General features: G+C 35.7%; 9 protein-coding genes across 19 annotated transcripts in view; 6 read left to right on the top strand and 3 right to left on the bottom strand.

Moving 5' to 3' along the window:
* Positions 1–408: 408 nt before the first annotated feature.
* On the top strand, positions 409–5,278 carry LOC133689052 (probable galacturonosyltransferase 4). 3 transcript variants are annotated; one of them, XM_062108765.1, is made up of 9 exons: positions 409–983; positions 1,072–1,106; positions 1,239–1,280; positions 1,388–1,469; positions 1,561–1,715; positions 2,398–2,660; positions 2,765–3,206; positions 3,477–4,052; positions 4,280–5,278. In XM_062108765.1, exons 1-9 carry the CDS (start codon positions 887–889, stop codon positions 4,553–4,555), a joined length of 1,968 nt encoding a protein of 655 aa, XP_061964749.1. In that variant the 5' UTR covers positions 409–886; the 3' UTR covers positions 4,556–5,278. The 3 variants fall into 3 exon arrangements, with proteins under 3 accessions (XP_061964749.1, XP_061964750.1, XP_061964751.1); XM_062108766.1 differs by having other exon boundaries at positions 2,404–2,660; XM_062108767.1 differs by having other exon boundaries at positions 1,582–1,715.
* A 12,928-nt stretch (positions 5,279–18,206) lies between these two features.
* LOC133689903 (E3 ubiquitin-protein ligase WAV3-like) lies at positions 18,207–22,309 on the top strand. The gene is made up of 3 exons (XM_062110008.1): positions 18,207–19,134; positions 19,443–19,592; positions 20,768–22,309. Exons 1-3 carry the CDS (start codon positions 18,997–18,999, stop codon positions 22,106–22,108), a joined length of 1,629 nt encoding a protein of 542 aa, XP_061965992.1. The 5' UTR covers positions 18,207–18,996; the 3' UTR covers positions 22,109–22,309.
* An 11,176-nt stretch (positions 22,310–33,485) lies between these two features.
* LOC133688233 (myb family transcription factor PHL7-like) lies at positions 33,486–37,305 on the top strand. 3 transcript variants are annotated; one of them, XM_062107656.1, is made up of 8 exons: positions 33,486–33,815; positions 34,030–34,195; positions 34,691–34,925; positions 35,493–35,569; positions 35,696–35,738; positions 35,834–35,891; positions 36,132–36,201; positions 36,565–37,305. In XM_062107656.1, the coding sequence occupies exons 3-8, from the start codon at positions 34,706–34,708 to the stop codon at positions 37,015–37,017; spliced, it is 921 nt and encodes a 306-aa protein (XP_061963640.1). In that variant the 5' UTR covers positions 33,486–33,815; positions 34,030–34,195; positions 34,691–34,705; the 3' UTR covers positions 37,018–37,305. The 3 variants fall into 3 exon arrangements, with proteins under 3 accessions (XP_061963640.1, XP_061963641.1, XP_061963639.1); XM_062107657.1 differs by lacking the exon at positions 34,030–34,195 and having other exon boundaries at positions 35,843–35,891; XM_062107655.1 differs by lacking the exon at positions 34,030–34,195 and having other exon boundaries at positions 33,488–33,815.
* A 141-nt stretch (positions 37,306–37,446) lies between these two features.
* Positions 37,447–43,958, bottom strand: LOC133688230 (uncharacterized). Of its 4 annotated transcripts, none has more exons than XM_062107648.1 (14): positions 43,774–43,955; positions 43,161–43,535; positions 42,970–43,051; positions 42,774–42,877; positions 41,755–41,881; positions 41,582–41,676; positions 41,367–41,490; positions 40,794–40,874; positions 40,467–40,565; positions 40,201–40,383; positions 39,359–39,496; positions 39,222–39,278; positions 38,303–38,437; positions 37,447–37,900 (listed from the first exon to the last, which is right to left on the bottom strand). In XM_062107648.1, the coding sequence occupies exons 2-14, from the start codon at positions 43,199–43,201 to the stop codon at positions 37,664–37,666; spliced, it is 1,503 nt and encodes a 500-aa protein (XP_061963632.1). In that variant the 5' UTR covers positions 43,202–43,535; positions 43,774–43,955; the 3' UTR covers positions 37,447–37,663. The 4 variants fall into 4 exon arrangements, with proteins under 4 accessions (XP_061963632.1, XP_061963631.1, XP_061963633.1 ...); XM_062107647.1 differs by having other exon boundaries at positions 43,676–43,955; XM_062107649.1 differs by lacking the exon at positions 39,222–39,278 and having other exon boundaries at positions 43,161–43,958.
* Positions 43,959–44,901: 943 nt separating this feature from the next.
* On the bottom strand, positions 44,902–48,341 carry LOC133688234 (uncharacterized protein At3g52155, chloroplastic-like). 2 transcript variants are annotated; one of them, XR_009841122.1, is made up of 6 exons: positions 47,565–48,341; positions 47,290–47,389; positions 47,000–47,179; positions 46,290–46,407; positions 45,430–45,537; positions 44,902–45,357 (listed from the first exon to the last, which is right to left on the bottom strand). XR_009841122.1 is itself a non-coding variant. In XM_062107658.1 (5 exons), exons 1-5 carry the CDS (start codon positions 47,893–47,895, stop codon positions 45,283–45,285), a joined length of 804 nt encoding a protein of 267 aa, XP_061963642.1. In that variant the 5' UTR covers positions 47,896–48,334; the 3' UTR covers positions 44,902–45,282. The 2 variants fall into 2 exon arrangements, 1 of the variants encoding a protein (XP_061963642.1); XM_062107658.1 differs by lacking the exon at positions 45,430–45,537 and having other exon boundaries at positions 47,565–48,334.
* LOC133688232 (uncharacterized WD repeat-containing protein C2A9.03-like) lies at positions 48,181–53,438 on the top strand. 3 transcript variants are annotated; one of them, XM_062107651.1, is made up of 11 exons: positions 48,181–48,336; positions 48,487–48,591; positions 49,192–49,359; positions 49,592–49,759; positions 49,854–49,940; positions 50,416–50,550; positions 50,656–50,766; positions 51,107–51,198; positions 51,303–51,408; positions 52,477–52,563; positions 52,696–53,438. In XM_062107651.1, exons 3-11 carry the CDS (start codon positions 49,213–49,215, stop codon positions 53,107–53,109), a joined length of 1,347 nt encoding a protein of 448 aa, XP_061963635.1. In that variant the 5' UTR covers positions 48,181–48,336; positions 48,487–48,591; positions 49,192–49,212; the 3' UTR covers positions 53,110–53,438. The 3 variants fall into 3 exon arrangements, with proteins under 3 accessions (XP_061963635.1, XP_061963636.1, XP_061963638.1); XM_062107652.1 differs by having other exon boundaries at positions 49,222–49,359; XM_062107654.1 differs by having other exon boundaries at positions 49,302–49,359.
* Positions 53,439–60,356: 6,918 nt separating this feature from the next.
* On the top strand, positions 60,357–64,867 carry LOC133689528 (protein ENDOSPERM DEFECTIVE 1-like). Its single transcript, XM_062109385.1, has 7 exons — positions 60,357–60,874; positions 62,723–62,945; positions 63,031–63,150; positions 63,428–63,544; positions 63,634–63,723; positions 64,230–64,337; positions 64,539–64,867. Exons 1-7 carry the CDS (start codon positions 60,357–60,359, stop codon positions 64,617–64,619), a joined length of 1,257 nt encoding a protein of 418 aa, XP_061965369.1. The 3' UTR covers positions 64,620–64,867.
* Positions 64,868–65,065: 198 nt separating this feature from the next.
* LOC133689249 (ras-related protein Rab11C) lies at positions 65,066–67,106 on the bottom strand. The gene is made up of 3 exons (XM_062109050.1): positions 66,728–67,106; positions 66,371–66,596; positions 65,066–65,724 (listed from the first exon to the last, which is right to left on the bottom strand). The coding sequence occupies exons 2-3, from the start codon at positions 66,533–66,535 to the stop codon at positions 65,239–65,241; spliced, it is 651 nt and encodes a 216-aa protein (XP_061965034.1). The 5' UTR covers positions 66,536–66,596; positions 66,728–67,106; the 3' UTR covers positions 65,066–65,238.
* A 370-nt stretch (positions 67,107–67,476) lies between these two features.
* LOC133689248 (uncharacterized) overlaps positions 67,477–68,477 on the top strand; it is a 2,447-nt gene continuing 1,446 nt past the window's right edge. Inside the window, exons 1-2 of the mRNA XM_062109049.1 lie at positions 67,477–67,794; positions 68,037–68,373. Coding sequence (XP_061965033.1) covers positions 67,607–67,794; positions 68,037–68,373 — 525 coding nt within the window. The 5' untranslated portion in view covers positions 67,477–67,606. The remainder of the gene's footprint in view (positions 67,795–68,036; positions 68,374–68,477) is intronic.

Genomic DNA, 68,477 nt, shown 5'->3' on the forward strand with positions numbered 1-68,477 from the left:
CTATAACCTAAATAATTTGGAGTCTAGACCGGACTATTACACTACCAAACATATTTTTACACTGAAAAAACCTAGCATTTGAGTTTAAAAACTGTGTATAAAAGGTTTTTTACAATGTATTTATATTCTTTTAGAGTATTAATAAAATCGTTATTTTGTTTTGTTTTTTTTTTAAAGGGAGGTTAAGTATCCAATTAAAGACGAAAAGTATGTAGATTAATAATCGAACGGAGATTGACTTCTTGAGGTTCGCCTGAAATCAATCACCGGTAAAGGAGCGCCCGTTGATTGAAGGAGCAAGTGGGAAAGTGGCAACACGCGGTTAATTAACCTTTCCTAATCCCTACCGTGCGAAATTAATGAAGGAGGTGAGGTGCCTTTTGACCACCCCCACCCCCACCACCCTGGCCCTCCTCGTTCAAATCTCTCTTCCTTTGCTGTAATGTGCTCTGCTCTCCTTTTAATCATCTTTACTGTATTCGTCCCGACACAAAGTACACAACACTAGACAACGCTGTACTGCCATTACCATTTTTAGTATTCTTACAAAAGGGAACCTCTTTCTTTCCCAGAAAAGAAAAGACAAGAAAAATCTTATCGGTCTATCACCTCCCTTCTTTCTGTCTGCAAACAGACAGTCTATTAGTATATTGTCATCATCCCCTGCTTCTCTCCCTACTTCTTCCTTGCTATCTGCTTCTGCTGCTGCTGCTACTGTTGGTTCCTGAAGAATCCAGTTTCTTTCTTTTTCTTCGGGTACAAATTCATTGCTTCTCATCATCTCATGATTATATCATCACATCATCTCTCTCATAATTCCTGCCTGCCTAAACCACAACAACACCTGCACCAGACCATGACATCCTGGAGCTGAAAAAAGAAGAATATGAGGCTGAGGAATTTGGTGTTTGGTTTGCTCTCCCTCTCTGTATTGGCTCCCATTCTTCTTTATATTGATAGTTTCTCCTCTTTCACCCCTTCTTGTAAGTTGTAATCTTTATTCTTCTTTCTCCTCCACAATATTTAACCTTGTCTTCTTTTACCTATCTATCCTCTCTTTCTATTGTGCAGTCAAACAAGAATTCCTCGAAGATGTCACTGCTTTTGTATGTTCAATTCAATCCCATCCCATCTTTTGAAAAAAATTCTCTCACCTTCTTTCTTTAATCTACCCTACTTGGAAAGATTAAATCATAATAATATTCTCCAGCTAATCTCCAAATCTTTTGGTTTTGCAGATTCTCCCTGTCGATACCAGTAATCTAAATGTATTGCCACAGGTATGGCTATCTCTTTATCTTTATTTGCCATTTGTTTAAAAAGTCCTCTTTTTGCTTCTATATCAGTGATGAATTCTTGATCCAACCTCTTCAATTTCTCAATTTAGGATGAATCATCTGCTGTGCTTAAGGAACGCATTGGAATTCTATATACTGATAACAACTCCAAGACCATTCTAACTGACAAAGGTCTGTCCTTTCTCCTTTGTTTTCTTCCCTCCCTCAAAATTTCTTACCTTTCTTGCATTTTTAATTTCGGGTTTATCCTTGTGTTCATTAGATTTGCAGTTGCCTGACACAGGTAGAGCATTATCTGCCACTGATGAGGATGCTCAATCTCGGAAGGATGATATCATCAAACAGGTCATTCAGAGCGCTAATCAGGAAAAGGAGGAGACCCGGACAGACAGGGGAGCTGATCAGGAAAGCCACCAGGTACATTTGATTTAACAAATTTCCTTTCTCTTTTGTTGTTTCTATGTTATTTTTCTTAATGCTATGAGATCATGGGCGTATACAAAAAGTCTTCGTCAGCTCCTTTTTTTAGGATTTTAAATGTAATTTGAGGACTGACTCATTTTTGGTGACGTTTTGCTGAGTTTGATATTCTCTTACCATGTTCATTATTTGTTTTTAAAGCTTAGTCTACTCTAAATGTCAATTACTTCCTGCCATTGGAAATCGTCATAATCTTCTCAAAAGGCTCCCAGTTCCTCTCCGATTCTAATAACTACAAAGTAGAAGATTCTTTTATTGGGTCACATTCCCTCGCAAATCGCAATAGAAGCTAAATGTAGAATTTATCGCTAGAAAGAAGAAATTTCACTTTTCAAGGCTCAAAAGCACACCCACTTGGAATTTGGATGGAAATTTGAATAAAAAGTGAACATGCTGATTGTCAACTCAATCTGTTACTTGTTCTTTATAATTTGAACAATGTTACTATGTGGCAGCCGTGTAGTTCCCAGGATGAATGAATGCCTGCCTGCTGAAGTCCTTTGAGGCTTGAAATACAATTACGGAAAGAAAAAGAATAAAGAAAGTTTTCTATAGCGAAAGTGATTTTGAATCTACAGGTGGACTAAACTTTTTTATCCTTCCGGTTCTTTTTTGCAAGCTTAAGCAACAATCTGCTTTAAACTCAGACAAAGTTGGTGAGAAGGATGCTTTGTTAACTAAAACCAACAAGCAGACAGATCAATCACCTATGCCAGCTGCTTGGGAGCGACAGCTCAGGGATCGGCTTATCAAGGCAAGTGTGTACCTGTCCCTTCCAGCCACGAAGAACAATCGCCGCTTTACAAGGGAGCTTCGAATGCGGATAAAGGAAGTTCAACGCGTACTTGGAGATGCAATCAAAGATTCTGGGATGCCAAAGAAGTAAGCTTCTTTCTAAAACATATCAAAATTGGCTGGCTAACTAAATTGCTCTGTTTGTTTTGTCTATCTTCTGAAAATGGGATTCTCATTGGCTCTTTATGCAGTGCCTATGAAAAATGGAAGGCAATGGACCAATTGTTGGAAAAGGGCAAGCAAATGCAGTATGAAAGTGCTAACGAGGTAAAGAAGCTTCGGGCAATGCTCCACTCGACAGAAGAACAACTCCGAGTGCATAAGAAGCAGACCATGTCCTTTGCTACGATGGTAGAGAAGCTTCGGGCAATGCTCCACTCGACAGAAGAACAACTCCAAGTGCATAAGAAGCAGACCATGTTCTTAACGCAATTAACTGCAAAGACGCTTCCTAAAGGGTTACACTGTCTTCCATTGCGCCTGACAACTGAGTATTACAATTTGAATTCTTCGGAACAGCAATTTCCAAATCAAGAGATATTGGACAACCCTTTGCTTCACCATAGTGCACTATTCTCGGATAATGTTTTGGCGGCAGCAGTGGTTGTAAACTCTACTGTCACCAACTCTAAGGTAAATAAAATATGCCATATCAATATGCTCATTTTGGTTGCCAGGGAGATGTTAGAAAGCCGACGAATATCTAATTAAAAGAAAGCAAAAATAGTTTTCCTTAAAATTTATTATTGAATGTTCCTTTTTCTCCATTTCCTTTAGGTCTTCTGTTTGAGAGGGGGGGGGGGGACATGATAGCATTAGTGAAGTTGTTTTCTTACATGTATTTGAGACCTTTGATTTTAATTGACACCCTTAAACTGACTGTGTGAGTTGACATATCTGCAGCACCCTTCGAAGCTTGTTTTCCACCTTGTTAGTGATAGACTCAACTATGCGGCAATGAAGATGTGGTTTCTAGTAAATCCACCAGGCAAAGCCACTATTCAGGTCCAGAACATTGACGAATTTACATGGTTAAATTCAAGTTATAGTCCTGTTCTGAAGCAGTTGCATTCTCAGTCAATGATTGATTATTACTTCCGAGCACATAGTGCCAATTCTGATTCGAATTTGAAGTACCGGAACCCAAAGTACTTGTCCATCCTGAACCATCTTCGCTTTTACCTGCCAGAGATTTTCCCAAAGCTCAACAAGGTGTTATTCTTAGATGATGATATAGTGGTGCAGAAGGATCTTACTGGCCTTTGGTCCCTTGATTTGAAGGGTAATGTGAATGGTGCAGTAGAGACCTGTAGAGAAAGCTTTCATCGCTTTGATACATATCTCAACTTCTCAAATCCTCTTATATCAAATAATTTTGATCCCCGCGCTTGTGGATGGGCATATGGAATGAACTTGTTTGATTTGGAGGAATGGAAGAGGCAAAACATCACTGATGTATATCATTCATGGCAGAAGCTGGTAAGCGACCTTCTTGAAGATGCATTTTTATGCAGAGTGTTCCAAGTTTAATGGAATTCAAGATCGGTATCTTTTGCAACCAGACAGCTGGCTCTAGTTCAAAATTGGGACATTAGGCCTGCATTCACGCAATAAATTCTTAAATCTTAAATATTTTATGCTGGAAAAGCTCACTCTGATTGTCCTCTGTTGTTTTGGGTTCTAAAGAAAACTTTGTTTGTGAACAGAACCATGACAGACAATTATGGAAGTTGGGGACTCTGCCACCTGGCCTCATTACTCTTTGGAAACGGACTCATCCCCTTGATCGACGTTGGCATGTTCTGGGCCTTGGCTATAACCCCAATGTCAGCCAAATAGAAATTGAACGAGGTGCTGTTATACATTATAATGGCAACATGAAACCATGGCTTGAGATAGGCATACCCAAGTATCGAAAATACTGGGCAAAATACGTTGATTATGTTAATGTTTTTTTGCGAGAGTGCAACATCAATCCATAGAATGGTCCTCGTGGTGTAATCCAGTTATTGGGGCTCCATACACATGCTGTGCCACCTTTTTTACAGGTCTGCATCACTTTGTAGGCTCTTCCACACATCCTGTGCCAGCGATTTTACAGGTCTGCAGGACTTGGTAGGTTGTTTTGTTATCTAAGTAGAAGCTTGAGCTTAATTTTTTCTGTATACAATCCCCCCTCCCCCCCTCTTGTTTCTTTTCCCTTTTTCTATGATAGGCTGAGGACTACTGTGCATGTTAGTTGATGTTGGTACCTTGATTACATATCTGCCATTCAGCAGGTGTATTTGTAAATGATTGCAACCGAACAAAGAAAAAAAAAAAGAGACAGTAGTTGGTTGAGTTTGTGCCTGTAATCTGATATCGGCCTGATCGTGTGTGAATCTCCAAGTCCATTGGCATCCTTTGCTGAAGCAATGATGAATCCTTTATTTTTATTTTTATTTTATTTTGTAATCTGATCTAGTACTTGCCGTCTTTGTCAAGAGAGGAGATGGTTAAATGCAGTGAATTTAAGAGAAGAAAAATATGCATGTAGCATCTTTTGTGATAACGGGTTGCTACATTCTGGAATATGGCAGTTGCTTTTGATTTCTCGAATGGATTCATTTCATTTACTGTATGTGATAGAAGTAACATTTGGAAACCCTATCGTGATACCTGTATTAATTATTTATGTGGTGAATTGGAACAATTGTAGCTTTGTAGTTTCCTTTTCTTGCTGGTGTAGCAATGTGAAGGTCCGTTCGTAAGCATCCAGAGCTATATCGATTGACAATCCTCTCTTTTTTTGGGTTGATGGGTGATGTAGACGGAAACAACACAGGGTATAAACACATTATTTTTTTAAGAGAATGGATCACTCATAAATCTCAATTCACAACTAAAAGTTTTACAAATAAAATAAAAAAGAAAACCTGAAAATAAAGTAAAAGAAAATAAGTTATTAAGCATAATATTTAATTTTCTGAACTAAACAAGAAATTAAGGTTCACGTTAAGATATCTATCGTCTCCCAAATCACGTTAGACTCAACTCTCCCTGCGTAGACTTGTCTGAGCTTGACAGTTTATATTCACGAATTCCATATTCCCTGAGATTTTCCAAGCATATGCCATAGCTTGCAAGACAAATGAAGTATCAATTGCGTGCTTCTTTCTCTGAGATAAGTCGAACATGCGGATTGAATAAGGAACCCCACCCTCATGTTAAATAAATACGAATGTTTAGACGAGATTGATTCGTTGCAGAAACAGGAACCGGTATGGCAGACTCCCTAATTTTCTCTAGTCTTTTGCGAGGCCTCGATCGGACAAGATCATGGAGGAGGCTAGCAAGCAGTCCTATTAATCAAATTCTACGTGGAAAAGATAAGTGTGTCTCTGACCTCGCTCTCCCTGGTCAAATGATGATACCATGTTAACCAATATTGTGCTTGCATTGAACTTGAAGACTAAGTTTCTTCACCTATCTATCCATGTGATATGTATGGAGGTAATTGCTGTGATGCAGCCTTAATGTTTTACATTACAGTTGAGTAAATGGACAAGGTTTGCAAACAAAACTCAACTTATCCATTCTGCGTACCGTCTCTTTATAGAAAGTTAGGTTCAGAAAAGTTTCTTAAAGTATTTAATATATATTTTATTTCTTGAAACTTCAGTACATCTCGGCTTTTTGCAGCCTTTTCAGTAAAGCTTAACAAGAACTCCGTAAGGCCTTGGGTTTGGCCCAATAACCCAAAGCCTGAAGTCCAACCAGACCTCATAAGTCATAACCCATGTGTGTTTCTATATATATATATATATATATAGAAGATCTCTTAATTTGCCAAAATAATAGCAGTAATTATGCAGACAAACGTTCGTCTTTCATCCTCTTTGTTGCTATGTATTAGCAAAGGGTGGGTGTGATAGTTCCATTTAAGATTATGATAGGATTTAAGGTTCATACTGGTGGACCGTTTAAGGAATAGTAAGGTTTTTTTTGGGTCTTGTTAAATTTATTTTGTATATAAAATTTAGTTTTGAGTATTTTTTTTATTGGTTGATGAGTAGGATGTCAGTAATATAATATGTAAGATAAGCATACTTGTTTTGTACATCATTTGATATGATACCTTTGATATACATGTTTTATTCTGTACTTGATTTATGTAATTGTCATGACCTGAATCTTGGATCCATAACCGGCAACACAGAAGCGATTTTGAAATTAGACCTCATATCGAACATATCAAAAAAAAAGTTATTAAAAATACATAGCATTTCATAATATTCAGAAATATTATATTATTCAAAACGAGTGAAACCAAGTGATAGTTCAAGACTTCTCATTAGTAATTTAAACCAAAACACAAATCCATAATACTCATTACATTATGAAAATTCAAACTTAATTAAAATAAGGTAATAATGGAGCGTCTAAAACATCGAATCAAAACTAAAAGGAAAGCCTCGTGAAACAAACAAGGTATACCGACCAAAACTGAAGAACAAGAACACTCAACAAAGTCTACCTGTTAACAAAAACTAAGAACCTGAAATATTATTAAAAATAAGAGGTGAGTTCAACTAACTCGGTGAGGGAATAATATTTAATATACATTTTAGATATTAATAGTTTGCAGGTCGATTTATCTTGATATACATATACATATTAAGTATATTATTATGAAGTAGTGGAATACATGTCAAAAATCAGATGACACCCACTGTGGAAGGATCAGTCGCCACAGGCTGATGCCTCTCTCATCGGCTAGGTATACGAAATACTATGTGCACATAAGCTAACTACTCTCCGTTAGTATGAAGTTATTGACAAGTCCTATATCAAGACATAATAAATATTCATAAAATCATCACAGAAATGTATATTATATCAAATAGAATTTAGTTCAATAGAATGCGAGTGCAAATTGAAGAATAAATGAGTACTTAAAAAATAAAGCAACATATATAAATATTCAAGAGATTAATTAGTCGTACTCATCATAAAATCAACATACATATTTATTTATATTATGTACATATTAAAGATTATCTCATTCAATAAAAAAATATAAAACTAAAAGGAATATCAGATAAAAGACTTGAAAATTCTATTGAACCTACAACAAATATACTAAATATACTAAAAAAAACAGCTCAAAACAACACAAATAAAAGATTCCAATGCATAAAAGAAAACCAGGTTTAGTCTCCTAAGTTTAGGGACAAATAATAATTTTCCAAAATATGGACCAAAATGTAATTTTACCAAAATTAGAGGACCAAACTGTAAATACATAACCATACTAAGATTTCACCCATAAACCATCCTCAATTCTGCACAGAACAAACTAGGGACCAAACTGTATTTTTTTAAAATTTTGGGGACTAAAATGTAAATTCCTAAAATTAAGGGACCAAACTGAAAATATTCCATATCAATTATTAAACTGAGATTCATCATCCTTAACCTTATAATAACACTGTACAGATTCCCAAAATACATTAGGGGTCAAATTATAATATTTTCAAAGTTTAGGGACTAAACTATAATTTTCATAAATCAAAGATCAAAATAAAATTTCATCATCTTCAACCTCAAGACCATTCTGTCCAGATTTTCCCGCAAAGTTAAAATAAATTTCTTAACCCATAAAAATCAATTTACACAAATCAACTCACAAATCCTTATTTCTAATAACAAACTTCAAATCAATCACTTAACCTGAAATCCCTAATAATCATGAACCAATCTTAACAACATAAATTTTATATCCTTATAAACCCTAATTTCTTCTTTAATCCTTCCATAAACAAACCATAATAAAAGGTAATATGAGAAGAAGCAACTTATTTGTTATTTCAACCTTTCTTGAACAAAAAAATTAAAGATAAAAAACAAAAATCATTGTTTTAATGAGGGGAGGGTCACGACGACCACAAGAATTAGAAGAGAGAAAAACAATTCTTTTACAACTTTTTTTAATATACCTAGGTTAACTTATGTTGGGTTTGGGATGACTTGGACTTGAATTTAGACTAAAAGTTTGGGTCTTATAGTAACCATATTCATTTATCTTAAAATGTATATTAACATATATTATAAATATTACCTCTTAATGAGTGTTTGGATTCACCCCTCCATCCATATTTTTTCAGGTCTTTAATTTAATTTCAGTAGCATGATCTTTTGGCTGTGTTACTCCTGCTTCTTGAGTCGGTATACCTTGTTTGTTTCTCGAGACCATTAATTTATTTTTTATTTGTTATTTATAGATACTTCACTGAATGATTTTAACTATGTTTTGAATTCGTTTTGGATTATTTATGAAAGAGATGGATTTTAATTTATTTACTAAATTTCTAAGTTTTGGATATTTTGTTTTATGTCATGCTTTTTTATAATTTTTATGATATCAAATATGTAAGTTTTAAGGTTTAGTGTATGCAGAGCATCTTGAGATGCTATGTTTGCATTGCTGGTCATGGGTTTGGATAGTGACAAACTCTAATTGCTGAAAAATAACTAATAATATTAAAAAGATAATATAAGATAGTTGTATGATCAGAACTAAGAACTACTCCTGAAACTCGAACTCCTTAAAGTCAGAAGTGCTAATCATGTCAGCTTCTGTTTTTGACTTTAATTAGAGGACTCTGCCTTGACTTTGAAATCCTTCGTTCTCATCACCTCCCCCAACACTACAAATCCGATCAGCTCAAGTTAATTAACACCAATGGCTCTAGCTATCATGAGCTGCAGCAGCAGGAACGTCTCCAAATATGTAGACGCGGTTACAAAAGGGCTGTTCAGCTATGGAAATGGCCTTCAACGACTTGGACCCCGAGACTTTCTTCGAATTGGCTAGGCTGGCAGGCAAAGCCTCAAGCGGTGGTAACGATTGCCAGGCTGCTTTCAAGAGAATTCATTCACCAACAGTACTGGCAAAAGCGAACCAAGACTTGATGAATCTATGTGAAATATGTGGTGTTGTTGCTAAATTATTTACTGGGACAGTGTATAATTAATATTCTGTGGCATTTAATTGTCTTGTATTAATAATAATTAATTAAGTAGTAGCTCGAGATTTAGGTTTTAATTAATATAATTCCATGATAATTTGTGAGTGATATTATAATCAATGTTAGTTAGGTGTCCTGCCCTCTCCAATGTTTTTGAAGTGGTATAGTCTCTATAAAGCCATCTTACTTTGTAGTAATTAAGTTATATAATGGATGGACTTTTTTCAGGACATATAATATACTGCTAACGGTCAAGAATAGTGAGGGCTAGCCAACAGCGATGCTGAAAGGCCCAAGATACCCGTTCATCTTGAATGTTCAAGTGCTGTAAAGGGTTTTTTTTTTTTTTAGATTTTCTAATTGTTTAGCTTGGTTTTCAGGTTTAATTAAAGAGTTGTAAGCTTAGAATATTAAAAATAAATATTCAATAATAAAATTATGAATTGACATTTATGTTGTTAGTATATATATATTAATTGGTTGATTACATGTGACATGTAAGATATTGTAGGGTTTGTGTGAAGCACTGCGTAGTCCATTAACTACAAGCAGTGTGTGTGTGTGTGTGTGTTGCAGAGAATCTGCAGTCAGTTACAGCAAGTAGAGTTTAACTCTACTACAATCTTATCAACCTACAACCTTATCCTAATCCTTATCTCTTAGAAATTTAAATTCAAATAGTATATACATGGATACTTGCTTACATGCCCCCTCAAGATGGACGGGGATTGATGAGTCCAATCTTGTCTTTAAGCAGCCAAAACAGTGAGCGAGGTAAGGATTTTGTCAGCGCATCAGCTAATTGATCTTGTGAAGACATATGAGACACTCTTAGGGTACCTGATTGTACTCTCTGACGAATGAAGTGAAAATCAATAGCAACATGTTTTATCCTTGAGTGGAACACAGGATTTAAGCTCAGCTGGGTGGCACAAATGTTGTCACAATAGATTACTGGAGCATTATTTACTGGAAAATGTAGCTCTGTCAGGAGAGAGCAAATCCAGCTAATTTCTGCTGCTGTGTCAGCTACCGCTCGGTATTCTGCTTCAGTGGAAGAGCGGGCGATTGAGTGTTGCTTTTTTGACGACCAGGAGATGGGATTCTGACCAAGATAAATTATGTAGGCACTGGTGGAAGATAAGTCGTCCTTGTTCCCCCCCCAGTCTGCATCAGAGAAGGCATGGACTGAAGGTGGTGAATGACGATATAGTAGCAGACATTCTTGTACAGTGCCCTGCAGATAGCGTAAGACACGTTTCACCATTTGCCAATGAATGTTTGTTGGCTTATGCATGAATTGTGAAAGTTTGTTGACAGCAAAACAGATGTCTGGACGAGTGAGAGATAGATACTGAAGACTTCCAAGTGTGGCACGATAGGTGGTCGGATCATCCATTGGAACACCCATGTGCAATGTCAAGGTGCAGCCAGGAGGCAGAGGTGTAGAAGTATGTTTTGCAAGAGCCATATTGTTGCGTTGTAGGAGGTCCATAATATATCTTTTTTGAGAAAGGAGCAAACCACTTGTAGAATGAGTTTGAACCTCAATGCCTAAGAAATGAGTAAGGGAACCCAAGTCTTTTAACGAGAAGCGAGCTGCTAAACTTTTGATGAACTGGTTAACATTGTGAGCATGATTTCCTGTAACTATGATGTCGTCAACATATACCAACATATAAATAAGACATGAGTCGTTCTTGTCGATGAAGAGTGAAGTCTCTGCGAGGGAGTTGGAAAAACCAGAGGTAGTCAGAAACCCCTTTAACTCTTCATACCATGCACGAGGCGCCTGCTTTAGCCCATAAATAGCCTTTCGAAGCTTGCAGACAAAGTCAGCTTTGTCCAGATCAGAAAAACCTGGAGGTTGGGCCATGTAAACATCTTCAGTAAGGGTACCTTGAAGGAAGGTGTTGTCGATGTCTAGTTGGCGAAGCTGCCAACCATTGCTGACAGCAATGCTCAGAACAAGGCGAATTGTTGTTGGTTTTACCACAGGGCTAAAAGTCTCGTGGTAGTCAAGGCCAGGACGTTGATTAAATCCTTTCGCCACAAGTCTGGCTTTGTAGCGAGCCACGGTTTCATCAGTGTGTCCTTTGAGCCTGAAAATCCATTTACAACCAACCACATTAGAAGCACAAGCAGGAGGGACTAAAGTCCAAGTTCCATTACTGATCAAAGCATTATATTCCTCAACCATGGCAGAGTACCACCTGGGGTCATGAGTGGCTTGGGCAAGGGTGGTTGGTTCTGTGATGTCACGGGTGAGTTGGGTGGTGAATGCGAGTTTTTGGATTGGTTTACGAATGTTGTTTTTGGATCGAGTAGTCATAGAATGACTGGATAGAGTATTAGTTTGTGAGGAGATAGGTAGTGTTTGGGTGGAAGTTTGGGGTGGAGGAATGGTAGTGGACAAGGTAGGCAGGGAAGATGTGGTTGATTAGGTTGCAGGTATTGGTGTTGGTGGAATGATAATTGGCGGAGGAAATGTGGCATTGATAGTGCAGATATCAGGCGCAGCCGATGAAGAGTGTGTGAAGGTGCATGAGGTGTTGTTTGAACTGAGATTGTCGGTGGAATCCATATGTATATGGCAGTGGATTTCAATGTAGTGTCTGTAGTATGTAAAGAATTATAAGGAAAAATATGCTCATGAAATGTTACATGCCTAGACACCATAATTTTAGAGGAGGTGGGTTCATAGCACAAATATGCACTTTGCGACAAAGAATAACCGAGGAAAATGCATGGTTTGGACCGGGGTTCTAACTTATGTGCATTGTAAGGATGAAGCCAAGGATAACATAAGCAACCAAAAACTCTAAGTTTTTCATAATGTGGTGAGCGTTGAAAAATAACATCATAAGGTGAATGAGTATTTAACGTTGGAGTGGGCATGCGATTAATTAGATAAATTGCGGTGGCAAAGGCATATGACCAAAAAGAAAGTGGTAATGATGCATGAGTTAAAAGCGTGAGACCGGTTTCCACAATATGTCTATGACGACGCTCAGCAAAACCATTATGTTCAGGAGTGTGTGGGGGTGTTGTTAAATGAGAGATGCCATGTGTAGCAAAGAATTCTTTCAACACAATGTATTCACCCTCATTGTCAAAGTATATAGTCATAATTTTTGTCTTGAAATAATTTTCCACAAGAGCTTTGAAACGGATGAATGTTGGTTTGACCTTAGATTTTTTTCGTAGTGGATAAAACCATATGTATTTAGTGAAGTGATCCACAAAAATAACATAATATTTAAATGCATCAAGAGAATAGAGAGGAGAGGTCCATACATCAGAAAATATTAATTCAAGAGGATTATGAGACACTAAGCTGGAGATAGAAAACGGTAATTTGTGACTTTTATTACATTGACATGCATTGCAAACAAAATCTTTAGAAATTGAATGTGAATTTAAATGATGCTTTGACAAAATGGTATTTAAAACAGAAAACGTAGGATGGCCTAATCTAAAATGCCAATTTATTGGAGCGAGTTTGACACTTGAAAAAGCATGAGGAGCGACAACACACGGCCATTCATACACACCTTCATTGGTTTTGCCCTTTGCGCGAATTTCCCCGTGAATAGATCCTTCACAAGAAAACACCATGGTAAGAACTCAATTGAGACATTATTATCAACACAGAATTGATATATGGAAATTAAATTGCGTTTAATGTCAGGAACACAAAGGATATTATTTAAATGAAATGAGTGAGTGGAGGAGGAAAGTTGATTGGACCCCAGGTGCGTAATTTTTAAACCTTTACCATCCCCTATCAAAACATCATCAGTGCCCGTATATGGTAGATGGTGAGCAAGGTTTTGAAGATCAGATGTAATGTGGCTGGATGCCCCACTGTCCATCATCCACGGAGAAGAAACTGGAGGGGTGCAGGTTGCCATGTTGGCTTGTGGTGGCCACGAAGTAGTGGTTGGATTTGGATTGTTGAGAGGAACAAGTCGGAAGGAAGGGCACTTTTTTGCTGTATGACCCTGAATGCCACATATTTGGCAATAACCATACCGCAATAACCAAGGTATGGCCTTGGTGTCAGTCGACTACTGTTACGTGTGGGTGGAGTAGAATGAAACTGATTTGGACTTGTGTGGCATGAGTGCTGGTTGCCATGTGAACGCCAGTTTCCACCATAACTTGAGTGATTAGGCAGACTGCGATTGACATTGGAAAAGGGAGAGCGCTGGTTGCGACTGGCTTGTAAGGCTGTTGGTGGGAAAAAGTTAACAGCTTTAGGAGTTGCATGCAGAGAGGCTTCAAACATCAAGAGCCTTTCATGAAGCTCATCAAAGCTTATGGCATTCTCCTTGGCTTGCACAGCCCTTACCAGTTCTCGGTATTCATCACCAAGTTCGTCAAGAATTTTATCTGTCAGGTCTTCATTGTCAATTGGTGCACCTATACTGCAAGTTCATTAGCTTTGGCTTTGATAGATTGTAGAAAATCTGTTATATTGAGAGTGCCTTTGGTTAGCAATCTGAATTGCGATTTCACTTGTTTGATTCATCCTCTGGATGGAGTAGCATATGTGGCAACAAGAATGCTCCATGCTTCACGAGAAGATTTTGCTCTAGCAATAAATGGGATGATTGTAGGTGTAATGGATCCAATGATAGCATTGAGGATAAGCTGATCTTGACGTATCCAGGTGATATATTCTGGATTCAATTGTTCGGTTGTGATGTTGTTGTTGCTGGTGGTAAGGTGTTCTGATGGACATGGCTTGGTACCATCTATGTACCCGTGTAAATCATAACCAACAAAAAGTGTTTGAAACTGTAGTTTCCATGACAAGTAATTGGAACTGTTTAGTTTGAGAGGAGCTTGTGCTGTGACATTGATAGTCACCAGATTTGTGGTTAAGGAATCACTCATTGTGATTGAAAGCAATGACAGAAGAAGAAGAAAAAAAAATTAATGAGATTGCTCTGATACCATGTAAGATATTGTAAGGTTTGTGTGAAGCACTGCGTAGTCCATTAACTACAAGCAGTGTGTGTGTATGTGTGTGTGTGTGTGTCTATATATATATATATATATATATATGTTGCAGAGAATCTGCAGTCAGTTACAGCAAGTAGAGTTTAACTCTACTACAATCTTATCAACCTACAACCTTATCCTAATCCTTATCTTTTAGGAATTTAAATTCAAATAGTATATACATGAATACTTGCTAACATGACATTGAATTTATTCATATAAATATATTTAATTTATTAATATAGACTTATTTATTTTTAATATTTATCAAATATTTTATTAATAAATTTATAATAAAGATAATATTATTGAGACAAAAATACTTTGAATTGATATTTATTCATATAAATATATTTAATTTATTAATAGACTTATTTATTTTTAATATTTATCAAATATTTTATTAATAAATTTATAATAAAGATAATATTATTGAGAAAAAAATACTTTGAACTAATATTTAATTAATTTTTAAAAGAAGAATCCCTTTTTTTTCAGAAATCAACGCCTTTAGCTCTGTTGCTGGACTGTTTAAAGCTGAATGTAACACTTGATTATCTTTTAGTTTTTCTTAATATTCAAATTAATACACAGGCATTTATTATTTTTTTGGATGGGAGAGGGAAATCATTACTATATGTTATACCGTAAGAATTTTTTTATTTTTTCCCTCAAGGAAGGCGACTGTCCCCTGCGGCCCGCCCTCTTTGTCCCCACCTCCTAGTGGAAGAGGGTGGTTAGGCTATGAGAAAAAGTTAACATAAAGGGCCATAGATCTGTAACCAATCAGCCTGATTTTGTTCAATTACATGTTGACTTTAGCAAAAACTGATGTCAGGATTTTTAAAATGAATTTTATCACAGTTGGTCTACGACGTGGGATGGCGTGAATATTTAAATTATAGAAGCTGGATTTGAGTTCAATTACCTGTTTATGGTAACAGACATTCATGTCAGAATTATTTTCAATGAATTTTAAAACTCGAGAGTTACCTGGAAAAATAATATAAATTCGGACACCAAATGAAAGCAAAATTGAGATTCGTAAGAAGTTTGATTGGAGCCAAGCATGGAGTCTCTCGGTAACCTTCATTAAGATCATGAATTAGACACCGTTAATCTTTGCAGTTCAAGATGTTTTTATTCTTACCACAGCTTTGAGAGTTGTTTATATACGGAATCCATCCAGTAAGAACTTAAAATCATAAATTTGTATTTTTTTTTAAATCATAACAGTAAAAACTACAATATTATCTTAGTATTTGAATGTGGGTTTTCTCTGACAATGGTAGAAAGTTGTGGCCGCAAGTCTTTATCACATTACAGTTTTTGAGGAAGAAACGGAGGTGGGAACAATCATTAGAAGATGCCAAAGTGCAAGAATTGAATATGTAATTGCTAAATAGAATCTTTGATCTAAAAGAAGAACAGATTAATTAATAGGAAATAATGAAGCCAATGTTTCCAATATGGAATGGGAAAATAGGAGGTTGCTGTGCAAGTATCTCATAGTTCAAGATCTAAATCTGACCACCCATTTTCTCTTGAACTGGTAAAATGCATGAGCAAGATCAAACATTTCTGTGCTTTCGTAGGTTAGGCTGGCAAAGTGGTGAGGACACAACGATCCTTTACTCTTTTACTTCTTTTCATGATCGGATCATTGAAAGCCCTCTCCAAATACATATCAGTCATTAATAAAGAGAGATTCTCCCCCCACTCCTCAATACAGTCAGTAGTTAACTTTAGTCATATGTCCTTTTTTAACCTCATTTGTTGATGACACGACTTGGGCACAACTGGGAGCAGATAATCAACTATCCTTTCTTCATTGGAGACTAGTGATGGGAGTCTTGTCGAACCACCCTGGAAAAGAATCTGATCAATAATAAGAGTTCCTTGGCATGCGTCATGCATGTAAATTTGTCCCGATCAAAGGACATTATCTGTGCATGAGGGATATCTGGTTTTAATCAGGGGAGGTTTCTTAATTGGTGGTTAGCTTCAATTGTTTCAATACAATGAACCTCTCATGATTTTATTAATGCTTCCATGTCCAATCAACATCAAAACCTTTCTTAACTTGTGATAAACACCTAAGAGAGGTTGGTTCGATATATAATAAAAAGAAGATTTATTATTAAGGATTTGTTTGGCAGTGCCATTTGAAAACGCGTTTTACCAAATTAATTCGTTGTCCATCTCATTAATTATCCAGACCCCTACGTTAATTGCTTTCATTTTTCCTGTACACATCAACCCTTTCGAAACATATACTTGACAGGATTGAGGATGCCATCCTTTATCCTAAAGGGTTTGAGGCTGAGCTTTTGCCACGAGAAGCGGGAGGGATGCCGGGCCAATTCTAGCTAGGACATGTATAATCATCCAGCTTTGAATTAAGTAGAAATCGTATCATTTGTCATAATAACAAAAGGCCAAAGATATTGGGCCCCTTCCCTTTTGAATTTACAGGGGGCGATTAGACCTATATATCCCTTTGAGATTAATACTACTGGAAACAGAAACCCAGGATTAATTAGGCTCAAGACCTGCCATTCTTTCTTGTGTTTTGTAGGTGATGTATTGAAGTATAATATGATTTATGCCCATTAATGTTGATTATAATTAATTCTATGCGTGTATGTTTAGGGTGCCCGGTCCAGGTGGTGGCAGGAAGAGGGAGATGACCCTTTTGAGTGCCAAATGGAATGCAACTGGTAGAAGGAAGAGTATTTTTGGTGCCAAGCCAGCCAACCAGCCAGCAGTATCCTTTGAACTTGCAGCCAGCCGAGGAAAAACAAGGAGCCAAAAGCTCCTTGGTGGCTTGGTCCCCATGGAAAATCTTTTATTCTAAAGGAAACTTGAAATTCAAAAAATTCCAACGGTCTTTTTCATGTTTCCCCTTGGTTTTTCTTCTTGGCTACACTTGTGAAGTGATGTATTGTTACATCAATGCATCAATAATTGATTAGAGGGTCTTTCACTGATTGCTAAGAGAAGGGAAATGTTATAGGAGTAGAAGCCACATTAATAAACAAGACGAGGGCATTTGGCAAAGCAGAAGCAGCTAGCACTAATACGATAGTGTGGGATTTCATAACTAATACGATACAAGAGGGAGGAAGAGCGGGAAGGGAGAGGGTGGAGTGGCCGACTGGGACCTTTGGTCCTTGCAAGTCAGGTGGGAGTAGCTAGGTGGTGGTCCAATATTGTCCACGACTCGATCCATGTAGTGTATGTAGCTAGGTTGCATGCAGGGGCTGGTAGGGTCACTTTTGTTTTTTGCCTGTACAGGAGCAGTATTTGCCAATTCTTTCCCTTTCATGGTCTACCACCAATAATGAATTCAGGCACCCATATATTCGTTCCATTTATAATGTTTGGTTGCGTGTGGCTCTCCACTCCGCTACCCCATGCCTTGAAGAGAGGTTAATTTAGTGCCACCGCCAATGTATCCATCCATTGCATTTATTCACAGAGAGGTCTAGTGCCAACGCCAACGGATTAATTATTTGATAAGTTGTTTAATATTTATCCATATATGTTATTTGATTTTTAAGAGTTTTAATTTATAATAAATCCTTTTATCCTTCACCACCGGACAAGGTATACTTGTGTGGTGACATTAGTGATATAATTAATTAATTGTCAATCCAGGATTGGCAGGTTGAGCAAGCTCTATTATACTATTCTTTTTTATTTAAATACACACACACACACACTGAGGCACAGATGTAATATAAACATGTGTCATCCTTTTCACAATGATTACAGCTTAGTATCTGACAAGCAGGAGCAGGTCCTCTCTCTTTCAGGGGAAGACTATCCGTAGGAGTCCAACCATTATCAAGAATATGGGGCACTAGTGCTTCATCAGACAGCAGTTTTCTCATATTTTTTGTTTTTACTTTCCTTATTAATGTTAATTAAAAAGAATAGAGAATAATATTATGATCCATGAGGATGAAAAGGAAAAGGTAAAGAATGTCTCTTTCTTTTTTCTTCTTTCTTTGCCCTTAAAGAGTGGTCAAGGTAGAGAAGGCTAGGGATGGTAGAGAGAGGGGGGCAGTAAGAAAAAAAGAGGGGGGGGGGGGGGATAACATTACTTTAATGCAAAGTGGTAGAGAGAGGTAGGGTTATATAAAAATGTTGGAGTTGGCCTTTGCCTAGTTAAGAGGGGGAGAAAGAAGAGAGAAAGCAACACAAGGTCCTGAAGAAACTGCAGGATCTGGCAGTGTTTTGTATGCCCCTTTTCAGCTTTTGTGTGCCACTAGGACTCTTGGACTAAGCTTGATTCATTCATTCATCAAATCGAAATTCTTCTGATCTCTACCATTGCACTCTGGCATAGCATAGCATAGCATAGAGGAATAGAAGCAATAAGAGAAGAAAGAAGAGATATGGTGGTAGGAGCAGCGTCCTCCAAGCTGAAAAGGGCAGCTAAGAAAATGGTGGTGGCTGCATGCGCCTCCTTCTCTTCCAGAAAGCCACCTGCTCTTGCTGATCCTTCTGCTTCCCTTCATACCAACTCTATCAATGTAAGTCACTCGCTTCTCCTGCTGCTCGTTTCCTCAATTTCTCTTCTTAATTAATCCATAAAACATCAATGCAGTCCCTCTCTCCACAAAACTCCAAAATTGTTTTCCCCTTAATTTTCCTTCCTTTTCTTTTGTTTTTTTGGGGTGCAATTTTATGAATTCAACATATACATTGATTTATGATGATAACAGTCATTTTTAATCTCTCCTCAGAAATCCATCTTTGTGTAATTTGCATAAAATTAATTAACGGAAGAGGATAGTGATTAATTAAGATGGTTGCTAATATTTGCGAGTGAGATTTACAGATCTCGGATTCTAGCCTAGCAACGTTTCCAACAAGGACAAAGAATAGCTTCTCAGGGGAAGGCGAAGGGGAAGATGATGATGATGATGATGAAGAAGAAGAATCCAACACCATCATTAGCAATAAAAATAACAACAACGTGGCTTCTAAGGTAGGCAAGACATGTTTTTGTCTTCTCTTCGCTTTAGAGGACTTGAATTGATGTCTTAATCTACCTGGCTATGTCCATTTGTTACATTAACTTTTGGAATCCAAAGTTCGACTGCTCTCATGCCTCATCTCATCTTATGTTTATCTGTGTTCTGCTTCATTTCACAGTTGCCAGCAAAATATGAGTGGCAATAAATTCTCTAGGACATGGAGAGAGGACAGGACCGCCTTTTTCATTATTATTTTTTTAAATATCTCTCTGTTCATTAGTAAAATTGCAGTGTGATTCTCGAGGAAACTTTTTTCTTTATTTATTTGTTCATTCAATTTAAAGTTTTGAAAACTACCTGAATCATTCATTTCCTACAAAAGCATGTGATTCTGAATACTTGCACTTTTTATGAGCCCTGATCCACCCACTGTTAGTATCTGTATGTTAGCGTGATGATTGAACTGTATTTTTCCCAGTTTTAAAAGTTTTTGATTGATCAAAACACATTCCTATAAAAATTCTCTTTTGAAATGCTGTTTTTTTCTTTTTAAAATCTACCTTTCCAAGTCACAACCACAACACCTACCTTAATCAAGTCCCATTTACCACCACATGATTTCTAACCAATTTTGTCTTCGTTCAATTCCTTGCACTATTTATATTTGTTGGTGATCCACCATGTCAATTATATTAATTTCCCTCTCACTTTACTTCCCACGATATTGTTCATTTCTAGTAACCACAATTAATCACCCTTCTCAAAAAGGGAACAAAAAGAAAACCCACAATCATAACATTTGGCCAACTCTCTCCAAGTCAAATTTTACATTTCAGGTTATAAAAATCATCATTATACAGTTCTATCAAAGGACAGTATTGATACAATTATAGCCTCCTGACCGATAATTTGCTCTTCTTTTACTCTTGGTACACCGCAATAACAGCACATTGTTGATCCATTATCAACAATTGAATGCAGACCACAATTCTTAATTCAAATTTTTTGGGATTTTTTATTTTTATTTTTTATTTTTAGGAATATGTTTTGCATGTTCTTATATATTTCATCCTCGAGATTATGATCAAATGCTATTTTTATGATGTGTCTCTTACTTCAAATTCCTGCCAGGCATGCTCATGGATTTGTATAACTAACCTATTATGTGGTTCATGTGATGTGGCAGAACTTGTGCGCAATATGTCTTGATCCCCTGAGTTACAGCACAAGCAACAGCCCAGGGCAGGCCATATTCACAGCCCAGTGCCGTCATGCATTCCACTTTGCCTGCATCTCATCCAATGTCCGCCATGGTAGTGTCACCTGCCCCATCTGCCGTGCTCGTTGGACGCAGCTTCCCCGCAACCTAAATATGCCTTGTTCCCTCTCCTGCAACCAAACTGACCCCATTCTCCAAATCCTTGATGATTCCATTGCCAACTTCCGGGTCCATAGGCATTCTTTCCTACGTTCTGCCCGTTATGATGATGATGACCCCATAGAACCTGATCAGACTCCCAATTATCCCCGTCTAGACTTCTCTATAGTGCCAATCCCATTGACAATCTTTCACCATCCTCGCACACAACATTATCAGCACCACCACAATTTAACAGCAGGTTCCTCATTCTTTTCACACCCACCCACTTCTTATGCATGCACCTCCTCATCGAATAGGATATCTACTGCTGCCTATCTCTCAGTAAAGTTGGCAAATCAACGACCAACAGATTTAATTCTGGTTGCAAGCCCCAATGGGCCACATCTTAGGCTTCTCAAGCAATCGATGGCATTGGTGGTTTTTTCTCTCCGACCCATTGATCGTTTGGCTATTGTTACTTACTCTTCAGCTGCAGCCCGTGTGTTCCCTTTAAGACGCATGACGTTCTACGGTAAGCGAACAGCCTTACAAGTCATTGACCGCCTATATTTTATGGGACAAGCAGACCCAATTGAAGGTCTCAAAAAAGGGATAAAAATACTAGAGGATCGTGCACACAAGAATCCACAGTCTACTATCTTGCATCTCTCTGATAGTCCAACAAGATCATATCATACTATCAATATGCAAGTTCCTATTCCCATCCACCGGTTTCATGTGGGATTTGGCTTTGGCACTTCAAATGGATTTGTCATGCATGAATTTGAAGAGTTCTTGGCAAGAATGCTAGGAGGTGTGATTAGAGATGTCCATTTGAGAATAGGGGATGAAGCCAGGATTGCAAGGCTCGGAGAGCTACGGGGAGGTGAAGAAAGAAGAATTGTGTTGGAATTGGGCGAGTCAAATTATGTTAGTGTAGGATATAGCTACATTGATGGCGGAGTTGGTGAATGCAACAGAACAGGGGAAACTGTGGTGACTCTAGGGGAAAAATGGGAAGCAAATGAGGATGGCAGAGAAGCTGTAGCAGGGAGGGACTCCAGCAGTATACTTGGTGGCAGGAGTAGCAGTGTTGAAAGTTGGGATTACCATGACCCTTACATGGCTAGAAGATGGGCTAAACATTTGCATGGCTATAGGATTTGAGTCAAGCAATACCTGTAGTTTATATCGACGGGGGATTTCAGTGATTTTCCGTGAGCCTCCTGATAGTTTGAGCAAGTAGCCAACTAGCCGTGCTTAGATAGTGGTTTACAGAATTTAAGAAAAAAGTAGTTAAATTTTGAAGGAAAAAAAAACATACTAGGTGCTTTGATTCATTTATATCTCCATTGCAATTTTCTACTACTTGAGCTTCTCATCCATAAATGAATGTGCCATCCCCTCAACAAGGCTTGGAACTTGAAATTAAGGAGTAACGCAACCAAGAGGAAGAACAAGCAGGCAGCAAAGTAGGATGATCAGATTATGCTTAAACACATTTAAGAGTGATGGATCAGATGAATAAGAAGAGTGTTTAGCATTAAGAAATCACAAATTAATTGCCATTGCAATTGCAAGTATATAATATATCAATAATTCATGCCTATTAGCAAATAATGTATTTTGTCTGCAATTACAGATATCGAAGTCAAATGACTCCTGAAGACTTGAGCCACGGTCTGCTCAATGATGAAGCAACCAACAAGCATTAGCATTGATCATGTATTTATTTTAGAAATTTGTCCAATTGGCAGCTAATTGGTGTTCACACAAAGGCAAATTCTGGGGAAAAAACGTCCATCTAATTAAACAAATAGAAGAAACAGCAGCAGCAGATATATAGACGGTTAGAAATGGAAATTAAGCATCTCTCTCCTCAACCATAGCCTTAACTCATCATCAACTCTGCCACCCTCCCTCCTGCATTGTCAACTTTGTAGTTTAATATTAATTTTTTTTTCAAGTCCAGTGAAATAAAAGTAAAACAGCTGGCTGTCAGTTTTTCTAAACACAAATCATTAATTAATCCAGCCAGTCTCAGCTTTGGTACACTGTTTCCTTAACTTTAAAATTTTATATTTGAGATAATAATAATAATAAAGCCCACTTTATCACTATTAGTAATAATCCTCATTTCTTTTATTATAGCATCTCCTCAGAAATAAGGTTTTTTATATATATATATATATATATATATATATATATATATATTTATGTCTTAGCATTGTAATAGCAAAAACTAATTTAGAATAGCTAATTGTATTTTAATATATTTGATACACAATTATTTTAATAACTTGATATGATTCGGTTGATTTGACGGGTCTAAAAACAACTCAGATAATTCTCAATCAAGTCAATATTAAATGACAAAATTAAAAAAAAAAATTAATTAAAAAAACTAAAAAACAACTCGAATCATATCCTGGTAAACTCATCAAGCTCATAACATGGATCATAAGACCATGATAATCTCATAAAAAGAAAATTAAAAAAATATAGATTTAAAAAAATCAAAAGAAGAAAACTAGTAAAAAAACAATATTGTAATGAATAGTGTTTTATAGGGTTTTGATATTTTTGTAAAAGAGGTAGGAATATCAATTGTGTAAGAGAAATGATATTATAATAATTTGTTGAGTATGTAAAAAAAACATTGAAAAATCAAATTAATATTTTTATTTTTTTTAGATTTCCTTTTAGCGCATCCATAGAGATGCTTTAGACAATGTTTGATATGCTAAAAATGATGGACTGGACAAAATAAATTTTTTTATGAAGTTGTTTGGTGCACATTTAGATAATAAATAAATTAATTTTTATCTTATTCAAATCTGTTTAAGTGGAGAAATTTTTTGTCTCGCTAAAAGGGATAGGACAAGTCTATCAAATTCTCTACACAATGATTAATCTAGTTAATCTAGATCAATATAATAATAAAAATAATTGTTGTTATAGTTTGAAACTCAACTAGGAGCCAACCCGGGTCACGAGGTGGGTTGACCATTGACCTGAGTCAACGTGAGGATAAAAAAGTTATTATCATAGTTTTAAAACCTGACTAGGGATAGAACTAGAGTCAGGCCCAGGTCACAGGTTGACTATTGACCCGTGTCAATGTAAGGATAAAACTAATTATTATTATACTTTTAAAACTCGACTCGGGGGTTGACTCGGGGTCAGGCTAAGGTTGCAAGTTAGGACCGTTGACTCGGGTTAACGCAATGATAAAAATAGTTATTATCATACTTTTAAAACCTGACTCAAGGGTCAACTTGGGGCCAAATATGAGTGATGGGTCGAGTTGACCATTGACCTTGGTTAATATAAGGATAAAAATAGTTATTATCATACTTTTAAAACCTGACTTGGGGGTTGAGCCAAGGCTGGGCTCAGGTCACGAGCTAGGTTGATCATTGACCATTGACCATTAACCCGAGTCAACGTAAAAATAAAAATAGTTATTATCATAATTTTAAAACTCAATTAACAGGTCGACCTGGGATAAGACCTAAGCCATGAGTTGAAATGGTCAACCCAAGTTGATCCAAAGCAGCGTAAGAATAAAAATAATTATTATCATAATTTTAAAACCTGACTCGGGGGTCAACCTGGGGTAAGACTCAAGTCACGGCTTGGGAGGGCCAATCTGAGTTGACCCGAATAAAAATAGTTATTCTCTCTATGCTTTCTTAGCTATTTTCTATCTTTTATGCTTTTTAATAATATTGAATTACAAGCCTTTTTATTGGCATAAAGTCTTAGAAAATCAAGGAATTACACTAATCTGAACAAGAATTATATTTTGCTGACTAAACCAATCGATAGTTTCTCAACTAGTCGACCATTTCAACTTACTCCATCTAATTTCTTTGTCTTAACAACTAATTTCCAGAAATTAATTTACTTTCAACATCCCCCCTTAAACTTGATTTCTTTATAACTCTCAACTTATCTCTTATCTTGATAAAAACATCATATGTGAGTGACTTTGTAAAGATATCTGCGACTTAGTCTTGTATCTTTACATACTTTATTTCAACTTTCTTATTTAAAATGCAATCTTGTAGGTAATAAAATCTTATGTCAATATGCTTACTTCTATCATGAAATACTGAATTTTTTACTAATGCAATGACTGATAATTATCCATATAAGTTTTAATAGGCTTCTCTTATAGCATTTTCAATTCCTTCAATAATCTTCTTATCCACATGGAATGACAAACATATGATATAGTAACTATATATTCATCTTTCCATGTTGACAAAGTGACTCTAGATTGCTTATTTGAACTTCATGTAAATGTTGTGTCCCCTGTGTAGAAAACAAAACTCATAGTGTTTTTTTATCATCCATATCTTCAACCTAATCACTATCACTATAACCCACAAGTTCAAAACTATTAGAATAACCATAGAACAAGCTAAAATCAACAGTACCTTTAATATACTGAAGAATTAGCTTCAATGCTTTGAAGTGTGTCATAGTTGGTGTCTCCATAAATCTACTCACAAGTCCTACTTCAAAAAGAATATCCAAATGAGTTCATGTTAAATATCTCAAATTCTCAACTAAGCTCTTGAATGTTATAGATTTTATCTTCTCTCATTCATCATTCTTTGACATTTTTACTTTACACTCAACTGAAGTATTTACTCTTACACAATCCTCTATCTTGAACTTCTTAAAAAACTCCCTCGAAAATTTTTTTTGATTCACAAAGATTTCATCTTCTTCTTATTTGATATCAATCCCTAAATAATAGGAAATGAAACCAATATTCATCATCTTAAACTCCTTGATCATTGCTTGCTTAAAGTCTTAAAATATCTTTGGATTATTTCCTGTAAAGATCAAGCCATCCACATACAAATAAGCATGAGAAGTTTTACAAGAAGCAAACCAATGAGCTGACAATGTAAGAAAGGTACATCTACAAAAACTATATGGTAACTTTGAAAAGTTACATATGTTTGAATCAAAGAATATTTTAGAATACTTTGCAAAAGTATTAGCCATATACAATTAAATGAAAAGATATGATGAAAAGATAGAAGAGAAACGTGTGGTAGAGAATATCCTACGTTTGTTGTAAAAAAAGTTTCATTATGTAGTGGTCGCAATAGAGGAGTCGTAAAATATAGATTTTCTTTTAATACAAGGTCTCATGGAAAAATTACAAGCCCATGAGGAAAGTCAATGAGATTCTAGAGGATGTAGGTGCACAAACATTTTTTTTCAAAGCAAGATGGTTCTGGATATTTCCAATGAGGAGAAGGAAGAGAAAGATTTGGAAAAGAAGGTCGAGGAAGCCTTAACAGATCAAACGGTTAACCAAATGAAGGGAATTGATCAATGGATTTAACTGGCAATAGCAATCCAAGATCCAAATTTGACAGCAGGTGTGACAAATCAAAAGTTAAATGTTATACTGTCAAAAGACAGGTCATTACGTTAGGGATTGTTGGAGTCCAACCAAGAAGGATTGTCTATTATATACCAATGATGAAAAGCAACATATTGATCTTAGAACAATTATTAGAGAAGGGGTATGAAATTAAGATTAAGGATCATACTTTGACATTACTTGACACTAAAAGAGATATGATTGCAAAGGTAGCCATGATAAAAAAAAATTAGAATGTTCTTACTAAATATAAAAGCAGATGTATCTAAATGCCTAAATGTATGTGTGAAAGATGAAAGATGGCTTTGGTATTTGAGACTTGGGCATGTAAACTTGAAGATGATGGCACTAAAGGAGATGTTGAAGGGTCTACCATCCATTATACATCCATATCAGTTGTGTGAAAGATGTTTAGTGGACAATCAATTTTGCAAGATTTTTTTGAATGAGTTTACATCAAGAAAAAATCAACCCCTATAAGAAATACATGCTGATGTTTGTAGTCCTATCAAACCATGTTTGTTTGATCATGGTATAAGGAGACTCCTAACAGTGCCTAGATCTCCACAATAAAATGAAGTGGTGGAGAGAAAGAATAAAAATATCCTTAACATGGCAAGAAGCATACTCAAAACCAAAAAAATAGACTCTACAACATTTAAGAGCTTAGTTGGGAGTTCGAGATATTTAACATGTACTCATCCAGATATTCTTTATAAAGTAGGCCTTATGAGTAAGTTTATGAAGACACCAACTATGACTCACTTCAAAGTATCAAAGCAAATTCTACGATATATCAAAGGTACCATAGATTTTGGCTTATTATATGGTTATTTTAATAGCTTTGATTTTATAGGTTATAATGATAGTGATTAGGTTAGAGATATGGTTGATAGAAAGAACACTACAAGTTTTGTTTTCTACATGAGAGACATGATTTTCACATGGAGTTCAATGAAGTAATCTATTATCATATTATTTATTTGTGAAGCTGAATATATAGTTACTATATCATGTGTTTGTCATTCCATGTGGCTAAGAAGATTATTAAAAGAGTTATGAATGTCACAAGAAAAGCCTATAAAGATTTATGTGGACAACTCATCAGCTAATGTATTAGCTAAAATCCATTTTTTTCATGACAGAAGTAAGCACATCAACACAAGATTTTATTATCTAAGAGATTGCATTGTAAACAAGGAAGTTGAAGTCAAATATGTGAAGACTTAATACCAAGTAGTAGATAGTTTCACAAAACCACTCAAATATGATGTTTTTGCAAAACTGAGAGATATGCTGAGAATTATGAAGAATGATGACAATTGATATTGAAGGGGAGTGTTGAAGTTCAATATTAACTAGGATTTAGAGTTTGTAAGAGTTTTATTATTAGCTAAAGAAGGAATTCTAGTTAATGTAGGAATCCTTGATAAAGAAAGATTTATAATATACTAGTTTTTTAGAATCCTTATTTAATTGGAATGTTAGATTCCTTATTAAATTAGAATTTCCTTGAAATAGTTTAATTCCTTTATTATCTAAAACTTGAGGCCTATATATAGGCTTGTAATCTTAAGCATCACACAAGTATAGAGAGATATCGAGAAGAACTATAAAGGTGTATATTTTGAGAAAACTCTAAATAAAATTAATATCATTCCTCTCATTCTTCTCATTGTTCTTACAAATTAGCTACCACACCCTACCACATAACTCTTTAATTTTCATTTAGTTCATGACAAGTCGCTTTCAGTTTCATCATATGCATAAAATGTAAGTAATTGACATAGAATCTTTCATTATCATTCTATAAGGAACTAATTCAAGTGGACTTTACATTTGGCTCAAAGCTCTTTCTCTTTTGCTTAGGGGCTCTATGCACCAGCTGGCTGATCTTCATATGTTTGTTATGCAGGCTAAGAAGCACTTGCATATTCCCCTAGATGCAGAATGAAGATATCTGACCATGCTTGAGAGAGCTTGTAAGATGTTTACTAGTCAATATATTGATGCTGCAGTTATCGATACAGATAGCTAGAAGGGGGTGGGAACTAATACAACTAGAATTGATTCTGTTGATTCACTTGGCTTTTACTCCTAAACCTCTATGAATGGTCTAAAGGAACCATCTCAATCCAAAACCTTAAACTATTAGATGATGTCCTAAGATATGATTTATATTATTCTCTAACATATATACTCTCTTAAATGAAAGCTCTTTAGGCTTGAAATCTGCACAGGTTCACACTATCTTGTGCTTAATTTTTATCAAATAAATGGGGATGGTGAGATTTGAACTCGTAATCGCTTGGTCATCAAGGCTCTGATATCATGTCAAAAAATTATCTTAATCCAAAAGCTTAAGCTATTATTTGAGGTTCTAAATTATGATTTATATTATTCTCTAATAAATCGATGAACTGCCTAGTCTTCATCACCGAGGGGCTGGTTGTTCTACTGAAAGCTGCCTGACTTCTCATGAGAGCCCCGGAGGTTTGAATACGGAAGGATCTCCTGCTGGAGGGAAGACAGGCGCTGACCTTGGAGGTGGCAACATCTTTAATTAATCTGGGGTGAAGCAGAAATGGAAACTGCAGGAGTTAATGTGACCCAGGTTAATTCCTACGGTGCCTGTGTATGGTATATAGAATTAAAAACTCCAGGATGATCATCTTATGTGATTGGGTATAAGATTCTTTAATGAGTTACAATTCCAAGTGTAAAAATGAGGATATGGTCATTTGAACTGCAGTGAAGACGACTTTTCTCGTGAGTGTAAATTTAACCTTTGAATTGGGCATTTTGATGCTGATTAAATTGACTTGTAGTTTTATCAAACTATCATTGTCACTATATAATTAATTTATCTTCTCATACAAAAATATAGTCTTGTGCTGTGAAAAAAAAAACTGTTCTGATGATTGAATTCGAAAGAAATGATGTGTGAAATGCGAATATTTGACCAGTAAATGAAAACAGCTAGCTAGCTAGCTAGCTAGCTTGTGCTGTGAAAGATACGCATTTTAGGAACACAATGACTTGGTTGATAAAAGCCATGCAAGATCAAAGAAAATGCTTCGATGCCAAATATCTTGTAGTATGAACGTGATGGTGGAGGGTTGAACCTGCCCCCACTACCACCTTCCCCACACAATGGAGTTTTGTGCGCGAGATTAGAAAACCAAGCAGGCTATCGTGGAACCTTCCCTTTTCAGTGCAAGTTTTTTCTTTTGCACAAGGAAATGGTTTTGGAAGCGCAGCCGTCTATACGAAAAAAAAAAAAAAAAGTTACTGCGATATTGAATTGGATACAAGATAGATACAAATTAATACATATATTTTATCATCTGATATATTTTATCATAGTCTTAAGAGATTTAATATGTATGATTTCTATGAACATATGATTTTCTTTATTATAAATGGATAATGCAAATATGACTTATATACTTTAAATTTAACATGAGAAGAAAATTACAGATAAATTACAATAGCATGTGGATTTATATATTATGAAATTATATAAACAATCTAAAATATTTATTGATATTGTAAAAAATAGTTAAACTAAAAAAATTTAAAAATAAAATAAATGGTAATAATTTTTTAAATATAAAAATAAATAAAGAGTAAGTGTTGCTGGGCTTAGATGGCTAGCATGCGTGCCCAATTAGTTTTTTTTTAATTAAAATATATTGTTTGTTTAGGTAAATGAAGAGTTGTCCACTAATTCTTTTTTTTTTTAGCCCCTTTAGTTATTAAAAAAGTAGGGTTTGAGTTTTTGAATTTTAAAATCATTCAATTTATTTTCACTTGAAAGTACTCTAAAATCATCTTGAAATCTCAATAAGTTAAATTCCAATCCAAAACATCCTTTATTCAATTTATAAATAAAAAACAATCAAATCAAATAAAAAAACTTTATAGGCTTTGATCTTTTTTTTTTGGCGTGTTTAAAGGGTAATATCACCTCTATTAAACTCATTATATCTCCAAGATGAATCAATTAACACCAAAATCAGCTCTCCTTATATGGTTAAAATGTGGTTGGTCGAACCCTTTTCTCTCCTCTTCCTTTTCCAATAATTTTCTCTTTTCTCTTTTAATATTCAATGACTTAAAGGTGATAAAAAATAAAACTGAGGAATGAAATGAAGAAATTATAAAATAATTATGATCAAATAATGAAAAAAATAAAATTTAAGAAACCAAATTGAAGTTTTCCGCATCCCAAGAGCAATGCAAATGACAAGGGCTCCTTCTTTTTGTTTGTGTTAGCTTTAGCTTTAATCTCTTTTCTTTTAACTTTCTCAATAATAACCTAAAATTTTGTTTTGTAGAAATATAACACTGGAATATGGTTCTATTCTCATACTGAAGTAAGTCCTAAAAAATATAACATTTAAATATATCTTGTGAGAATTAAATTAATAAATGTTAAAGGATAAAAATAAAAAGAAACTAAAACTTAATTGAGGAAAACATAGCCCAATAAACAATAATGGCTCGACTTTTTGTTGTATTAGCTAGGTAATGAGGCAGGTGGAGGAAGGATTGAGAATTTGAGATTTTGGTGAAATGGAATTAATAGAGAGAATGAATCCGTAGAATAATTAATCACGCGTGTGTTTAATTTGTTGCCAAGAAAACCAGCTGTGCGTTATTCATTCACGACAAGCTGGATGCAGTATCTCCAGTAGTACTCTCTCCATGGTCCATGCATGATATTATTTTATGCTGTGAAGTGTCATTGTTTCTTCCAAATTATGCAACCTGTACTGATCAAACAGATCGATCGACTGCACAGCTTCTTTTCTGATCTTTCCTTTCTCACTCTCCTGTCTGACCTTCTGGGTTCTATATGGTTATATATAAATGAATGCATGAGTACATGTTAATTTATCAGCTGAAGAGTGCTGTTCCTAGTTCAAGTTTAGTCCATAAAAACTGATCACTATATATATAGTTAACGGCCAGCGCTTCATCTTAGTTCGTGATGCTTTATATATATATATATATATATATATATATATATATATATATATATATATATATAAGACAATGCATGGAGATATATATCCCAGATCGATCGGAGGGCGGTCTCGACAACAATTAAACACCCGAGTGAGGACAACAGTACTCCTATATATACATCAATAAATCCATTAATATTGCAGTTGAGAAGAGTGATCATAGCCTGGATTATAGATTGATAGTTTCAAAGACAACTCGGTCAAAAAGTTGTAGACACATGCATGAAGCTAGCTCTTGGGTTTCTAAAGCCACTTAACTCGTTTTTGTAGCTAGGTTTTTTCGCTGTCCAAACCCAATATATCTTCAATATGATAATCTTTGAGAAGTTTTCAACGTACAGCCTCGTCAATATTAATACATGCATGTTAATTAATTAGCCACATGGAAGGAAGCAACAGATGGGATTGGAGAGATCGAGTCCCTCGATAGATCGCATCTTTTGGGAGGCAAGACCGCTCGATCCATAGTGAATTAAGTGCGGATACTTCTATGGCTAATAATGATGTTATCTATCCATGTATTAATTTAAAAAAAAAACAAGAAGGTTGCATGAGAGTACGACAAAAAGTGCCATCTTTGTTTATTTATTCGAGGAAGAGATATTAGGAATGATTGGAAATACAAATAAATAAATAAATACGAATTAACAATAAAAGAAGCTAGGGTTAGGCAAATAAATGAGGAAGAAGAAGAAGAAGAAAATCCAAACACATAACAATCAATGAAGGAAAGGAAAGAGACGGAAACTTGCCGGAATATTATTTTAGTATATCTCTTGTAATTATAATTTAAATTGGGGGAAGAAAAAGGAATATAAGAAAAGAAGATTCCGTGAGAAGGCCGGTTGTACTCACTCTCTTTTCCTTCGATTTCAATCCATCCATCGGTGTCATGTTCATGGTTGTCTTATTATAATATAATTATCCTTTGTGTAATTGTAATTCATGGCATCACCTTATCCTCAATTTTATTGTATCTATCAATCCATCATTATTTATTTTGTGTAGTAAGTATACATTACCACACTACACAAGGTATAAATATATATTATTAATCCTGATTAATTGACCCAAAAAAAATTATTTTTGTAAAACATGATTAAAAAAAAACTAAAGATCTAACTCTAGTTTTTAATTAAGTTGGGTTATGACAATGCTTTAACTTGTTTTTTCTTTAAAATAAACCAGTCTAATCCTCGAGTAAATGGAGTCACAAGTTGACCCAGTCTAAATTTTCTAACTATGTTATTAATACCAGTAAGTAATTAATCGGCCATATTAAAAACTCTATTGCCTCTGGTCAGGCCACAACAACTAATATTGGAATACAAAAAAAATCTAATAAAAATTATTTTGATATATTTTTAAATAGACGAACACATTTAAAAAATAATATACGATAAGTATTAGTAATACACTTAAATTTCTTGATTTAAATAGAGTGTTGGTCGTGAACTCATAATTATAGAGAGAGCTACATGTCCAATTATCTTTTTATATGGAGAGGGTGTTTGAGAGTTTGATGATGGTTACTTTTCAAAATATTTTTTACTTGTAAATATATCAAAATAATATATATATATATATTCCTAACACCAGTACATCAAAACAATCCAAAAATATAAAATAAATTAATATTTTTTAAAAAATAAAATTTTTTAAAAAACATCATTCTAAACATGTTACTAAATACAAAATAACTTCAGGGTTGTCAAATATATATGTGGACTAATCAGGTTAAAATTTAATTTAAGATTGTATTTCGTAATATTTTTTATTTAAAAATATAGTAGAATAATATTTTTTATTTTTTAAATTTTTTATTAATATTAGAAAATAAAGTTAAGAAAAATTAAAAGTGCTTTTGAAAAAACATTTAATTTTTTTAATTTTAAATTAATATTTTTTTGATGTTTTTAAATTATTTTAATATGTTGATGTCAAAAATAATTTAAAAAAATAAAAAAAATATTTTTTTAAATAAAAAATATTTTTTTAAATAAAAAATATTTTAAAATACATCAAGAAATCAAACAAATTCTAAAACTTTTTAAAATCATGGTCCGCAATCCCAAAGAAAGGAAAAAAAGAAAGAAAATAAAAGAGAATAATGGTGGACTGGGAGGGTGGTGGTAGTGCTGCTCCCTCATTTGGGTCAAACAAGTCTCCCCCCTCTCGTCCTCTCTTTCTCATTCAAAAAAAAAATTATTTCAACCAAATTATTTATCTATCTATATAGCAGTGTTAATTACACAGAGCGAGAAGGAGAGATTGATTTAATAATAGAGATGACTACTTAATAGATTCTTTCAACCAATCGGTCATTAATATTACGATTAGGGAAAGCAGCAGCAGCTCCGAAATTCCAGCAAGATCAGCAAAGGTACAGGGGATGGGATTAACAAGAGTCCGACGATAGATCTGGGGAGTACGTATTCTTTTTCTTCTTCTTTTTTTCACTCCTAATTTTGCTTTCAATTTTCTTTTTTTTTATTTGATTTGATTTAATTTGTGATTTGTTAATAAAACTGCCTTCCCTTGCATCTTACTGTTCTCCCAACTTATTCTCCACTCCTCTTTCTTGTCTTTTGGTTGCTTCTCCTCTAACCTTATAATTAAGCTCCAATTTTGGTGAACCTTAGGAAATCTTGGTGGAAATAACCTTGAATTCATTGCAGCAGCCAGAGATAGTGTTGAGGATCAATTGGGGTCCCAATCACTTCCCTTTTCTATTCAGCTTAGTTTTCAACAACCCCTTTTGCGGAACCAAAGATCAACTCTTTCTTTGAGTTATTCAACATCTTTAAGGTCAGGGTGTGGAATATTGGTAATTATTATTAACGCTGTATGTTGTTACATCCAAGTACCATTGATATGGTAAGTGGTTAAAGTTGTGGTTTTTATGGGCTATCCAGAGGGCCATTGTAGTTCTTATGGTCACTTCTTTTTCTGAATTCCCCATTGATTCAAAGTTGCTTCAGGTAGTACAGTTTTACCCAATTCCAGGGTTTAGAGATTTAGTGACAGAAAAATATCCTTAAGCCTTAGGTTATGGTCCCTAGTAGAAAAATTGGTGTGCTGGATATTTATAATAATCATGTGTGTTTTTGCCAAGAAAATCAGAGTCTTGTTCATTCACGACTTTGGTTAATAACAAGGATGCACTATCCATGTGTAGATGGATATTCTATTTTGTTCAGTGTTTTTTTCCAAATGCAAGCTATACTCAAATGGAACTGTTACACTTCGTTCCTCTTTCCTTTCTCATTCTTCTGTCTGACCTGCTGGGTTTTGTGGTTATAGATGAATGCATGATATATGTATCAGCTGGAGAGCGTTCCTAGTTCAAGTTCGGTCCATAAAAACTCATTAGTTAATGATCAGTATTTAGATTGTGATGATATGACAATGGATCCCATCAATGGAGGGAACAATCTCAACAACAATCCTAATCTTGCCTCAAAGCAAAGATTGCGTTGGACTCATGAGCTTCACGAACGCTTTGTTGATGCTGTGGCTCAGCTTGGTGGGCCGGATCGTAAGTCTCATAAACATCCACGTGACTGGTCTTTTATTTCTAACTTTGATTTTTTTGTTATTTTTTAAACACCATTTATCTGATTTTTTCAAATATATTCTTTATAAAGCATCGAAGTGCTTAAATTAGTGAATGCCTTTTTTTCATGCAATTCTAGTTGTCTCATATGTTTAATTGACAAGTTGATTGTTTCTAGAGAACTTTGATCTGCCATTGGATATCCTGTTAAGCATTTTGTCTAAATGGAAATATCTGGCAACTATTGCATATTTTGACTGATGGAAAGGCAGGCGAATACAGAGGGAGGCAATTGTTAGGAAAAAAATAAATACTAGATGACATGTCATGGGGCTCCCATTTAAATAAACTTCTTTTTGCCTGAAGCCGGAAATTTGTTTATTTAATTATGTGAGAACCCAAGTGAGAGTTATAGCTTGATATAACTGCATGAAAAGGCAGATCAGATGTTCAAAACATGTCATAAATTTATTGAACAACTAAGGTGTTGAAGATTGTTTTTTTATTAGATTTTTTTTTTAATTTAAATTCTCTTACCTCTCTCTCCAGGGGCTACGCCTAAAGGTGTTCTCAGAGTCATGGGCGTGCAAGGCTTAACAATATACCATGTTAAAAGCCATTTACAGGTATATAAACTCAATTCCCATCCTATTCAAAACTTCAAATTCCTTTTTCTTTGATTATTCAGGAAGCAGATACGCCATGTTCTTGTTTAATATCATCTAATGACTGTGATCTCCTGATGTATCCAGAAATATCGACTTGCAAAATACCTTCCTGACTCCTCATCTGATGGTAAGCCCCCTTGATATCTGCTGTTTATGTGCTTATTTGCTCATGCATGCCACACTGTTTGTGCATCTCTTAACAAATTAAAATGGTAATGCAAGGGAAAAAAGCGGACAAGAAGGAAACAGGGGATATGATTTCCAATTTGGATGGTTCATCGTAAGTAGAGCTTGTCTCTTCTCCTCTTTGTTTCTGTTATCCATAATAATTTTGTTCATAGAACCATGTGTTGTGGACTTCTTTTGGACACTCTAGACTGAAGAATTTGGTTTTATTCTAATCATATAAAACGCCTTGTCACCTTGGCCGCAAAGTCATGACTCACAAATTGTATATTTCCTAATTTGTTTTGAATCATTTGGAGATTGGCTTGAGTTATTTGAGGATTCTTTTTTGCAGTGGCATGCAAATTACAGAAGCACTCAAGCTGCAGATGGAGGTGCAAAAGCGTCTACATGAGCAATTGGAGGCATGTTTTCCTTGCACTCGCATCCGATTAATTGGTTTATTATCATTTTTTTCCCTCATCAGTATGATCATTTATCACCGACTTGGGCTTTTAAACTCCTGCTTGAATGAGGAGAAAGGATTAATCCATTTCTGTTGATGTTTTTGGGAGATGGAAATAATAGCAAGAGCCCAATTTTACCATCTTTGTTTATTTATTTATTTATGAAACTTTAATATTTTTCAGCCCCATCATGTGTGGAGACTTCTATGCACATGTGTCCTTGGTTCTAATCTAAGGTCTAACTGAACTGTGTAGTCAGAGGTTTATGTCCAACCCTACTCTTACCAGCATGCAATTTCTTGTTTGCTTTGAACATAACAGGTACAGAGACAGCTACAATTACGCATAGAAGCCCAAGGGAAGTATTTGAAGAAGATAATTGAAGAGCAACAACGATTGAGTGGAGTTCTTGAAGATGTGCCTGGCTCGGGGGTCGCCGCCCCAGTATCAGGTGATAACTGCCCAGAATCTGACAAGACAGACCCAGCAACCCCTGCCCCAACTTCTGAATCACCCATCCAAGACAAGGATGCCAAGGAACGTGCCCCAGCAAAGAGCCTTTCAATTGATGATTCATTCTCTTCTCAGCCTGAGCCACTGACACCAGATTCACGTTGCAATGCTGGCTCCCCAGCAGAGAGCCCTAGAGGTGAGAGATCGATGAAGAAGCAACGGGTAAGCATGGGTGTAACATATGGTAAACAAGAGATGGTTCTTACACACCAGATACTAGAGTCAAGCTTAAATTCCTATCCACGACCACACTCTGGGTAGAGAGCAGTTTGATCCTTCATCTGGGTTATCGATGGGAATCGAAGATCAAATGGAGAAAGTTTCAGGCAGTGATGTTTAGTTTTGGTGGCTGCATGATTTGGACCCTCCTTGACTCTTTACATTTTGCCTTGCCTGTAATTTCAAACGTGTTTTTAATCAGGTCAAACAAATTAATGTTAGATAATTAGGTTCAAGGAAAGTTGTCCATTTTACATTGATATCCTATAAACTTAGTAGATGCATTGAGTAAATGAGAAACAATATCAACGAGGATGAATTTGGTTATAACTGCAATCGCCCTCCTTGGCAGTTGCAGTCATTAATTGGTTTCGGAACTACGAGATTTATTAGTTCTGCACTGCACGCTTGTTCACGTATAATTGACTATCATGCTTCTTGACAAATGGTCACTAGGAAGCTCTACCTCAGTTTCCAGGGTAAATAACAAGGACTTCCTTGACATTTTTATCCAAATCCATGACCTTTTCATCCCGAACGACCTTTTCATGCCATTAAGTTTGCCAAGATAAAAAGAATCAAGCCTATTGACTATAAGTGGTGGGGATGGACAATATAACAATTCAAACTTGGAGGTGGATTAAATTGAGTTTGCAACTATAAACATGTTTCTATGGTACAGCAGCTGTCATGAAGAACGATGCCTCTGATGGTTTACCCTCCTTAGAATGCAATGGCGTAGACGTTTGCTGAAGGCCTCAAGCTTTTCAAATTTCTCACCCTTGGGCTTCTTTGGCACTGTAAGAGCTTTCTTCTTCTTCTTCTTCTTCTTCTTCTTGTTCTTGTTCTTCTTTTCCTCTTTTGTTGGGACTGGGGATTTTTGCTGTATGCTTCCTTGAGGTGTTGCAGATGCCTTTAGAGTCATCTAAATACAAAAAGAAAACGAAGAAAATGACTTTCTTATAGTTATATGATGCAGATTAACAGATTATTTTGCTGGCACAAATGCAGCAATTTTATAATGGTTCTCATTTCTTTAATGGATACCAAATGAATATTTATCTTTACTTTTCTCGCCTGGGGTGTGGTGGTCTTTGAGTGTGTACGAGATACCCATGCTTTCGATAATGAACGAAAGGAGATCTTTAACTGCACTAGGCCAAACCAACTGAAACTACAGCCATTATGCATGCTTTTTTTTTTTTAAAAAAAAAAGTTGCACAGCATATATACAATAAGGAAAGCAGGTGAAAAAGGGCACAAGTTAGTGTTGAACTGAATCTATGGTAACACCCAGGAAAAATCATGAAAGAGAAAGGGAAGTGACCTCATGGCTATTGTCCACAGTTCTGCATTCAGCAGGAGATTCTTCATCGCTGCCTCCTAGGGAGGAGCATCTTCCCCAACTCTCTCTATTAGAGCTTGTATAAGAGCAACACTCGCTCTGGCCATTTGGTTTTCCCTGTAAAATCAAAATTCCCATATCCAGTGAAAGATCAGTAAAGAATTTCAGTCGAACTCAAAGCATGGGTGCAAGCCCAAGAATCACATTTAGGAGAGTAAAAAGACGTGTGTGATCCCAGCAAGGCAGAGTTTGTACAGTAATTAGTAAAAGATGTAGAAGTAATGCAGATGCATAATGACCATTAGGGCAGTTGGCTCTATATATCCATAGTGTCCTCGACTAATAAAAAAAAATAACATCATAAAGGAAAACAAAAGAAAAAGAAATATCAGGCTATTCAGAATATTTAAGATATAACTTAGGTGTTAACAACCAAGACTCATATCTCATTCTGTCTTCATTACTTGATTTCTAAGGTCATTGGTCAAAACAAAATCAAACAGTGTCATTCTTCGCTACATGCAATACTTTTCCAACAACTGTGTACCTGAACTGCAAGTACTATACTCTAAAAATGTCACATTATTTGATTAACCTGCGCAGGTTATTTTAAGGGCAACTTGTGTGTATACTGTAACCATTCAGGGCATTGGCTGGTAAGAGAGTTACTGGGCACACAAATGTATGAATCTTGACGGGAGTAAAAAAATCCATTTGAGCTAAAAACTGCAACGCCGCCATTGAATTTCCAATAAATGTTTGGCCCAGTGCATTTAGCCAAAGACACATTTTGCACTAGCCAAGGACATACACAAACAACCATCAGTTCTCCAGTACTGGTTTCTCTCTGTTATGACTACAACCAGGTTTTTAATGTTCAAGTTTCCATTACTACATTCACCTGCAAATTTGGTGGCTCATCGCTGCAAGGCCCAGCATTTTCACTAGCCATGGAGTCCTAAATCATCAACACAATATTCAATTCAAAAAAACAACAGAAGGAAATGATTAATTAAGCACAAAACAGAAGGTCTATACCACTATATTAGCTAATGGTGCAACTTCAGAAAGAAGTTCGCTCACAGATTTCGTGGTTGGAATGCTAGGACGAACAGAAGAACTTGCAGCATCGGTACAGGCTGAACGAAGGCCTGTGATTATCTCATACAAGAGGCTCTAGGAACAAAAATTGGCAAATAATATTTGGTTTCATTTTCTCAAAGAAAAAAAGAAGAGAACAAATAAACAACAGGCCATAAGTTATCATTGCATCATGCTGGTACAAAAGGAGTACTATCATGTTGCCAATCCTTTTGGACGGTAGATGCACCGTCAACTCTCAAGTAGTTGTCATGGGCATTTTTATGGTAACGTTATAACAGTCCAAGCATAATGAGTTTTCATTTTCACGCAAAGCACTCATGTTGACTAAACAGCTGTAAGAAATTGTTGAATAGTTATGGTCATAGTGTGTCTTGTGTATTTGATTTCTGCAGTCATTGCAACGCAAGAGATCTCACAAAATAAATAAATAACAGCAGATATACATATACTTCGGATAAAAAAAAAATCATAAATAAATAAATAAAATTGACAAAGTTAATAATTATAATGCACACCCACCAAATGGATGAGATGCCGCTTGTTAAATTTTAAGTTACTATAATGGTCTCTGGGTAGTGAGCTAGCTTATTGGTGCAAAAGCTGAGATGCTTAATTAGAAACAGATTCCAAGAAGCAAGAAGATGTTAGAGGAATTGGTACCGACAGCAGTAAAGGAAAGAAGATAGCAAAAGCTTTAGGTTTGTTAATTACCAAAATCAGCAACTGATCTGAAGTTGGTGTTTTAATTGTTCAAAAAAGCCAGGTAAGGAGATCACCTCATCCATGCCAGCACTGACTTTCAAATCACCCAAATCATAATATCTCTCAAGCTTATTTGAAGAAGCTGAAGTTTGAGGAGGGTGAAGGACATTGAAGAAGAAAAAGGATACCGAGTCATAATAAAACTGCGGTCGAGAAGAGTTGTGATCGCCATCAAATTTTATCATGTTCTTATCCCCCTGCAAAAGATGGAAACTTTGTTAATTTGTCAAAATGAGCCAATATGGTTATAGAAGGATAAGAAATTTGGAATGATAATTACTGCATAGGAGTTAAAGATGAGGTCGGCATGGCAGGGTTGAATGAATTTGTCCTCACTGGCATGCCCAAATAGAGCAGGAATGAATGTTTTGGGTGCTACCTGTGAGAATCAAAAGGCATCAATGCCTTTATATCATCCAGGAAATAAAGAACGCAACATATTACTGAAAAATGGGTGTGTGAACATGGAAATAATATATCTGATGCAAATAAGTCGCATACAATCCCAAAAATTAGGCATTGTTTTTTTTTTTGGTGGGCGTGCTATAAGAACAATAGTAGGATGGTATGATCTCAACATCTAACGGTCTAAGAAACAAAGACAAACCTTTAGGCAGTTAAGATCCATAATATCAAATTTTGCCTTCTTCTGAATCACCCATCGCATGTACTGTACCGCCATCTTAACCTGATTGCAATAAAATGTGTAAAAAAGTTACATTTGTATATGCCAGACATTAAGGGAAATAAAACAAGTTTTGAAACTCCAAATAACCTCATATTTCCAGATTGGTTATATATGATTAACAAAGATGAAACTAACAGCATCCAAACCCCAAAAATTACCTGAGGCCACACTAGAGAATCCTCAAAGACACAAATGGTAAGGAAAATAACAGAATAAACATTCAAGGTTTAGAAACCTAGTCAAATACATGGTTACAAGCGTAGCATGCAGTATTTATAACTTGGAGATTGATCATTGAAAATGCTGCATATAGTTATCCAAATCAAAAGGAAATGCAAATTACAAGACTAACACCAATAAATTGCAGAAGTAACAGAAGGATCAACAGACTAAACCAAACAAAACAATATATCAAAAGTATTGGTGTAAGGACAAGTGCAAGAGCTTCCAACAGTTAGGCACAAAACAAAAGATAGAGAGACAGATCCATACAGTAAATTTTGGAAGCCTGATTTTGTATACATCAACGAGTTCCATCATTAGATCAAATAAATTTGCAAAGGCACTATCCAGCACCATTCCAGCTATGGATGGGTCTTCTGCTCCATAGAGAAGGCTGAATAATATTACAGAACAACCACTTATCAGTTGTGTTAAGAGTCCTTAAAAAGGTATTTATCATCTCAATTATAAAAAAAAAAAGGTACCTAGTGACTGCACCCATGGATCGTCCCCACAGGCCTATACATGATATTTGTTTGTTGCTTCTTAGATACGAGACCACTACTTTGAGGTCATCTCTCTGTCATAGGGGAAAAGAAGGCATACAGAAAATGAGAGAGGCCAAGTTACATTAGGACTTAATAGAGAAGGGACGTACCTCATGCCAACCAAGGCTCACATAATCACCATCAGATAAGCCAGAACCCGAAAAATCAAGAGCAAAAACAGTGATATTTGATGGAAGAAGAATTACAGCAGCCTCATTTGCATCTGCTCTACATCCGCTGCATTTTTGTGCAAGTTGCTAATTGAGTAAGTTTTCTGCCCTTGTGCACTATCTAACAATTACTAATTTAGGGAAAGGGCGAGGAAACACAATGCACTGTTATATACACATACAGTACATTTCACTGCAGATCTAGATTTTATAACTAAGCCCAAGCTGACTTTGATGTTGAAATCGAGCACCTTAATCCCAAACCAGGATAAAGGAGAAGACTTTTAATACAATGACAGCAAATGTAAAACCACTTTCAACATATGGATGTAGATGTCACAGAACCCTAGTGATGCATTGCATCAGACTCCTGATGTTGTGAAAAGTAGGCTATGGTGCTGGGTGTTAATAAAAAAAAAAGAAGCCACATTGGTGCCTAAATGTGGTGAGAAAAAGAAAATGGTTCTCATTTATTAGTGGAGAGGTGCGGGTAAGGAACCTAGCTGGAGAGTAGGATTGGTTTCAGGACATGAAATACCAGATCTTTGACAAGAAAGTGAACAAAGTCAGTGGATATGATGGCTGGGAAGAGAGCCAACATGGCTTGCCTCTGGTCAATGAAGTCACTGAAAGAAATGTATGTAGAATGGAAAACCAGAGTATAGACTTAAAAAAATATTATACTGAAATGAATAGCGATAAGGTAATGGTCTAGAAAATTATCTATGAATGCATCAGTGATTTGATTTGAAACAGAAGCAAATAATAGATTTGGCCAAAAATGAAAACTAATTACAACATTTTTATAGAAAATTTGATTATATACAGAATATAACGAACCAAAAAAGGAGATCCATGTAGCCTACCTAATTAGTTTGGAACTAAGGCTTATTTAAGCTGAGTGACGAGACTATATAGAAGCAAAACTACATGGAACTGTCAGAATGATTGTTGCCTACCTGTTTCCATGGCAGTATATAACGCAAGGAAGGGGAGTATCTTCAGGGAAAGGTGAAGGCAGGTAATGGCTGCATCGCAAGGTATGACCCCTTGCATTGGTAAGCTGCAAGCAATTAAAGACATAAAGTTAAAAATGGCAGTAAATAGGAACGATAAAAGTGAAAATTAGTGTGAATTAATGATTCCCATACTCGCCTCCAAGTCTTGTCTCTTGTATGCTCTACCAGCAAGAGTGAAATCCTTCTCCCATAAATACTGATCTGGGTTATAATCCGCCCTGTACAAGAATATATGGAGCTCAGCCAAATACATTATCAATGACAAGAAGAAGCATATTTTGATTAAAGGGAAAAAAGTAAATAGAAATAGTAAGCACAGAAGGGTACCTGGGAGGGCGAATTACAAATTTGATGAACTGACCAATCATATCATAGAACTAAACTTGGTTTCTAATTGGGCATATCCAAAAGTATATCCTCCCCTCCAAAAATGTAGCAAACTTGAGCCAAAGTCAGTGAGCGAGCAAGTGAATGAAGATGAGAATCTGAACTCAACCACCCATTTACTTGTCTATTTTACCCATGCCACTTTCAGGGGTTTTTTTTTTTAGGAGTAAGAGACTGTGACAGTGATGAAAAACAGAAAGCAACAGAAAAGGAAAGGAAAGTTTATCAGGGGATCTCAAAAGGAAGGAGTGTTGGCCTTTAAAACCTGGAAAAATAGAATTTCAATTCTTCAACTAGTTGAGCCAACTCATCGTCCTTGCAATGGAGAACGGAAAAAAGAATACCAAATTCAGATCTTAGAACATTAAAGACATCAAACAACAAACACCTATTCCTACTTGACCAGGTAAAAGACGAAAAAATGAAAACTTGATGAGAAAGGGTTTCCTTTATACCTTGAGAGAGAGAGAGAGAGAGAGTAAGTCCACGTCTTTACCAACAACAGAAATGTAGATTAAAGAGAGCCATAAAGGAGGAGGAGGAGTGTTTTGACCTCGTTGCTTGCTGCGTGGGATGTGGTTGGGTCGTCGCCGGACACTGGGGATGGGGGAGAGAGAGAGGCACAGCTTACAACAGTACTTTCTACGCTTTTGTTTGATTAATTGTTTTTCTTCTACCTCTGCTTCCTTTTTGCCCTTTTCTTTTTATATACCATTAGTAAGTGTGTTCTATACTTCTATTCATTCATCTACATTATTGAATAAATAAATAAATAAGAGAAAGGGACACCAAATTTTTATTCCATTTTAGGATTTTACTTGCATCTACCTGTGTCAGCCATTGCCAGCTTCTGCGTGTCTCCGTCCTGTCCTTTTTTACCTTTACCGATGCTCCTCCTAGGACGACGTCATTCTGTTGTTGTAGTATTTGTTGTATGATTAGTTATTTTATTTCTTTACTTCCTTCTTTCCTTGGACAGCTAACCAACTGACCATTCACATCACCTTCCTCCCTTCCCCCATTTTGCTCTCCTTTTTTGTTTTTTGTTACGTTGTACTAGTACACCACAGACAACTACAATATTGTTAGATCATACTACTACAGTACGTGCGCTGGTGGTGTTTCAAATTTTAATAAAGAAATAGTAATAATAAAAAAGCAACAACAAATTTCCGAGCTTTTGAACAAGAAATCCATGTTCTTGGTGGAGTAGAAACATGGATTTATTTATGCATATCTCCAATCTAGCATGTATGGCATAAGAATGGGGTTGAATTGAAAAGGGATTTTTCCCATCTGGGACCAGCTCCCTTGCCCTTCACTAGTCATCCAATCTAAGCTAAAGTATAGCTCAGGTTTTATCATACATACGGCCCCCAGTTAAAGCAGCCCAGTGACTCCACTGTTACGTTTCATCAAATACCTGTTTTCTTACAATCCTAGATGGTCCCCAAATTCAGTTTTCCTCTAACTGGCATTTAGTTTTTGGTTAAGCATTATGAAGGCACAGATCTAACGTAATAATGTAAATCCAAGTCAAACAAACTCAACCTGCAATCACCATCACTTTGTTTTGGCACCTATGAACATAAGAGCTCCCAAGGTCCCCTTGATGCTAACGAATGTCGCCTATCCTTTCACTGTTTGGTTTGGTGTCCCCATTTACGTGGGCACTTCAGTGTAGTAAGAATCAGATTAGCATTATATATGAATACAGTCCACATCTGATTTGTCATTTCAAAAACAACATGATACAATACAGAGATGGACACACATCAGATCAACAGAAATCCTTCAAATTTTTTTTCTTTTAATAATTGCTCTAGATGTTTCTCTTGTATATCCATACACATCTCCAGTGACACATCATTGCTTTCCATCTTTCCATGGTATTGTAGAAGGTTTCTTGGGTCGGAGGATGATATTGTCTTCTCAAACTGCACCAAAGATCATGAATAATTAAAAGAGGGCATATTTGGTTCAGCCCATAAGGAGTAGATTTTTTTATCATCATGAACCCAAAGGCAGGATCTTGTTTCTTTTTGGAGAGGAGGGTTGGATGTCAAAGTTTTGGGCTATCACTTGGTTTTACAATGTCCTGAAGCTTCCACCCACCAAGTCCCGCGGAAGCAAATGCCTGAGAGTGTAAGGCATCAGATCAAGCTAAGATAAATGAATATTAAAAAAAAAATAACAGCAACAGTTTCACCTTATGTAATTGAACCATATATAGCACTGGCAAGCAACAATCCTCAAACTTTACAGCCCCTCCCCAGTCATTTCTAAGTTCATTAGATCACTACTAATTTCTTGAACCCTGTAACAGGTAAAAGCATCAATAATTGTGCTCCATCAGCCTCCACCTAAAATATGCCTTTTTATGCAGTTTTTAAGTCTCAATTTAATATAACTCCATATCTAAATTCATACTTTTATTATTTAGAAACATTCCTATCTATCTGCTAGCCATGGAAAGAGGACACTTGCAAGAACCAATGTTCTAAAGCACTGCCAATACATATGCAGGAACTAAATATTTTCAAGGGGGCATTGCTTATTTGATAGCAGGATGAAGGGCAGTATGCCAGCAAACTCACATTTGAAGTGCAAGTTTAAAGGTTATATTGAAACTTGACTACCAAAATCATCAAGCATCATAAAATAATTGGGTATACTGAGAATAATAGGAACATAAATGGGGTGGGCACTATTGTTGAGAAGGGCTTAAAACTATAGGGGTTAAGAGAATTGAGAATAGGGTAATCTTGGTTAAATCAGTACTTTGAGAAGGGATGACTAATGCGGCCAACATTTATGTCCCAGAAAGAGGTTTGGATGAGGACATTAAGCATAGATAAGCATGTGTTGCAAGGGCCACGATAATCGTGGTAGGATAATCTCAAGGTGTTATTCTGAAAGGAGACGGCTAATCTTTAGCAATTATACCCCATGAATAGGATATAGCATCAATCAGAAAGCTTTCCAATTTTGCATTGCTTTGACGCATAGAATGAGAAGGTCACTGAACTGATGAATACCAGGCACGAAAAGAAAAGGAGCGAGTCTAACCTCTGCCCAGGATTTCCCAGCAGCTTCAAGCAAAGCAGCATTGCATGTATTTAGCTCTATTGAGGCACCAGAGAACATAGAGGCAGCCTCCTCCCACCCCTTATTATGCCCCATGCACCTGTATAATTGACTAAGAATCAGCATAGTTTTTCCAACTTTCTATAATCCCAGTTTGTTCCAGAGATAAACAAGGCAATGAGATTTAAGGTGCAAACAGCACTCAATCAAAATGCCTAAAGCCATAATTTCTTAGCACACTCCATTTCTTCTTTTCTTTCCTTTTTTTGTCTTCTCTATAGCCAATTCTCAATATGCCAGGCATGAGTCAATTAACTCCTCAGCGTCGACGTTTGAGAAAATCATCATCTTTATTTGTTTCTTGGCAGGATAGATTACAAAATGCATTCAAATCGCATTTAGAAGATTGAGAAAATCAAAGAAACAAGACTAAAGAATTTATCTTCTAACCAATGGAAGAAACTTTTTCCAAATCATATTGCCAACTTGTTATCAAGAGAGTGTAGCACACTTATTTAATATACAAATTGCATTGAAATTGAAGAAAGAAACAGGACTAAATTGATCTTCCGACAGAAGAAAGAAACTTTAACCAAGGCAATTGGCAGCAAAAAAATGCGGCAGTACACAAGTGTAAGTTAATCCTTGGGGTGAAAGTGAAGGGAGTATTAACAGCAAAGAAATTGACTCACATGACAGTAAGAATGTCATCCCTTGAGTAATTGCAGATAGCTTGCTGAAGATGGTCGGCAGTCTGACCATCCATAGCTGCAATAGAATAGAAACTTGAAATGAAATGAACCTCTGCATCCAAAAAGTCTGGTACTTGTTGCTGCATTATTTTAAGTGTTTCCTTGGTTCGCAATGCATCACTGTCATCAGTCATTTTTTACTGAGTATGAATATCATTAATTATTGAAGTATGTATTAGTATGTTGTTAGGGTGGAGGGAGAAGAGAAATGAAAGATATGAGAAACCCACCTAGACAAAATAAGTTGAGGTATCCAACCCAAATGTTGGAGCTTTTGAGAGACTTTGGCAGCATCAAGCTCTCCGCTTTTACTCAGTGGCCGGTCATGATCTATTTTTTTTATTTACACAATTAGTAAGAAATTCATAGATATATCAAACAGAAGATTAACTGGCCGGTTTATGTTTAAGACTAAAGAAATCAATGAGAAGAAAAATGGGATTGTTAAGAGCAGATAATTATTTATTATTAGTAGATAGTGGGTGAGAGAGAAAGAGAGAGAGACCTCGAAGTGAACGGTCATCCCAGGAGCTCTTAGCATGACGAAGCAAAATAAGGCGACGGGAAACAGATAGTGAATCAGTATCAGTATCAGTATCAGTATCAGCATCAGACACGGCGGAGGCGGCGGTAGTAGATGTGTCTTGTATGACCATGCTGGGTTGCAAGGACCTTGTTCGGCGGCGGCGGCAGCTAGACCTGATTGAAGAAATGGGAGACGGTGGTGGTGGTGTTGGGGAAGGACAAGGACAAGGACAAAACTTCATCGTTAACATTAACGGGTTTTTTATGCTAGTGGTAATGTTGGTCAGAGTGAGTGTTGTATTCGCATTCATCCCCCTTCCCTTCACTTCAATCCAGTTCACTTGCTCTTCTACTTTCCGATAAATACTAATCTGCTTTGGAATTCGAGGAGTAACATTACATTAATTAATCAACCCCGTAGTCTGTAGAGAATGAAGGAGTTTTACTTTTACAGATGAGATGGCCCAGATCATATGATATGGATGAGGCCTTTTTTGCTTTGCTTCCCCTAAAACAAGACAAACAATGAAACCTGGCAAGCCCAGTTACTTTACTACTAGGAAGATTGGGATAAGGCAAAGTTTTACCTTCCTTTGGTAATCATAAAGTCTTGATCTTTTTCCCCTCAATAGTCGGGGGCATAAATGTAAGATGCTATTATTTAACTCTCTGACTGGTGCGTCTCACTCTCCCTTCGCCTGTCTATTTTAGCTAGGCCTTCCCCTTCTTCTCTTCTTCTTACAATGATGATGGTAAGTGAACATGACCTTTGATAATTTGATATTACCATAAGATGTTTTTTGTTTTTGGTGGGCAATTGCAATTACTATTTATAAGTACTGACCCTGCCTCCCCTACTTTTGTTTTTTTTTTCCCCTTTTTTGGATGCGTTATTGTTGCAGAAGGTTCGATTGAGTCAGACGCAGATCACATCTTAATCCAAAGAGATCTCATACCAACAATCTGCTTTTTTTCGTTTTCCCACCGCAAAATAAACCCTTTAAAAGGTTAGCGGGAATTCAGCACTGATTGGTCTTTTATTAATTGTTTTGCTTCTAATTGGATGCTTCATATACATGTGATGTATTAGTTCTATGTAATTTTGGGCAGCAAAATGCGAGTGTAAATGCTCTGGTTATTTGGTCTTTTAAGTACTTGAGACTTCTTTACTCATTGTCCGATGGGCTTTGTGTATATTTCGAAGAACTCCTTCTTTCAAGAGAGTTGTCCTTTTGAGATAGATTTTGGATGCAGCTTTTCTAGGCAAATGAGATTGTTCATATTCAGTTCAGGTTTTGACAAGTTTTTAAGATTCCTCGAGTTGGGATTTTTCTTCCTAAAGTTTGTTGGATTCAAAGGAGTTTGCTAGTGAGTTGAGGGAGTGTATCGGAGGTTGTTAATGGGAAGCATAAAGGGCAGTCTAAAGAATCTAAATGGTTGAAGTGTTTTTTTTTTTTCTGTTGGAATAATTTTACTGTATTTCCTTTTTAGGGGTTCACTTTGGTGCATGTATAAGAGTACTATCATTTATGTGCGAGTCCATTTGTTAAAGAGGAATAAATATAATAGAATCATGATTTCCTTCTCCTTAATTTCTGTTGGCTCAGCTATAAATTTGATCATCGGTTATGTCCCAGTACCAAGGGGATGAAATGGATCACGTGGTTGATGACTATGAGATCGCAGAAGTAGATGATGATGTCTATTTTCATGGCAGATTCATGGCTGATTCAGAGTCAGAGGATGATGATGATGATGATGAATATGATCATTTGGTTTGTTCAATTCATACATCAGTTTCCACATTTATATTTTTTTGTTATTTTTGCCATTAATGTGGAATGGGTCTTTTGTTGGCCATTACATCATCTGGCACTCTTGCTTTTGATGTGATGAAAAATATGTTTATTTATTTATTTACTACCAGTTTTATTGACAGATCCTGTTTGTGACCTTTCTGTTCTTTTCATTTGGCCCTTGGGTGGGGGTGGGTTGTTGGTTATGCAGGATAATAAGATAACGGATACATCTGCTGCAGATGCTCGGAAGGGAAAGGATATCCAGGGAATTCCTTGGGAAAGATTGAGCATTTCCCGAGAGAAGTACCGACAAACTAGGTTAGAGCAGTACAAGAACTATGAAAACGTACCTCAATCAGGAGAAAGTTCAGAGAAGGTAGAATCTATTTTCTCCTAGTTGGTGGTGCTATTGGACTAGTAGATACAGCTGACCCTTCTTTCTCACTTGCTTTTATTTTAACCGTCTCCAGGAATGTGAACCTATTAAGAAAGGGGGGATGTTTTATGAGTTCTGGCACAACACCAGATCAGTGAAATCTACAATCCTTCATTTCCAAGTATGCTGATTTTTTTGTCCCATCAGCTTGAATTGAATTATTTTTTAGTTGTATGATCCAATTGATAAGATTTTCTTTTCTTACATAATCATGATGCCTGATCTCCATGTATTGGTGGGTTGGGGGGGGGGGGGGGGTTGCTGGATGGTGGTGAGATGCTGATGGATTCCATATTTAAGCCTTAGATGAGATGATTTAAGGACATAGTATTTAGACATTAGCTAATGATTGGCAACTCAGGATTTATTGGAACTTCGGTATCTTAGGAGCCAATCTAGTAGACTTTTTGGGATGCTAAGATTTTAAAGGTATGCAAAGAATTGAAGAAAGGAGCTAGATGTCAACTAATTTTAAAGACTTTTGATCATTTGAAGTGTTTTGAATGCGGAAAAAAAACTAAAAATGCAAAGGTTTTAAAGAATATTGTTCAAAAGGCTACTTTATGTATTTGAAAACTGTTGTTTTGGCATTGCAGTTGCGAAACTTGGTTTGGTCAACATCAAAGCATGATGTCTACCTCATGTCACATTACTCCATCGTTCACTGGTCATCATTAAGTTGCAAAAAAAATGAAGTCCTTAATGTTTCTGGGCATGTGGCACCTTGTGAGGTATATAAATCTTTTGATGTCTTACAATATGACATCCCACAATATAGTCAAATGCTTTTCTTTCTTTCTTTGTGAAGTTGCGGTAATAACTTCTTTGTATGATAGAAACACCCGGGAAGCCTCTTAGAAGGATTCACACAAACTCAAGTTAGTACACTGGCAGTAAAGGATAGGTTGTTGATTGCTGGGGGGTTCCAGGGAGAACTAATTTGCAAGGTAATCTTTTTCATCTGTAAGTACTTTTAAGTTGCATTGTATTCTTCAATAATCATTTTCATCAGAAAAGGAATTTCTTGATTGAATGAACTGAAAATGTAGAAGTCTGATATATCTGCCAATTTTTCTCTATTGTTATGCCCATACATACTTTTTTGTGCTTGTTCTGATTGGTGGTCATGGTGCATATGAATGAAAGTTGCAAGTAATTAACCAACTTACCATAGCCATTTCTGTTGCGATTGTGATGTTTACGATGTGTTGAGTATTTTTGGTTATTTCTGAAAGAATGTTGTATATAATGGCCAATGAGTTGTTTGCTTGCTTGTTGAGGATGCAGTATTTGGATCGACCAGGTGTTAGCTTCTGCTCCAGAACGACCTATGATGATAATGCCATCACAAATGCGATTGAGATTTATGAATGTCCCAGGTTCTTCATTACTTCCACTTCTTTGCTCATTTTTTACTTTAGATGTTGGTCAAGGGACAGTGCCATTTGTTAATTCTATCTGACTTGAAGCAAATGCTGTGCAGTGGTGCAGTTCATTTCATGGCTTCAAATAATGACAGTGGAGTGAGAAACTTTGACATGGAGAGATTTCAGCAAACTAAGCATTTCTGCTTTGATTGGCCTGTGAATGTAAGTATTCCTTCTGTGAATGTAAACATTTCAGCCTAATTATAAATTTTAAGTGCCCCCATAATCATGTTATTGTAACAGATGCTCCAGGTTGTCCTCACTCCAGATTGTCCTTCCACCTTCTCCCACCTTTTAATCTTTCACATTCATGTGCTTTGATTGCACCTTGTTCCATTACTGCTAGCTAGCCTTCATCATGGTTTAAGCTCTTTTCTCTTTCTTCCAGCAACCAATTTCCCGAAACGAGTTCCAAAAGGGTCTTAGATTTGGGAAGTTCCCCTTTTGCTTTGGGAGTATGTTGTTGATGAAGGAAGGTTTTTTGGAGCTCAATAGGGGCTGGTGGAAGGCTTGTGTAGCTAGGGGAACTTATAGTTTCATTGGATCTAGTGAACCTAGACAAAATGCAAAGGTAGTCCAGGATATTTTTCAAAAAGAAATTGTAGGTATGGAATCAATAAGTTTGTGGGAAAAAGGGAGGGAGTTTCAAAGATTGAAGGAGAAATAAGTAATCTTGGATCTTGATGGTGCAAAGAAGAAAGCTGAGCTGATACATGGGAACAATGGTAAAAAGGCTTTGATGGAAGAGATTAAATGGAGATAAATATGGAGTTTTGTGATTAAAAAAAGGAGATAGATATACTAAATATTTCAAGATTGATTATGCCTTTAAGGAAAAATAAATTAGGATGCCAAAAAAGGGAGGGGTGGGATTGTGATATAAAAATTACGATCTCACCTCTTCACTTTGTGAACATACATGTATGGTTTTTGATTTACTTTGTATGATACTAGTGTACAAAGAAGTCATGCTTCTCATTTGGGATTGTGATATACATTTGAGTGCGTGTGCACTCATGGGTCTGTGAGTGTCTATTGCATCCGGGCCTTTGGGTTGTTATGTTTAGTTGTTCTGAGTGCACATCTCTGGATGCTTTCCCCAGATTTGATCTAAAGGATTGGCTGATTTGAGATTTTTATTTACTGAATGAGCATGTATTGCTCATAACGTTTGAATTAATGTGTCACATGCTCTCCTTCTATGTATTAATATGTTGCTTATGTTGACAGCACACCTCATTGAGTCCTGATGGTAAGCTTCTTGTCATTGTCGGTGACAACCCCGACGGGATACTGGTGGATTCTCAAACAGGAAAGGTAGCCTGCTGCATTTGTTAAAACATTTTTATTATTATTGTTGTTGAATCCTTTGTTCTTAGAGCTCAATAGACCTGTTTGCATTCTCGGATGCGGGCAGCTTCATCTAATTTGACGTCCTTATTATTGCAGCCCATTATGTCTTTATGTGGGCACGTGGATTTCTCATTTGCATCTGCTTGGCATCCTGACGGCCGCATTTTTGCCACGGGGAACCAAGACAAAACCTGTCGTATTTGGGATGCTCGGAACTTGTCAAAGTCTGTTGCTGTGCTGAAGGGCAATCTAGGAGCCATTAGATCAATTCGTTTTACATCTGATGGGCAGTTCATGTCAATGGCAGAGCCAGCAGACTTTGTGCATGTCTATGATGCGAAGAATGGGTTTGAGAAAGAGCAGGAGATCGACTTTTTTGGGGAGATATCTGGTGTGTCTTTTAGCCCTGATACAGAATCCCTCTTCATTGGAGTGTGGGATCGCACCTATGGAAGCCTCCTTCAGTACAACCGACGCAGGAGTTACTCATATGTCGACTCCCTCATGTGATTATCAGTCTGCATCTGCAATTTCCTATGAACATGAGGATGCTAGATCTGACAATAATGTACATGATGATGGTCACATACCTCACGTTACTCTGCAGTAGAGAAGAAATTGAGAAGAGACTTTCTACTGTTATAGTTTCTTGTTGTGAAATAATGTCGGGTGGCGTAGTGTGAGAGGGAAGAAGTTGGAGAGAAGGGCATGGGGCATACGAGAGCTTTACTAAATTTATATAGTAAAGCTGTTATATATATAGAACGGGCTGTTTGATACAGATTTCAATGCTTTTTTAAAGTATTTTTTATTTGAAAAAAATATTAAATTGATGTTTTTATAGTTTTTTTTTAATGATTATAATGTGGTAATATTAAAAATAAAAAAAAATCAAATATATTTTCCACTGGAATTCCAAACACTCTAGGTGATTGAGAGAATATAGGGAAGCCTGGGTGCGTATCTTGATGCGCAAGCTGGAATCAAAGCATGACCAAGGCAAGGCTTGTGAATGTGATCATCTAAATTTTTTGTGGCCTTCCTATTTTAAGGAAAAAAGAAAGAAATCGTGCAAAAATTTCCCGGTTCCCTCCTATAATTCATGCTGGCGTGTCGTCCCGGCCGCTTGCTCCAGGGAAATTTGAGAATTTACTTTTTCAATTGATATTTTATTTTTTTAATACGCATTACATAAGTTTGGTTCACAACTTCACTTATTATTTTTGTTGCGTATAATTTTCATTTGATTTTATACTTACCTTTATTATTTCACATTTGATAGTTTAAGAAAATTTTAAAAAATATAGCTCTATACTTTTTTAGCATTAAGGAAATTGATAGTTCTTTGTTTAAAAAATCTAGTCCAATATATTTTATAACCTCAATTTGAAAAGTATTATTAACCAAATATATTAAATTACTTTTTATTCAACCTTAATTTCAACCAAACATATATAAATATCAAACTAACCTCAATCAAAAGTGTTTTTTATAAAATAATTTTTTTCAAATCACAACCACAAAAACTACCACAATACCAAACACATACAACTGGATTGGTCTTCTGCGCAAAGCCACGAGTTGGTTTAATGTTTTTAACCTAAAAAAAAGTTTATAAGATATTTATGTTTTTAAAAAAATAAAAGAAATTCGATAATTGGATTAAATTTTAATTAATTTAATAATATGATAAAATATAAGGCAACAAAAAAAATTAAAAAACAATATCGAACGATGATATTGAAAAAGAAATAAAACCAAAAAGATTTCAATCCCTATTAATTTTTCAAACGATGACCTGAATTATCAAACTGAAAGCACTATACATGAAAAAATTATGAGGGTTAAAATTACACAAAAAAATAAACAAAAAAAACCAAAATAAAAAACAACAATAAAAAATGAGGGTTAAATCGTAAAAAAAATAATCAAAGGGCAATAACAAATTTTCAATTTGAGAGTTAAATTGAAAATAATAAAAACATTAACAAAAAGACAAAAATCAAAAGAATGAAGAATAAAATGAAAAAAAAAAGTATAAACTTGGATTGGATTGAAGGGTGAAATTAAAAACAATGAAAATTTTATAAGTGTCAAGGGGAAAAAAATCAAAAATCATAAAAATAATGATTAGATCTAAAACATCAAAACATAATAAATAAATTGATGCAGAATTTTTCAATGTGTTTTTTTACATAAAAAAATCATAGAAGTAAATTGAAAACTTATGCATGTAAAAAGCTTTTTGCTTCCTTATATTCAATTACTGCTTCATACCAGGATTTGTAATTGGTTTTGTAGATGAAATGGTTAAGGAAAGGAGTTTTGCAGGGTTTTGTAATTTTTTAGAATTTAGAGATTCAAACTTTGTTCGTTGGGTTTTGCCTTTATCTTTGGATTTAGAAGGCGTCAGAACGTGTTTTAGAGGAATTTTCTAGTTAGAAAATCAGAAATGAAATTTGGATCTCCTTTTATATATTCTATCTCAAAATAAAAAATACTTAATATAGCTTACTATCGGGCAAACATTTGTTTTGAAGTAATATTTTGAACATCTTTCTATAAAACTTATTTAGTAGATTTGTAATCAATACTTAAAAAGAATTTTTGATTTAATAAATTCTTTTGAAATTTTGTAATGCATAACATAATGAAATTTTTTTTATAGTAGAACAGTTCCTTTAACAATCATTCAAATGTGCAAATGTAAATTAAAGAATTTGTTCTTTGTTATTTTGTACATGTTTAAGAATACCTTTGTATCCTAACTCAGAAGCACATGTCTTAACTATTTTGGGAGCTAAGAGATTGGCAATATGTAAGTAAGGAATTTCTTGGACCTATTTTTTAATTTGTCGAACAATCTTAGTATGTTCATCAGACCATAGAACATGATTCTTTCTTAACCTATTATGTAAGGTTTTGTTATTCTACTCACATTGAGATAAAAGTTTAGAACATAATTTAGACATTCTAAAAGCCTTTATAGTTGGGTTTTTTCTAGAGTTTTGTCAAAAAAATTAGCAACAAATATAAGAAATCTTTTAATAGGTGTAATTGTTCCTTAGGAGATATAATGACCAAGAAAATGAATATGAGTTTGAAAAAGATAAATTTTTTATTTTGAAACAACTAAACCATTTTTCTTTGTGACATAGAAGAATGTCTGTAAATGTTTGAAATGTTGTTCTATTGAATTTGAAAAGATAAGAACATCATCAATGTATATTATGCAAAATTTTGAATATATATTGAAAATATCATTCATGATTTTCTAATATTCAAAGGGAGCATTTTTTCAATCTAGATGACATGACATTTCACCCATATTGACCATATGAGATTGTAAATGCAGTTTTGTAATGTTCTTTTGGATGAATTTGAATTTGCCAAAATCCTAATTTCATATCAAACTTTGAAATATGAATGCAGAATATAATTTTTGTAACAAATCTTTTTTTTTTTTTGGATTGGATATCAATATATTTCAAAGCTTTGTTCAAAAGTTTATAATTTATAACAAGCCTTGGTGTGACTTGTTCAATTTCAGAATTTTTGTTAACATAAAAAGCTACATAAGATTAAGGTTATATGGATTTTTATATAAGGCCTTTAAACTTTAAATCTTTGATTTTAAGTTCAACATTCATTTGAATAGGTCTTGTTTTTGTAGGAATTTGTTTTTCATTAAAATTATCATCATAAAAAAGATCAACAACATGTTGTTTTCTCTTCAAAACGCATTTGGTAAATCAAAATAAATCTCTTTTTTCTATCTTGTTTTGGAATTTTAAAATTCTTTTTTGTAAAATAGAATTTTGTAATTGCTGCTTAATTTTTATTTTTTTGTAAAAAGACATCTTGTCTAAAATGTATGAGATGAGCTTGCTTTCCTCGAATCAATGTATTTGATGTGATAAGTATGAATACAACATGCCTTGATTAAATTTAAATTCCTAGTTTTGGGCTTTTCTATGAAACGAAAAACAATTTTTTTAAAAAAAGACATCTTGTCTAAGATGTATGAGATGAACTTGCTTTCCTCGAATCAATGCATTGATGTGATGAGTACGAATAGAACATGCCTTGATTAGATTTAAATTCCTAGTTTTTGTCTTTTCTATAAAACAAAAAATAAGTTTCATGCCATTGATTTTTGAAATAGTACTTTCATTACTAGTTTTTTTAAGTAGTAATCATGTCAATAAAAGGAATGACAAGAATAACAATATGATTAATGTCATTAGTAATACTTTTTTTTATAGATAAAACTCATTATTAAAAATTAATGCTTGAGTTTTGTATTCGATAACCAATTTAGTATTATTTGCTGCAGAAAGTTTTTCAGAAGTGCTTTGTAAAAATTGTTTTAAAACTATTCCTTCTTTAATACAATTCAAATATGCACCTATATCAAACAAGACAACACTGTCTATTTTACAATCATTTGAAAAGATTAATGTAATTTTTATGATATACTTATTTGAAGTAATTTGAGTTAAAACATGTTGGAAATATTCAGGAATGTGCTCAGTATTTGATAATGCATGATCCAATGCATGATTATCTAAGGTTTGATCTTCTGATTCTGGTTTAGAATCAGACTGGCTTTCTAACTCTGTAAGAAGCTGTTGTAAAATAGAAGTCTTTTTGTTGGGCTTGTTTATGATTTTGTAGTTCAGTCAATAACAACATGTTTAGATTTTTTGTTGTTGAGAATTTTGGTAATTTTATAGGTCTTTGTACTAGTTGATGACAATAATGATTGTTTTTGAACATGTTGTGGTGTCTTTGACTTATTAAAGGAACTCATAAGTTTATCCATATAGGTTATTATTATTATTATTATTAAGGATCATTAAGTCTTTTAATAGGTTTAAGAATCAATTCTTAGTATTGGGTTAAGACATTTTTTTTCAAGTGTTATGGTTTGATATGTTTGAGCCAAAGCTGGATGTTATTAACTCATATATTTGGAAAGGTTTTTTTATAAATATCTGACAACCTGGATTCAATCTTAGATGTTTCAACCAAGAGGTTTTAGATATGGTGAATGCCTTCTTATTCTAATTATATTTCATATAACTTTGTGTTGATTCGAAAAAATATAGAGGTCTGACCTTTCTAGCTATATTTGTAACATGTAATGTTTTTTAGATCAATTTTAAGCTTGGGTTTTGGTATTGACTGAAAAGGTTTTGTGGGCTTTATAGTGGTCTTTTTATAGTATGGCTTAATTTTACTATAGAAACGTTTGTATTTATTGATTGATCTTCTATTAAGTGGTTTGTTGGGCTTTAAGGTGGTAGATTTGAAGCATGAACCATTACAAGTTGACTTTGGTAGGAATAGGTTAAACTATTGACAAAAACTTCCTAGTTACTGTCTAGTTCTTCTCATTTCCCACTTAATGTGTTTTTGAAGTTTAAGTTCTTAACAAATCATAAGACCTTCTTTTAGAGTAAAATGACAAGCTCAACATATGTTAACTGATCATAAGGGATTTCTTTGGAGATAAAAATGTCTTTGATTTTGTTCCTGACTCTTTCTTTTAGGAGGGTCGGCAAACTAATAATGATTTTTTTTTCCAAAAATATTGGTTTGAATCTTCTCGAAGCATAACATGAGTAATGAAAATGTTTTTGTACCATTGGAACTCACTGAGTTTTTTGCATCTAAGGTTGGAAAGAAGTTCAACATTTTTATCTTTGAGAAGTAAAGGATCTCTTACAAAATGAAGGGATATTGTTAAAATCATGGTTGAAATTGCATCTAAGATGGTGTTTCCACAGGGTCAATAATATGTATTTGGTCTTTTGTCATTTGGATGGAGTTAAGGATTTCAAGGTGTTGGGTTTTAGTGAGATGATAATCCTACCACCCTTTTAACTAACTAGAAAAACCAACTACAAGAAATTCAACTATAGCTTTGTCTAAAGTTTAAGTTTGGGTTTTATAGGTATTGACAGTTATAGTCATTTATTGTAAGGTGTTTAGGATATTGTATTCAGATATTCCGTCTATATTCCATTCATAGAGAGAAAAGGCACTGAATCTTTATTGGTTTGTAATAGCTAGTTCATTATGGAGGGTTATATCAAGGGCAATGATTGTTTTAGGAGTATGATTTCTCCAAATGAGTTTATTAATTTCAATAGTTTCTTCATGAAAGGCTTATTCATTAGTGGTCTGAGTTTAGTAAGTTTGAATAGCGTTTATGTGGCTTGTGTAGATTTGGAGATTATTACTAACTTATAGGGCGTCAAGAGCAATCAAGGTGGAGGACGAAGCTTCAAAGTTGTTAAGGTGATCTTTAATAGCTTTAAGAAAGTCAATTTTGTTGTTTTGGAATTGAGTTTGGCTAGTTCTTGTAATTTGGTATGGTTTCAATACTGGGTTTTTAACTTTTAGTCTATAGATTTTGTAGTTTCAACTGGAGAAACAATAGTTTTTGGGATCTGTTTATTTATTCTAGACAATTGTTTTCCTATAGTATTGGGGTTGGTATTGGTGAAATTCTTTTGCTTGATAATGTGTATGGTGTTTATGGTAGTGTCTTCACTTGAGTTTTTGTAAGGGGTAACATCTACAGTCTGATGATTATGAGGAATTTTGAGATTTCTCAAGGATGAATGTTTAGACTTAATAAAAGTACAATTGATAAGTTTCCAAACAAGAGTTTTATTTCTAGATGTTATAGGACATGCATGCTTTGGAAATGGATATGTAATATGGTGTTTAAATACATAAAATGATTCGAACCACTTAAAGAATAAAATTTGGACTTTATGTAATGCAACAAAATTTAAGCTGAAAGTCTTAAAGAATCAAGATCTCTTTTCAGAGTTACAGGTACTATAAAAATCATTAATAAAATATTTTGTGTTTATAATAAAATTTGTTTAACATTCAGCTTATTTTAGATGTTTTCGATTACAAATAAGAATGTTAGGGAGGTTGGTGGAGAAAATTGGTCAGTGTTTGTATATAATGGTTTAAGTATATTTGGGGTATAATCAACATTTTGAAAACTAGTGATAGGAATATCAGAGGTTGAGTTTTTAGATGAGTTTGTGTGGTAAGGTATATTTATAACTAAGAAAATTTCAGAAATTCTCTCAAGATTTATTATACTGGATGTAGAAAATTCATTTAAGAATCTAGAACTAGCTGAATGTTTATGAAAGGATAGTTTAACTTTATCATTGCTATATTGGGTTGTTTGTTTAAGTTGATTATTTGATTGTGGTAATTGCAAAGGTTTAGGTTGGGTAGTACCTTTAAAGATCTAGTTTTTCTAGTAGGATAATATTTTTTTATTGTATAGATTTAGGTACAACTGTATTGATTTAGAAATGTATATTCAAAGAAATAAGATTTTATATTTATGGAATTAAAATTTATGTTTTGTAATGAAACTTAAAAATTAATGCTACATGAATTGATACTTTAAACATGTTATACTAATGACTTTTTTTTTCCAGTTTAATGAGTTTTTGGTTTTTTTTTTCTAATGAGATGCTGCTTTTTTGAAAATAGAACCGTTAGCCTTACCTTGGTTTCAGCAACGGCTAGTTTTTTTTTTTTCTCGCATCGCGGAGCAGCCCTAAACACAGCCAGATTGGATATCTTCTGTCTAATACCTCTCACGCACAGATACGAATTGCAGAAGTCGATTGACGGTCTAGTCTGGAGGATATTTTGAGATAAAATCAAATAAATCGCAACTGTGAGAGCAGATGAATGTATAATCGGTGATGATGAAGCAAGAGCAGGCAACCCTAGGCCCGCATCCCCCAAATCCTCCTCCTCGGAGGCCGAGGGTGAGGGAGGTCAGTTCCAGGTTCATGTCTCCAATTGCTTCTCCCTCCTCCTCTCTTTCCCCTCTTCCGTCCAATAAACAGCGCTCCAGCTTCGTGCAAAGGCAGCGCCGCAACCAGGAATTGGACGCCGACTGCAGCCCGCAGCGAAAACAACAACAACAACAACATCAGCGTGCTGTGGTCAAGCTTTCCAAGAAGAACGAACCAAGATCCCATACCCATAATCACAGGCCCGATACCCCTACACTCAACCCCATCAACACATCCTCTTACTCTAAATTACTATTGATGCATCAACGTTCCACCTCCAACATCAACATCTCATCAGCTGCTGCGAAGCTGTTGAAATCCACTGGGATCTCCATTTCCACTGATTCCTCTTCGGATCATCACAACATCAATAATGGTGTCAGAAGCTCTCTTCCTGATCTCCTCGGCGATACTGATACTAGGTTTCTAGCGGAGAGAATCTCAACAGGCTTAATAATAATAACAATCCGTGTGCTTCCCCTTACTCCCGTTCTCTCAATTTATAGCGATCTATAAGCTGTTAGCAAGTGGAAGACAAACAATGTCCCACCATATGCAAGTGGGAATACCTAATCTCCCACTTGACACATGGTGGAGGACATAATCAATGGCATAAATCATTGCATGATTTATGCCTCTTCACTCCCATATATATATATATATATATATATATATATATATATATATATATATATATATACATATACATATGTATGCTTATTGAAGAGCCGTAGAGAAGAAGAAATTGAAAGTATGAAAAACACAGAGAGAACAAAAGAAGAAGTGAGAGCAGTAGAGAGAGCTTGAGTGAGTAGAGTTGAGTAGAGAAGAGTTTTCTCCTCCTCCTTTGTTTGTATTGTTTCTTTGAGTGATTAATACAAACCAGTAGCTCCGTGGAGTAGGCAAGTTGCCGAACCACGTAAATTGATGTGTGTTTGAGTTCTGGAATTACCCAAAATGAAGGATCTGGGAGCTGCTAAACAAATACTTGACATGAGAATCATCAGAGATCAAGACAAAGGCATACTAAAGCTTTCACAAACAGAGTATGTCAAGAAAGTTCTCAGCAGGTTTAGTATGGATAATGTTAAACCAGTAAGTACACCTCTGGGGAATCATTTCAAGCTCAGCAAAGAACAGTCACCAAAAACTGAGCTAGAATGTGGATACATGGATAAGATTCCATACGCCTCAGCTATCGGCTCTTTGATGTATGCTATGGTCTGTACCAGACCAGACATTGCCCATACAGTGGGAGTTGTAAGCCGATATATGAGCAATCCTGGAAAGCAGCATTGGGAGGCGGTGAAATGGATCATGAGATACTTAAAAGGTTCATCGGAGACATGTCTCACCTTCACAGCTGGTGGTTTGAAACTTGAAGGTTTTGTAGACGCTGATCTAGCAGGAGATGTTGATAGCCGAAAGAGCACTACAGGATATGTATATACTCTAGGAGGTACTGCTGTTTCCTGGAGTTCTACCTTGCAAAAGATCGTCGTTCTTTCAACAACAGAAGCTGAATATGTTGCAGTCTCAGAATCTGCAAAAGAGATCGTATGACTGCAGAGTTTTCTGAAAGAATTGGGCAAGATGAATGGAAAGGGTACTTTGTATAGCGACAGTCAGAGTGCAATCTTCCTTGCCAAGAATCCAGTATTTCACTCCAGGACTAAGCATATTCAGATCAAATATCACTTCATCCGATAATTGCTAGACGATGAAGAACTAATGCTAGAAAAGGTCTGGGGAAGCAAGAATCCAGCTGACATGTTAATCAAAGGAGTTACACTTGATAAACTGAAGTTGTGTAAAACTTCAATTGGCCTTCAAGGATAAAAGATGATTTCATTGTTTGTCTCCAAGTGGGAGATTGTTAGCAAGTGGAAGACAAACAATGTCCCACCATATGCAAGTGGGAATACCTAATCTCCCATTTGACACATGGTGGAGGACATAATCAATGGCATAAATCATTGCATGATCTATGCCTCTTCACTCCCATATATATATACATATGTATGCTCATTGAAGAGCCGTAGAGAAGAAGAAATTGAAAGTGTGAAAAACACAGAGAGAACAAAAGAAGAAGTGAGAGCAGTAGAGAGAGCTTGAATGAGTAGAGTTGAGTAGAGAAGAGTTTTCTCCTCCTCCTTTGTTTGTATTGTTTCTTTGAGTGATTAATACAAACCAGTAGCTCCGTGGAGTAGGCAAGTTGCCGAACCACATAAATTGATGTGTGTTTGAGTTCTGGAATTACCCAACACAAGCAGCTGCGATCCCTCCTTGTTTCATTCACTCAAATCTGCAAAGCTGCCTCCAGTGGGCCCTTGCTCCAAGATCCCTATTGATGCTTCTAGAAAAACAAAGAAAGTTTCTAGTCACCAAGAAGACGTGCAATCTCTCAAGCTGCTGCACAACCACTACCTGCAGTGGAGATTTGTCAACGCAAAAGCACAGGCTTCCACACAAGCTCAGACAAGCGAAACTGAGGTACTATAATATCTCATTCCTTAATATTTGCTATTTTGTTCAATTCCAATCTCAAAAGTGATTAATCCTCTCTTCTCTTTCGTAGAGAAACCTGTATTCCCTTGGTGTCAAGATAGCAGAATTATACAACTCAGTGAAAAGAAAACGCGTTGAGCTTGGCCTTCTGCAGAGAATCAAACTTTTATGGACCATTATTGAAGCTCAAGTAAGGCTGCTGCTGCTGACACACACACACATTCTTTTTTATTGTATCTATTGAATTCTACAGTTTTTTTCCCCTCTTCTTCATCAACTTTTGCCCCAGAACTATAATAATGCATAACAATAAAAAAAACAAATTGCCTGTATCTCACCTGGTTGATGCGTTTAACTTGTGTTTTGCATTTAGGCATCTCTATTGTGACCGAACAATCTACAGTTACATGTAATAGTTTACAGCAACAATAGTGCTATTTGTTGTTCTAATGGAATCAATTTTATAGATGCCATATCTGGATGAATGGTCAGCTTTTGAAACGGATTATTCAGTATCCCTGTCAGAAGCAATTCAAGCTTTATTGAATGCCTCACTTCAAGTCCCAATCAGTGGAAATGCTAGAGTATGTTTTACTCTTTTCCTTTGGTCACTTTCAGGGTTTTATCATTCTTGTGTGCTGTACTCTGACAACGATATGGATGCCCATTGTAGGCTGATATTAGGGAGGTAGGGGAGGCATTGAACTCTGCAGCAAAATTGATGGACACAATAGCTTTTCACATTGAAAGCCTTATGCCAAAGGTGAGGTGGATTTTCTCACATTTTTCTCTAATAATCAATGAATGGAAGTACTTCTGTTGGGAAGTGAAAAAACATCTAACCATAATCTATATACGCCAACCACACACGGGTAGGAGAACCAATGGTTCAAAGGAGGAAGGTTGTTTGAGACCAGCCTAATTGTGTCCTCCAAAGGAAAACAATGCGGCATAAGGGCATAGTGTTAGAAAGAGGGTCCCGTGTTTGCTACAAAATCTGAACAGTTAGTTAATTAGACTCAAAAGGTGGATAAAAAGAATGCCTGATGGTACTCAAAAAGTGGGCCAACCAACAGTCTGTTAACTGAAGTAGGTAGGTGCTTCCCTCTTTTTCCAAACAGAATTGCCTTCTCTTCTGTCACACCCATGTCTAATATGCCAAAATAGTGTCACAAGCTATAATCCTTACCTTAACCAAAATTAAATTTGCCTCCATTTCTTATCCTCCAACCCATCATGAATGATTCTTTTGAACATTTCTTAATGCAGGCTGAAGAAACAGAACATTTGATCTCAGAAGTAGCTAGGGTGACTGGAGGAGAAAGAGGTCTTATTGAAGAATGTGGGGATCTGTTGTCAATGACATGTAATTCACAGGTCTGCTACACCATAATTCTGTTCATAATTAATTATACTACTGATATCTTATTGTATTCTGTGCCCATTCCCTGAGCTCATCAATCACTTGGATAAGAAGAAAGAAAAATGTTCAACTCTAATTAACTACCATGTTTCGGACGCCCCTGTTCTTTTAACCGCTAAATGACGGTATTGATAAAATGGCGGGCCTGATTTCAGGTGAAGGAATGCAGCTTGCGAGGGCAGCTAATTCAGTTCTATCAGAGCCGTCACAATCAACAACAGGGAGAGGAGCAATAATGGACTCCGTATTATTTGTTTCTACATACATGAAGCATGGATGGAGTAGATAAGTAGAATCATCTCATGAATCTCTCTCCGATTCTGCCTCAAATGAGCTTTTTTGGGGCCATATTGTTTGTGCCTTTGCATTTACAATATGCATATAAAGAGTATGTCTTTTTTTTTTTTTTTTTTGTTATGGTATTGTATGTACCACCATAGCAAGCAATATTAAACTGTAATAAAAATCACCAATTGGAGAGTTTTGTCATGGCGCAGTTAAACCACAGCAGAACTGAATTATCTGGGACAATTTCAGACAATGCACGCATGAATTGCAAGACAGTTTTCTCAGCAATATACTTGCTCATTAAATGATGTACACCACTCTTTCTCCCAGTACTCTAAAATCCCAGCTATCAGTCAGTTCCACGCTTCCAGTTTGAAAGGTAACATACAAGTAATAAACATAAAGAGCAAACCACCCTGAAACTTCTAACAATACCGTTTTCCAATTTCACAAACTCAATCAGGTAAAGAGTAATCTACATGTCTCCCTCTCTTAGCCAAAACTTCAAAAAGGAAAAAAATAATAATAATCATGAAATACGGTTTCTTGCTAGCTTCAAGTATGGCTTTAAGTGGAACAGCAACCTTTCTTCGTGTTCCCCGAGGCATCAGCAACATTGATAGTGGTTCCTTGACCAGGAACTGTAGAATTGGCAGCTGCTTCCTGAGCTGCTAATGTCTTCTTGCTAATAATATGATAGATCTCCGTCAAAATGGTTTGGAACGCCTTCTGAATATTGGTGGCTTCTAGAGCTGATGTCTCAAGAAATGAGAGACCTTCTTTCTCAGCCAAGGCATAACCATCCTCCTCTTGAACAGCCCTGAGATGATTCAAGTCAGACTTGTTTCCAGCCATCATGATAACAATGTTTGAGTCTGCATGGTCTCTTAATTCACGAAGCCATCTCTGGACATTGTCAAAAGTCTGCCTCTTGGTTATGTCATAAACAAGAAAAGCACCAACAGCTCCTCTATAATAAGCACTAGTGATAGCTCGGTACCGCTCCTGACCTGCTGTATCCCAAATCTGTGCCTTTACCGTCTTCCCATCCACCTTCACCAAAAGGAAAATAAAATAAAATAATGATCAGCTCGCTGTTTTAGTGTTTGATTGGAGGCAACGAACATCAGTTAATTAAATGCCCCGGTAGCATACAAAAGATTTAGAAGCTTAAATCATATAAAGAGGCTTAGACACAAAGTGTAAACAGCAGATATTGAATGGACTACAAAAGGGAGCTTTGAGTTGTAATGGTATGGTGAGCAAATAGTTTTGCGCAAGGTTCCATTTCATCATATCATCAAACAAGCGGAGGGAAGGGAACTAGAATAACTTAATGTATTCTATCTAATAGGAATCCAACAAGGACGAGCATCACAAACTAAGTATCAAACGGGGGTGGGATCGTCGTTAATAGTTTTGGGTTTGGAAGAGCTAACAATGAAACTATTAGCATGAATAGATAAGATAACATATGACTAGCAAATGGATGGAAAGAAAGAATAATAGCAAAAGCAATCAATCAAAAAGCGAAACAATACATACAAAAAAAAACTCAAGATATGAGTCATGTCTGTGCCTTTTCTTTTTCGTAAAAAAATAAAATAAAATACAGTAATATGTATTTATGAAATGAATAATAAAAGAAAATGAAGAAATATTGAGAGTAGAGCATAGGAAAAGAGGAAAGGAAAAATACTTGGAGAGTTCTGGTGGCAAACTCAACACCGATGGTGGACTTGGATTCCAGGCAGAATTCATTTCTGGTAAACCTGGAAAGAATATTGGATTTGCCAACACCAGAGTCCCCGATCAGCACGATCTTAAACAGATAATCATACTCATGATCTACTCTATGAGCCATTTTTTATCTTCTTTATTTTAATAATAGTAGCACCAATACTCTCTCCTCAGAGCTCTCTAACCTGCCAGATCCAACAACCAAATTCACTTCTTCAGTCTTACATCATATAATCAGTCAATCAATCATACAAAACAAAGCAAAAACAAACAGATCTATCTATCTATCCCGAAAGAAAGATTAAAAACAACTCACCCTCTGAATGAGGAGAGCAATCGATCGAGAAGAGAAATGTCCTTCCTTTTTTATTATGAATTTATGTATGTGGAGTATATATACTTGCGCAGCAACCTTTTCTTTTTATATAATTTCGACGGAATTTTCTGTAAAAATTTATATATATATATATATATATATATATATATATATATATTAGAAGAAGTAGAAGAATTGGGAGAGAGCGGAAAAAACAAGGACGGGGAGGGGAGGAAAAAAGGGTTTGAAACGGCCCAATAAATACAAGGTTTTTTTTGGGAGACCATTTTATTTATTTAGGAAACTAAAATAAAATGTAATGCTCTATGTCTGTCTCTACTACTTCGAACGTGTAAGCGACGTGCCGTTTGTTATTGTTATTGTTAGTATTTAGGGGAAAAAAGGACAGGATGGTGGTGACAAATGAAAAGAAAAGGAAGTCAAATAACAATAATGGTGTGAGATGGGTGGCGATGGCAGCCTGGCTGACACTGGCGGAGGCAGGCAGTGGCTTTTTAGTGATTTCCACGCCCATTTATTTATTCGGATTTGGTGGAGGCCGGAGGGAGAATCATATTACTGAGCTCTTTTTTTAAACACACAGAGGGTATGTATGTTTGTATGTATGTATGTATGTATTGGGTTCAACAAATTCAATGGCTCACAGATAACACACGTATTAAATAAAACTATTGTTATTGGGCCTGGGCTTTTGTTAAAGACAGGTTTGGGCTTGGTCCGGCCGCCTCCCGGGTTGTTTTCTGCTGCATCTTTTCTTTTATTTATTTAACAAGGAAGAAGAAACACACAAATCATTCTGTGCATGTCCCGTGTCTTTGAACAAGAAGAAGAGTTGCAGAGAGAAATAGTGACCGGACGATGGCTTTGAAGTTTTTGAACAAGAAGGGATGGCACACTGGGAGCCTTAGGAACATAGAGAACGTGTGGAAAGCTGAGCAGAAGCACGACGCCGAACAGAAGAAGTTGGAGGAGCTCCGCAAACAGATTCAAGATGAGCGTGAGCGTTCTGAGTTTCGTCTTCTCCAGGAGCAAGCTGGTCTTGTCCCGTAAGAATCTCCTTCTTTTTACATTTCTTCCTTTCAATTCACTAACTAATCAAAGTACTAGGGTTAGGGTTGGTAATTGATCGCTTATTCATTATTATTCAATCGTGCCAGCAAGCTGGTCCTCTTCTTTCTTCAAATTCAATTCAAATAAAATCAACCAACCAACCAACCAATCGTACTACTGGGGTTAGTAGAATTAGGGTTAGGGTCTTATTACTTAATTGATGATTCAAATGTGGCAGGAAGCAGGAAAGGTTGGAATTTCTTTATGATTCGGGATTAGCAGTTGGCAAGACCAGTGGCAGTTCCAGCGGAGGGGGGGTTGGAGTTGCGTTCAAGGCTCTTGAAGAATCCATTCCCGGCAGCACCACCACCAGCAGCAACAACAACAACGCGCCATCCTCTTCTGCCCAGCAGTCGTCTGCCCCTGGAGCCTTATTCGAGGACAAGCCTCACTCTTCCAATGACGCTTGGAGGAAACTCCATTCCGATCCTCTCCTTTTGATTCGCCAGCGAGAACAAGAAGCCCTCGCCCGTGTCAAGAACAACCCCATTCAAATGGCCATGATTCGCAAATCTGTAAGCTTCCTTCTCTGTTTTTTTCCCTTTTCTCTTTTTTTGATGAATAACAATTTTCAATGAATGGCTTCCTTATCTTTGTTTTCTCCATCTATGTAATTGAT

Source organism: Populus nigra, chromosome 3 (assembly GCF_951802175.1).
Source record: "Populus nigra chromosome 3, ddPopNigr1.1, whole genome shotgun sequence".
In the NCBI taxonomy this organism is placed as follows: Eukaryota; Viridiplantae; Streptophyta; class Magnoliopsida; order Malpighiales; family Salicaceae; genus Populus; species Populus nigra.

Excerpts from the sequence above, each read along its gene's own strand:
- LOC133689528 (XM_062109385.1), top strand. The coding sequence starts at position 60,357 with ATGATGAAGCAAGAGCAGGCAACCCTAGGCCCGCATCCCCCAAATCCT. Across the intron at positions 63,545-63,633 it reads CAATCAGTGGAAATGCTAGA|GCTGATATTAGGGAGGTAGG; the intron begins GTATGTTTTACT and ends TGCCCATTGTAG. Across the intron at positions 64,338-64,538 it reads CAATGACATGTAATTCACAG|GTGAAGGAATGCAGCTTGCG; the intron begins GTCTGCTACACC and ends GCCTGATTTCAG.
- LOC133688233 (XM_062107656.1), top strand. The coding sequence starts at position 34,706 with ATGTATCAGCTGGAGAGCGTTCCTAGTTCAAGTTCGGTCCATAAAAAC. Across the intron at positions 35,739-35,833 it reads TCCTGACTCCTCATCTGATG|GGAAAAAAGCGGACAAGAAG; the intron begins GTAAGCCCCCTT and ends TGGTAATGCAAG. Across the intron at positions 35,892-36,131 it reads TCCAATTTGGATGGTTCATC|TGGCATGCAAATTACAGAAG; the intron begins GTAAGTAGAGCT and ends TCTTTTTTGCAG.
- LOC133689249 (XM_062109050.1), bottom strand. The coding sequence starts at position 66,535 with ATGGCTCATAGAGTAGATCATGAGTATGATTATCTGTTTAAGATCGTG. Across the intron at positions 65,725-66,370 it reads TTGCCACCAGAACTCTCCAA|GTGGATGGGAAGACGGTAAA; the intron begins GTATTTTTCCTT and ends CTTTTGGTGAAG.
- LOC133688232 (XM_062107651.1), top strand. The coding sequence starts at position 49,213 with ATGTCCCAGTACCAAGGGGATGAAATGGATCACGTGGTTGATGACTAT. Across the intron at positions 50,551-50,655 it reads GGCATGTGGCACCTTGTGAG|AAACACCCGGGAAGCCTCTT; the intron begins GTATATAAATCT and ends TTTGTATGATAG. Across the intron at positions 52,564-52,695 it reads TGGATTCTCAAACAGGAAAG|CCCATTATGTCTTTATGTGG; the intron begins GTAGCCTGCTGC and ends TTATTATTGCAG.
- LOC133688234 (XM_062107658.1), bottom strand. The coding sequence starts at position 47,895 with ATGAATGCGAATACAACACTCACTCTGACCAACATTACCACTAGCATA. Across the intron at positions 47,390-47,564 it reads GGATGACCGTTCACTTCGAG|ATCATGACCGGCCACTGAGT; the intron begins GTCTCTCTCTCT and ends TAAAAAAAATAG. Across the intron at positions 46,408-46,999 it reads GATGACATTCTTACTGTCAT|GTGCATGGGGCATAATAAGG; the intron begins GTGAGTCAATTT and ends TCAATTATACAG.
- LOC133688230 (XM_062107648.1), bottom strand. The coding sequence starts at position 43,201 with ATGATTGGTCAGTTCATCAAATTTGTAATTCGCCCTCCCAG. Across the intron at positions 39,497-40,200 it reads TCAGTGCTGGCATGGATGAG|AGCCTCTTGTATGAGATAAT; the intron begins GTGATCTCCTTA and ends TTTTGTTCCTAG. Across the intron at positions 39,279-39,358 it reads CACCATTAGCTAATATAGTG|GACTCCATGGCTAGTGAAAA; the intron begins GTATAGACCTTC and ends TTGATGATTTAG.
- LOC133689903 (XM_062110008.1), top strand. The coding sequence starts at position 18,997 with ATGGTGGTAGGAGCAGCGTCCTCCAAGCTGAAAAGGGCAGCTAAGAAA. Across the intron at positions 19,135-19,442 it reads TTCATACCAACTCTATCAAT|ATCTCGGATTCTAGCCTAGC; the intron begins GTAAGTCACTCG and ends TGAGATTTACAG. Across the intron at positions 19,593-20,767 it reads ACAACAACGTGGCTTCTAAG|AACTTGTGCGCAATATGTCT; the intron begins GTAGGCAAGACA and ends GTGATGTGGCAG.
- LOC133689052 (XM_062108765.1), top strand. The coding sequence starts at position 887 with ATGAGGCTGAGGAATTTGGTGTTTGGTTTGCTCTCCCTCTCTGTATTG. Across the intron at positions 1,281-1,387 it reads ATCTAAATGTATTGCCACAG|GATGAATCATCTGCTGTGCT; the intron begins GTATGGCTATCT and ends TTCTCAATTTAG. Across the intron at positions 1,716-2,397 it reads CTGATCAGGAAAGCCACCAG|CTTAAGCAACAATCTGCTTT; the intron begins GTACATTTGATT and ends CTTTTTTGCAAG.